The 72,089-nt window shown below is 33.0% G+C and overlaps 4 protein-coding genes and 3 pseudogenes across 4 annotated transcripts in view; 4 read left to right on the top strand and 3 right to left on the bottom strand.

The window, feature by feature from the left end:
* Positions 1-18,642: 18,642 nt before the first annotated feature.
* On the top strand, positions 18,643-22,762 carry LOC120249320. The gene is made up of 10 exons (XM_039257822.1): positions 18,643-18,702; positions 19,239-19,662; positions 20,178-20,254; positions 20,340-20,498; positions 20,625-20,976; positions 21,872-21,990; positions 22,077-22,149; positions 22,227-22,450; positions 22,528-22,584; positions 22,717-22,762. The coding sequence occupies exons 1-10, from the start codon at positions 18,674-18,676 to the stop codon at positions 22,760-22,762; spliced, it is 1,560 nt and encodes a 519-aa protein (XP_039113756.1). The 5' UTR covers positions 18,643-18,673.
* A 57-nt stretch (positions 22,763-22,819) lies between these two features.
* Positions 22,820-23,612, top strand: LOC120250469 (LETM1 domain-containing protein LETM2, mitochondrial-like). The gene is made up of 5 exons (XM_039259290.1): positions 22,820-22,835; positions 22,917-23,024; positions 23,096-23,266; positions 23,355-23,414; positions 23,481-23,612. The coding sequence occupies exons 2-5, from the start codon at positions 23,019-23,021 to the stop codon at positions 23,577-23,579; spliced, it is 336 nt and encodes a 111-aa protein (XP_039115224.1). The 5' UTR covers positions 22,820-22,835; positions 22,917-23,018; the 3' UTR covers positions 23,580-23,612.
* Positions 23,613-24,954: 1,342 nt separating this feature from the next.
* On the top strand, positions 24,955-28,889 carry LOC120249321 (protein NINJA homolog 1-like). Its single transcript, XM_039257823.1, has 3 exons — positions 24,955-25,074; positions 26,302-27,480; positions 28,369-28,889. Exons 2-3 carry the CDS (start codon positions 26,412-26,414, stop codon positions 28,887-28,889), a joined length of 1,590 nt encoding a protein of 529 aa, XP_039113757.1. The 5' UTR covers positions 24,955-25,074; positions 26,302-26,411.
* A 1,014-nt stretch (positions 28,890-29,903) lies between these two features.
* Positions 29,904-31,581, bottom strand: LOC120249774 (annotated as a pseudogene).
* An 11,823-nt stretch (positions 31,582-43,404) lies between these two features.
* Positions 43,405-45,797, bottom strand: LOC120249322 (annotated as a pseudogene).
* A 15,236-nt stretch (positions 45,798-61,033) lies between these two features.
* LOC120249323 lies at positions 61,034-62,630 on the bottom strand (annotated as a pseudogene).
* A 5,552-nt stretch (positions 62,631-68,182) lies between these two features.
* LOC120249324 (carotenoid 9,10(9',10')-cleavage dioxygenase 1-like) overlaps positions 68,183-72,089 on the top strand; it is a 7,154-nt gene continuing 3,247 nt past the window's right edge. Inside the window, exons 1-3 of the mRNA XM_039257825.1 lie at positions 68,183-68,201; positions 68,409-68,480; positions 68,590-68,665. Coding sequence (XP_039113759.1) covers positions 68,183-68,201; positions 68,409-68,480; positions 68,590-68,665 — 167 coding nt within the window. The remainder of the gene's footprint in view (positions 68,202-68,408; positions 68,481-68,589; positions 68,666-72,089) is intronic.

Genomic DNA, 72,089 nt, shown 5'->3' on the forward strand with positions numbered 1-72,089 from the left:
AACCTGTAGAACAAATGCTCCAAAAAAACACATTCACGACAAACAAATTAAAGATATATATATAGATGAAACTTTTTCTTTTTATCTTGAAGAAGAAGAAGAAATAGAAGAGAACATAAGAAGATCAAGAAGAAGAAGGAAGTGAAGAAGAAGGTGAAGACAAACCATGAGAGGAGAGGATAGAGAAGGAGAAAAAAAGAAGGGGGATGATGACACGGCCTGATGTGGAATAAGTGGGCTGATGTGGATTAAAAATGCCACGTCCCTCATCCATGTGAACAGTTGGCGTGCCAAAATCATTTTTTCAGCTACCACGTAAATAAGTTCTAACCGGAAATGCACGTGTACCCACTCGGTGAGCTGAAATTATATTGTGGTACTTAAAAAAAACAAATTGAAAAACGGTACTCATTTTGAAATGTGGGCATAGTTGGGCATCCTTTCAAGATTTTTACCCGTCATATTAGTATCTTTCACACTCCTTTTCATTATTTATAGCGTTGTCAAATATACAATTTATTATTTATTTATTTTGCAATCCATTGCAATTGTTGTACATATCTCATGTATAAGTGCTTGTCTTCACCCAATGTTTTTACATTTCTAAAGAATCAATTTGCCTTATTGATTTTTATGCTTTATTGTAAACCAAATACATGTAGAATAATTTCTTATTTCGTTATTAGAAATCAATATGAATAATTGTTCTATAACTATGATATATTTCCATTCAAACAGTACCAACATTATTTTAACAAAAGAATTGAGAGTTTTTTTTCTTTTACAAATAAGAGAAAATCATATATAGTCAAAGACGTAAATATGGGTCTGAAATTTAATCATCCATCTTATGCGTCTTTATCTGGTAACACAGGATTTGCATTGCAAATCTACATTTATAGTCAGAGATCGATATGCTATCAATATTACATACAGTATGACTTAAACTCGTGATTCTAAAATTTTTAGCATTTTTTTTTTACCGTGGAGTTAAATTTAGACTTTGATTACTTGCACTTGTTCATTTCTCATATAGGAGTGATTGCTTGATAAAACATGAGAATGTGAATTATATTTTTAAAAGTGATAAATAGGATAACAACTTTAATTAATCAACATTAGCAAATTATTGTTAATCATTATCTTTTGATAAAAATACAAAGGACACGCAACATGCTGGTCCAGAATTTAAGAAATCCTTTAAAAAATATGGACAAAGGTGACACAATTTTTTTTTATTAAAGAAATATGAATAAATCACATTAGAAATATATATATATATATATATGGAGTTACATCTCAACAAACAAGAACATGATTTCCCTATATAAAAAAAAATAATGCTAATGGATTAAAAGGTCATTACTTATATTATTTCAAAAATTATATTTAAATACTTACATATACAACACATATTTATATTTTATGAATAAACACAATATATTGTTATTTTTTTATTATTGGTTTTATTTAAATTTTGTAAAGCGTGCTCCTTTATCAGATTATAGATTTTCTTTAAATTTTTAATTTTATAATTTTTCCTACAAGTTATTAGAGCGAAACTTTCAAACCCCAGAAGTAGGCTGAAAACCAGAAACAAAAAAATAAAAGTAAAAATAAAAATATATTGGAGATAACAATTAAAAGACTTTCTTTTTTTTTCCAAACCCGAATAAATATTTTTTGTTTTTGTAACGCTAAAATTAACTAATTATTTATTTTCAATAAACGAACAGTTAACTATTATATATTCACAATTATTTATTTAGTAAAAAAATTACGCACAGTTTATATATTTTTTTATTTTGTTTTTAACTAATAGATGACAAGCGCTCTTTTTTAAAAGGATTGTCAAAGATATATATGAAGGTGCATTAATTACGGTATCTTATAAACCTTGTAGAGCCACACCCAAACCCAATAAATAGTATTGTAAATAGTATTGAATCCAAATGTACGGTGCATAAACAAGTCCGACTGTGCAGTGAATAAACTATATAAGAAACAATACTACTGAGAAAGAATTTATATTTTTGTCTTTCCCTTTATATTTTTATGTAATATCATTGGGTTATCTAATGACTGATATTTATATTTTTCAAAATACGAGTTTTAGGTTTTACTCATATATATATATATATATATATATATATATATATATATATATATATATATATGTCAAGATATTATTGAATACTTGAGATGTGAAACCATTATTTGTCAATGAATTGGTAAGCATCATCATTCATTTTCATTTGTCAAGTCTAGCTAGTTGAAAATTGTTTGAGTTGTGATCTCAGCTCAATCGTCAAAGGTCGCTTCAATCACAAGCAAGTTAGACAAATGATCTAAAAGGATTATTTTATTATGTATTTGTTTTGATAAATAAGTCACATATGCCCCTATGTTAGAGAAGTGAGGGATATAACATGTATACAGTTGAGAATATAACCATAAGTTCGATCAACAAATATTTATATCCTCATTTTGTATCAATTTAAGTTTCGATTTTTAGATTAAATAAATATTTCATGTAATAAAATAAATTCAACAACTATTATATTATGATTTAACGTCTGCCATCAAATATTTGTAGGTTTTAAAATATTAAAATCCTAGAGGAGGCCACTAATATTGACACCTTCGGTCATGCATATTTGCTTATTTGTTCAAAATAAAAATAATTGCAGATACAAGTGTATTTAATATCACGTCAAGTATTTTATATCAACTCCATAAATATGGGTGAAATACTGTTAATTATGCATTTATTTATTTTTTTACTTATTCAGAAAAAAAATACCCTGAAAAATAAAAAGAGATACATGCATGCCCCATCTCACACCTTAATTATCATCCACCAGCAAACTGAGCAATAATGAGTCGTGATCAATGTTATTCCACTATTCTCAAATACTAATGTTCATTAATTATATCTTTCAAGCAACTGTAACATATTAATCATTCACAGTACAACTTACAACACTTACTAAGATCATTCTCATTATATATTGTTTTTTCCATAAAAATGAAAACATGCGCATGAACTTAATTCGATAAGATGAATATTGATTAAAATCAATAAGATTTACAATTGTTTCTGTGGTGCATGTTTGAGGGAAGGGAGGATTAGTAAACTTACCTTGAACCAAACCAGTGGCAATGTGCATGTAACCAGCTTTAGTTAAATGTATTCCATCCCAAGTAACATGGTTTGATGGCTCGATGCACACTGTTGATCCCAACTCTACACAGTCACAAGAAAAGTTGTAGTTATACAAACCTCCACCTCCACAACAAGCTCTTAGAGGGAAACTTCCAAACCCTGGAAGTAGGCCGAAAAAACATTAAAAATATATTTGAGGTAAGTAGGTAACTAAGACTTTCTATTTTTTTTTTTTTCAAACCAGATAAATTTTTAACGCAAAATTAATTATTATTTATTCTCAATAAAGTCATGAAAAGTTAACTTTTATATAACAAGTAAACTATTATATAAGAAAACTGGGGGAATTAATAGCAGTTGAAATTAATAAGATACACAATTATTTATTAAGTAAAAAAACTAAACAAAGTTTATACATTTATTATTTTTTTGTGTTTTTGACTAGTAGGTGACAAGTATCCATTATTTAAAGGATATTGTTAAAGAGATATATAGGAATAAAATTACACTAATTACGGTGATTTATAAACTTTTTAGGCCAGCACTCAAACCCATTAAATAAGTATTGATAAAGTAATATTAGGTCCAGAATGTCGCATAGTAAATAGAGTGCGGTGTGTGTACGGTGCATAGAAACTATATGAGAAAGCAGATGTCATTGAGAAAGAATTTAAACACTTTTGCCTCCTCCTTTATATATATCGTATTATTAAATTGGTATCGAATGAGTGATATTTATAATCGTCAAAATATGAGTTTTAGGTTTTTCAACTTCTATTTATATATATATATATATATATATATATATATATATATGTCAAGATATTATTGAATACTTAAGATTTGAAACCATTGATTTGTCAATGAATTGGTAAGCATCATCATTCATTTTCATTTGTCAAGTCTAGCTAGTTGAAAAATTGTTTGAGTTGTGATCTCAGCTCAATCGTCAAAGGTCGCTTCAATCACAAGCAAGTTAGACAAATGATCTAAAAGGATTATTTTATTATGTATTTGTTTTGATAAATAAGTCACATATGCCCCTATGTTAGAGAAGTGAGGATATATCATGTATATTTGCCACTATGTCCGAGAGAATACAATCGTAAATTCATCAAACATCTATATTCTTATTTTGCATCTTTTTAATATTCGATCTCAAATTTTTTTGATATAAATATTTCACGCAATAAAAAACTGATGACAATGGGTCTAGCGATCATTGATAATATATATATATATATATATATATTTATAATTTGATGTTAAAAGACAAAAATGAATAATGATTCATACTTCAATATATTGAATTAATTATATGCTTGTGACGGTGGCATTACTGTGCTGTACATGTTCAATGTTTAGGTGGGGTAGAAGTAGATTAATGATTATTTATATGGACATAAATCTTTTTTCTAAGGGTGTATATATATGGCCTATTATTAGGCAGTCATCTTTCATCTCTAATGGATGCGGAATAGTAAAGTAGATAAATCGCGAATTTATTAAAAGATCGAAACAGTAAAAACAAACAACTAACGTAAACAACTAGACCGAACAAAAAGCTACAAAAGCAGAAGAGAAGAAAAAGGACTTGACAGTACCGAGGCCGGCTGATCCACGACGGATGAGAGCGGAGAAACAGAGAAAATGGCGATGACATCAAACAAAGGCAGATGGCCTCAGCAAGACGCAAGGATCTGGAACTCTTGTTTGTCATTTTTTTTTCTTTTCATTTATTTATTTATTTATTTAGTTATTGAGAAATATGGCCACGGAGAGAATTTAACCCGAGCTTAAAGTTTGGAGGAAAATGAAATACCACATACTTGTGGGCTCAACTTGAAAAATAACATATGCACATATAAATATATATAGGCAGAGCCGGGCCGAATTCCTTTGGGTCAGATTATGTTGGTCCAAGTACTGCTCATCGAAATTTTATTAGTCTTAAGTCCAATCTAACCAATCCAAAAATAAATTAAATTATAGGGTTGTAAATACGCTGAGTTAATTTGGCTTGCCACTATTTTTAATTGAGCCTTAGCTTACCTTAGCGCTAAGTCAAATTTAGCCTACTTGAGCTTCATGAAATTTTTAAGGCTCAAGATCGACTTGTTAACTTGATAAAAACATGGTCTCATAAATAATATGTTGTCGTTGTTATTATTAAATGTATTGTTTTAAAATAATATTAAACCTTATTATAACAAAAATTATAAATTAATCTTATCTTTTCCTTAAACTTATACTATAATGATGTGTAATATTTTTGTAACATGTATTATAAATGTTGATCCCATATAAACCCATATTAATATTAATACTATAAATAGTTCTTTAAATGCTTTTATATAAATACCTTTATCAATAATACTATATATGAGACAATTCTACTAATGATATTAATAATTTTTATAAATAAATTTATTTCATAACACTATAAATAAGCTTTAAGTTATTATAAACAAGCTTGTAGTGATTCTATAAATAAGTAGTTGTTCACAAGCCTTAGCTGAGCTAAAAGCTTTGAGCGGTGTTCAAAAGCTTCAGACTACTTGTCTTTATGACTTTAGAAATTGAGCTTGGGAATTACTGGTTTGCCTTAATGAACCGCGTTGAGTCAAAGCTCTCACTGAGCCAAGCCTCGAGCTTTTTAACAGATGATCACGATTCATTTAAAACGTTATTTTTCTACAAAATAGTACAGGTAATTAAATAAAACCAAATAAATAAACATAGCATATGTAACATAAATGAGTGCAAATTATACTACACAAAACAAGTATTTATTCTGAGGCCCGGTCCGAGATGGACCAAAATCTACATGACCTAAGCTATCTCGAAATTCAATTGGGCCTGCATATTTAAGCCCAACCTAGCCCTTTGGGCTGTCTTCTTAAGCCCATGTTTGGGTTGGCTAGGGCCTGTTTATATGCTCCTCAGTGGCTCCTATCTTTATAAGGTTGTAACTGTTTTTCCGTAATAAAATTGAAATTAATCCATTTTTGTGGATATTTATATATCTGTATGTGATTATCACCCTTCTTCATCTTCATAATCTAAAAAGTATATAAATGAGTCAGAGAAATCATTTATACTATACTATATATATATATGAAAGTGTTGTCTGTGGACGTTCACGAGATGTCGCAGCAGCGAAGCACAGTAGTATTAACTTGAGCTACTGGTGAGAACTAATTTTAGGGACGCTCACGACATCTGCTGCACAAACACAAAGAGCATTAACTTAGCTATATAGGAGAACTAATTTTGACTAATCTGTTGATTAATTTAGTTACTGTCACAAATCGCTCGGATCAAATTACTACGTATTCATTTCATCGCGATAAAGAAAATTATTTATTAAATAGTAACCTGCTGGATCGAAACCAACAACGGATAGTAATGTTTGTAGATTTCGATTCTACGAACGTACATATAGATGATCGAACATATATATATATATATATTATTTTTGTTTGGTTATAAACAAAATATGTGTAGAATGAGAATTTTTGTAATTAGAAATCAAGGAGAATATATACATGTCCCACCTCACATCTTGACATCCACCAACCAGCTGAGCATGACTGCTCATTTTTCCAACTTTTCAAGCAAATGTGACATATGAAACATTCATATATTTTAAGATTTTTAATATAAATATATATATATAAATGAATTCAAGAGAAATCACTTGTGGTCTTATATATATATATACAATTTTATTTTTGTTTGGGTATAAACCAAATACATGTAAAATAAGAATTTTTCTTTTTTTAATTAGAAGTCAAGGAGAATATATGTCCCATCTCACATCTTGTTATCCACCAACAAACTGAGCACGAGTCATGACCACTGTTATTTCAGTATTCTCAAATACTAATGTTTATTAACTATGTCTTTCAAGCAACTGTGACATATTAATCATTCACAGTACAACTTACAACACTTATTAAGATCATCCTCGCTACATCCATATGCAAAGCTTATGCACGATGAAACAATACTCTAAGATGAATATTGATTAAAAATCAGAGAAGCTTTACAATTGTTTCTCGGTGGAGCATGTCTGAGCGAAGGGAGGGATTAGTAAACTTACCTTGAACCGAGACCAGTGGCAATGTGCTTGTAACCAGCTTCAGTTAAATGTACTCCGGTCCGCAACATGGTTTGATGGCTCCATGCAATACTGTTGATCCCAACTCTCCACATTCACAAAGATGAGGTTGTAGCTATACTAAACCTTCACCTCCCACAACAAGCTCTTAGAGGGAAACTTCCAAACCCCGGAAGTAGGCCGAAAAGCCCACAGAAAGAGTATAATAATATATATTTCAGATAACTATTAAAAGAACTTTCTATTTTGTTTTTGTGTTTTCAAAACCAAGATAAATCTTTGTTTTGTGTAATGCAAAAATTAATTACAAAATTGTTGTTGTTGTTTTGATAAACTGAAGACGTTAGACAGCTTTTAGATAACCAAGTATTATCTATAACAGTTGGAAATTAATATGACACACAATTATTTATTAAGAAGTACCCCAAAGAAAGATTTATGAATTCTTCAAAGCATATTTATGTCAAGATATTATTAAATACTTCGAGGATGTAAAACCATTATTTGTCACTGAATTGATAAGCATATATATATATATATATATATATATATATATATATATATATATATATATATATATATATATATATATCATGTTCATTTTCATTTTGTGAAAGTCTAGTTTGAGCATTGTCGGTGTTGTGATCCTTAGCTCAGTCGTCAAAGATCACTCTCAATCACAAAGCATGTGAATGACAACGATCTAAAAACAAATGCTTATTACATATATTTATTTTGATAAATAAGTCACATGCACAGTCTATGAAGTTATAATATAACAGTAAAAGAATCATCAAATATCTATACACCCTCTCATCTTGAGTGGGTTTTCGCCATCTGATCTCAAGAATTTTTCTGAATAAATATCTTAAGCAAAAGAACAAATTAAATAGAGATAAACCGAAAAATCGGTGATTATATATATATATATATAATTAATTTGAAGTTAAGAAACAAAAATGAATAACGACTCATACTTCAAAAATAATAATAACCTTTAAACGAAAAACACTAATTAAAATCAATATGAACGTACCATGTTTTCAGGTGATCGGGAAAACTGAGGCATAAGGGCCTCAAAATAATCAGCTTAGATGATGGTGACATGAGATGCAGTTTCCTCAGAAGCTGTAGCTCATTGATGAGAAAACTGGTTGTGGTGATGAGGAGAACTCATTCAACCAATTGATGCAACCTGTTTGTTGATCATAGCTTTCATTATTAGAGACATGAAGAACAGTAAGGTAGGCTGAGCTACATCCAATTGGTAAGTTCCCAGGCACCAACAATGTTCTTGCTCCAAGCTCAATCACTTCAGTAACGCGCTCTGCTTATAGCATTGATCACTAAAGGTACAAATGTTACCACTTCTTCCAAGCTTCTTCCTTGAAAAATGGGTGGTTGTAGTCATTGCCTCCAATTCTCCCATTAAGAACAGTGCACTGCTTAACTTCCTCATCACATTCTGTGAAAAACATCAAAGCTTAAGATAAATTCATGTCGCTATAGGATTCATCATCATCTAAAATATATTAATTAAGCAGCATAAGAGACGTACCAACATAGATATAAAAGTAGTGATTAGACAAATATGACCGGCTCAACAAAAACATAATTAAATTAGAATGCAGCCCGGTCATAAGTAGTAATTAGATATCTTTGGCATCTCTCTCACAATGGGGACTACGTGAAAAAGATATATTAGCTGTGAGGCGACAATTAATAGTTTCAGTATGGGGTCATCTTTCCATAATTGTGTTTGGAGATGTGATCAGTGTCTTGAATTGTTTTTTTTTAAGGACGATAAATGCATATCTCTACGATGGGTAAGTGTGTGTTATGTGATATAAAAAATCTATTTTTAATACTGCTAATCACTTAAGTTGAATGACTTTAACAATATCTTAAATTTTAGATATTCATACATATATTTGATTTAAGTACACACAAATATTGTACCATATTGATGATTTATATATATAGTTTAAAAATATTAAATATAATCATGGTGTATAATGTAATTTACTTTTTTTCATTTTTGGCAGGGACATGATGTCTAAATTAAATGACATAATGGTTTAAAATATTATATATATGTATATATATATATATATTATGTGTGGCGTGAGGGATAGTAGATGTGAATATTATATATAAAATTGTATCAAATGTGGTTACATAATATTTTTAAAACATAAAACTAAAAATAGATAATATGAGATTGCATTTGGGAAAAAACTTTAATTTTAATTTCTCTCAGTGAAAATATTTGTGAATTAATCCAAGAGTTTTTCTTTTAATAAATATATATAAATCACATCTTTTAACCACTATTATAATGGGGATTTTGAATCCTCAATGATATTAGATGATAAATACTCCATTAGCTAAGAAATATGTACTAAATATATTTATGTATATATATACTACATATATAAACATATATATATATATACTCATATACTATATGTATATATCTACATAAGTCTGTGTATAAATATATATATAAATATACATCAGCAAAATATAAAATTTCATAATATAGTGTATTAAAATGTATGCAACTAAACACTAAATTTAAATATATTGTATTTTAAAAACTGATTATTTCGAGTTATATTATAACTGAAAATTCACTACCTTTAAATTTAAATTCAACCAAACCCCACTTAAAATGTCAATTCATTAATCTTATGCTTGGTTGAAAAAAAAGTTAGTGGCTATTAAACAATGGTTGTTGGTGAGTGGATAACATTTTTGAATTTTTTTTTTGAATAATAGACGATAAACGCCTTTTTTTATGAATATAACAATACTAAACAGTACTTGAATCCGGATGTACAGTATAAAAATAGTATAAAAATCCCGGGTGAACACTGTATGAACAGTACAGGGAACAGTACTGTTGGGGAGAGATTTGACTAAACTGAAGTAGTTTGAACAGTACAGAAAACAGTACAGGGAACACTGTATAAAATTTAAAAAGTTTAATGACTAAACTCATCGAGACGAGAAAGAGAGATAATATTATAGTGATTAATCAATCAACTTACAAAACCCTGAAGTAGTTGAGCAAATGGAAGGTAGTAGCTGTTTGAACAACTCAACTTGCACGTCCAAAGAGAATTTGTTCAAAATCTAAATATATTTTTATTCTTCTCAAAGAAGTCACTGTTCAATGCGGTTGCTCCAGCCACCGCAAAGTTGGCACCTTTTCTCAAAGTTCCGGCTATCGCCGCTGGCCAAGTACGGTGGCACTAATGGCAATCCAATCGCCTCCGCTGTTATTATTTTTTTCCATTTATTTATATTATTCATCATCATATTTTAAATCAAGAATAGAGAATATATATGAACTAAATTAATATAATTAATGTAAATATATGTGTAGTACTACTATATATACTTTACCTAGGAAGTCAATCAAACAAGACGGCCATCGGAGAATCTGCCGGTAGGGTGATGGAAGAAAGTTTGGCCGTAGGGAAGGTAATTGACACGGTGAGTGTTGTTGACGAGGAAGAGGAGGTTTCCGGTGTCGGCGAGAGAGTCGCCGAAGCTGAAAATGGAGGTGAAACATGCTTGTTTGTGACTTGGTAGGAGAAGAATGAAGGTGGAGAAAAGGAGGAGAAGATATGCAGAAGAGGAAGCCATTTGAGGAGAAATGATCATATGTGGTCGGTGGTCCTTATTATTTGAATGGTTTAATATTAATAGAGATTTCTTTTGGAGAAGGAATTTGATTGTTTTTATATTCAATTATGTATGTTTATTTATCAATTAATCAAGGCACGCTGGATAGAGTTTGGTTGGTGAATGGTGATCAGTCATGGTGGTTGGTCTAGTACAAACAGTGGGCTGGGGATTCTTTTGAAGTTTAAGGAAAAAGAAAAGGTAGACTAGGACATGGTATGTATGCATTTAAAATCATTGAACACTTGCATATTTAATGTGTATTAAATTGAGTTATGTTGACTATTAATAAAGAGAAATTCTTTTAGTATGGGTCCATCCGTGCTTGCCTTGAATACAAACCTATACGTTTCAAAGAAACATATTTTTATTGCTAAATAAATATTTTTTTGCAAAGAATCTGTGGATATATGACAGTGTGTTTGGGGAATGGACCAGATGGTGGAAGGTGCACAAATGGTCCCAAAAAGCGGACATGGTTACAAGTTGTTATTTTCATGACCCGTGACTTTCTTGAAAGTAAAAGTACACATGTTTTTGATGAGCATTGAACCTGTAACTGCGAGATAGGGCAAAAAAATCACATGTTCAATTATTGCCTTTTCCCATTCCTTTTGATTTTAATTAAAATTAATTATATATTTTTTAAGTTGTAGACCTACACCTACAATCAAGGATCTATCAATTACCATCATTGCATATAGTAGGACTTAAACTCAGGATTCTAAAAATTTTATGCCAATGTCTTTTGTAATGGGGTCAATTTAGAGATCTCAATGGGATGAAGATTCACAGGGGGAGGTATTCCCTAACCCGAACCCCGATTTTCCCAAACCCATTCCCAACCTCGAACCCAAGTACACAAAAAATATTTTAATATATATTTTCATTTAATATAAATATTTTTTTAACTTTATATATACATAATATTTAAATTATATATTCGAGAGCGGGGAGGGGTAAGGAAGAGATTCCTCTACCCCGTTTTCCGAATTTTAGCTTCAGGCCCTACTCTGCCCAAGTTGGAGTGAGGAATTAGGTTCTCAGTTGTGTCCGGGACAAATTGACAACGCTGGATCAATTTTGTCTAATTTTAGAATTTTAATTGCTTGCACCTGTTCATTTCTCATATAGGTGTGATAGGTTTATAAAACATGAGAATGTGAATTACATTTTTAAAAAAGATAAATAAAATAACAGCTTTAATTAATCAACATTACCAAATTATTACCTTTTGAGAAAAACACAAAGGACAAGTAACATGCTGGTCGAGAATTTATTTAAGAGATCCCTTTGTAAACTATTAGCAAGGGCCATCATAGGTTTTTTCTTTGAAGAAATGTAAATAAGCTACATCATAGAGATGCATATATGTGGATCCAGTTACTATATCAACAAATAAGGACATGAATACCTTCACATAGAAAATTTGATGCTAATAGGCCATTGGCCACATTATTTCAAAAACTTGTCTATTCTCTTCATAGTTGCTATATATGTTCGAAGGGATGTCAGGGTTGGAAACCAACTTCTCGAAAACTTGTCTATTCTCTTCTCGCGTTGACCAACTTCCGAGTCAAGCTGAGGCCCTGACCCTTAGTTGTGCGGTTGGCAGTCTCCGTGCTACATATCTTGGTATACCTATTTCCGGAAGAAGACCAAGGAAGAGGGACTGGAAATCCTCATTGCCAAGGTCCCGGGGAGGTTATCATCTTGAAAGCTCGCCACTCGCCTATCGGTGGTAGACTTACTTTGTTAAATTCCTGCTCTCTCCGCAATTCCAACGTACTCGGATGTCTATCTTTCGCTCCGAGCCGGGTGATCGTGGGAGGTGGGATGGACTTTAGAGGGACTTTTCGTGGTGGGGCACCGATCTAGATAAACCCTAAATGTCGTCTCGTCACCGGAAGAGTATTTCAGGCACCAAAGGAGTTAGGTGGGTGGGGCATTCTCGACTTGAAGGTTTTTCAACTCGCCCCTTCGCAAATGGTGGTGGAAATTGTACTCGGATGCGAGTTGGTTCGGGTGGCCAATTGTGCGATATAACTATGGAATTTCAGATCGAACCCTCGCGATATTCACCGTCACGGTAGGACCTCTTTTCTTTTGGAGCGGTCTTTTTCGATCGCTTCACGGCTCTAAGAGGTTGCACCGTGCAAATCGCTTCGGTGGTTCCCATGCGTTATTACGGGAAAGATAAATGGCTTAAACCCTGGCTGAGCGCCTATGAATATTTGGCCTCGATTTGTTTTTCCGAGTCGATGAAACCCCTACCAGCACCCAGTTAAGGATCTTTTTCACATTCTAGATATTGCACCTTTTTCGGAGGATGCCGAGGTGGTGAGTTTTCTGGAGACATTCACCCTCCGCGAGGATCAGTCTGAGGATGATCTAAAATGGTGGGCTCTAACTCCCGACCGCTTTCTGCTAAATCCTTCTACACCTTTCTGTTGATGGAGGGATTAAATGCCCAATGGCCAGGGTTGTCTGAATTCTCGTGTCCACAGAAGGTTAATATCTTCAATTGGCTTGCTTGGAAGAATAAAATCCTTACTTTGGAAAATTTAGCTCGTGCCGGCGCTGCAACAGACTTCCTACCACTACTTGTGTCTCGTGCCATGCGCATCGTGAATCGTGGACCATCTTTTCCGTAATTGTCGGGCTTGTTCAACCAATTTGGGGGTTTCTTCCTAAAACCTTTTTGGTTTTATGGCGCTTCCTCTTCCTAGATGAAGTGTGGGGATCTTGGTGGTTTAATCACGCCCTAATCTGCAACCCTTAGGCGGTGTCATTGTGAAAGCGATTATTTGGCATGTCCGGCTTGTTAGGAATGATCGCATTTTTTTAATGCAGTTGTTTGTCCCCTCTCACTGTGATTTCGAAGATTGTTCATGCTCGATTCTATGGTTTTCTGAGCCCCTCCTTCTCAAAGAAGCGAGCTTTGGTGAGCATGCTTTCTACCTTGCGTCGCATCCCGGTGTTCTCTCGCATCATGTTGACCCCACGGATGGAGTGTCTCCCTAGTGGCGTGGACCCTAGCTCGGGATCCGGGGCAGTGAGTTTATTTGTTGATCCTCGGTCACCGCTTTGGCCGTGGTGTGTCTGGCTATTTGTTTTTGGCTACCTTTTTGTTTCCACCTCTAGTGGATCTGCTCGCTTTTTGTGGTTTTAGTCGTACACTTGGGTCGCTTGGTGGTGTATCTGCTATCTTTTCCTTTCTAATGCATGCGGTTTATCCACCTTTTCAGTATAAAATTACATGATACTTATGTAAAACAAAATGAATATGACTCAACTGATAATTTTTTTTTAAAATGGATTAATCAAAACATTGGTAAAAATAAAAAATGTTATGAGAAATTAAGAAAAGATGTGACTTACGAATCAAATAAAAGAAAAGATCACAGAGTTCATTAGTCATTTGGCCAAACTTAAATTCTCAAAGTTTATTTCCAAAAATAAAAAGTTTGGTTTATCAATAATCCATTGCATCCATTGGCAATGATCCTATAATCAACTCCAGTAGAGCGCAATCCATCCTAAGAAACACATCTTGCTGGATCCGGGCACACCATTGAACCCAACTTTCCACACATAGTTTTTGAAGAAAAAGAGCTATTGAGAGCTATTTATTAAATAAAACAAATAAAAGAAACACAAATAAGGGCAAAAACCCAGTACATAAGAACTCACGAGCTAATAACAAAGTTAAACAGCTAAAACAAAACAAGCAAAGAGATATTAAAAATGGTAACCATAGCTTCTAATACATTTCATTAACCATCTTGGGAGATCCATGGCTTGGTTAAAAAGCAAAATATCATGGCATGATCTTCTAAGGTTGTGTACTTTTGAATCAATCTCTGACTGTCCGAAGTGAAGATTTGATTAAGAAATTGCTTAATCTTATAACAATCAGTAAAGAGGACAACAACTTTGATCTTCCTCTCATCAGCAATTCTGAGTCCAAGTTCGGCAGTAGTCAATTCAACATCCAATGCACTAGATTCTGTACTATTGGAACAACCTAAAAGCATCGGTTATAAAAGTCAATGATGTAAAATCCACAGCCTCCGGAAAAAGTATCTGGGAGCCAAGAAGCATCAGAAAAAATAAAATAGCTATATGGATAGTTCTTAAGGATGTTCATAAAGAAATACTCCCTTTGTTGATTTGCCCTCTTAGAAATATCCTGAACTTGATCAACCGAGGACCGGGTAATCCAATAAGGATCCAGTTGTTGACCTTTGAAAATAAGGCAACATCTTGCTCACCAGATGATCCACATAGTAGTAACAATGATGGAAGCAATGTATTTGGCCTTTGAGCTATTCACATTCTCAGGCCAGAACCCTTTCTGGACATTATTAAGCAAAATGGAACAAGAATGAGTAGAGATACAAGGCTTGATCCAAGCTAACCAAATAGAGGAAAAATTCATCTTGGCCAAAGTTGAAGGAATAACCTTCCAGCTTATAGTATCATATGCCTTAATTCTCTATGTCTATTTTGACAATCATCCAGTTGGGAAAGCTATGATCCTTATCCAAAGTGTGCACAATTTCGTGAAGGGTTACAATATTATCAGCTGAAGACTGGCCATGAACAAATCAAGATTAATTCTTCTATCCCAATAAGGTTGGGTAAGACAATCTTTAATCTGTTGGCCAAGATCTTAACGATAATCTTGTAACAATTATTACACAAGGTAATAAGATGAAAATTAGAAACATTTTGAGGATTATCCTTTTTAATTAGGGATAAGAGCAAAGTGAACCCCCAAGAATTAGGCATGCAAGCATTCTCAAAAAAATAATTAACAACATTAAAAAACTCACCATGAATATCAAGCCAAAATAAACTTATAGAATTCAACATTAAATCCTTCAGGCTAAGGAATTTAAAGTTTTGAAAATTTTATCTTTTAGAGACCTTTCTGATGAGTTGATCAGTATCTTGGGGAGATAAAGAAGGAAGGTCTAAAGGAAGGGCTCTCATAAGATCTGAAAAAGAAAAGCTAGAATTTTCAAACCAGAGATTACTAAAGTGATTTAGAGTGATTTGTTCAATCCCATCCTTACTAGTTTGAATATTTCCCTACTAATCAAGAATCTGAAAAATTGAGTTTTTGTGTTTATTCATCTTGCCACTAATATGAAAGAAGGATGTATTTAAATCCCCGTTAAGCATCCACATAAGTCTGGATCGTTGAGCCCATCTAAGGTTACTTTGTCTAAGAAAGGCACTATATTTATTGTGAAGGCTTCTATGGGTGATATAAACAGTAGAATCCTCAGAAATGACAGCAGCAATATCTAGAATTTGGGAATCAATGTCCATCTTCAATGAGGGCCTCTACAATTCTAATATCTTTGTCCAAAGAATTCAAGCCATTTATCCTCCAATCCAAAAGATTGCACTTAACTCTACAAAGGAGATGATTGAGAACATTCATAGGAGAAGAATGTGGCTTAAAATCCTAGGAAGATTTGACAATATAGTGACAACTGTGACATTGAGCATATTCAAGCCAATAATTTTCAAATCTAAAAATCCTAATCTTAGTAGGAGTCTAGGAAAGCACGAAAAAAAAGTAAAAGAAAATGGTCGGAATAAATTCTCGGCAAATGAGAAATAAAATAAGAACTAAAACAGTAAGACCAATTAAAATTCACAAGACACATGTCCAACCTAGCCCCAACTACAAGCAGAGCTAGGTCTCCCATTGTGCCAAGTAAATTTAGAACCATTAAAATTAACATCAAGAAGAAAATTTTTTGAGATAAAATCATTAAAACAATCAGACTTACTAGTATAATAATTAAAAAAGCAACTTTTGTGTTCAGTATGGGAGCTAATCACAGTAAAATCACCAGCAATGCACCATGAAAAATTTAAAACAAAAATATGGGATGATTCATTCCAGAGATTCATTCAAAAATATGGGATGTTCAGTACGGGAGCTAATCACTGTTTGCTAAACCCATCAATTCCGGTTCAACTCGGATTAAAAATTTAGAAAAGAGTATCCTACTTGAAAATAATAATAATAATAATAATAATAATAATAATAATAATAATAATAATATAATGCAAGTAAAAAAAATTTCTCAATAATTATGTTTAATTATTCATACATATAAAACATATATTTATATTTTTATGAATAAGCTAAATATACACAATTTTTCACTTTGTTTTGATTTATAAATAGAGTGTGAATACAAAACAAAGAAGTGGTGAGGGGCAACATAAGTTAATGGTTTTTTTTTAAAGCATCATAACAACTTAAAAAATTTAAGTGAGAAATAAGAAAAACTAAAAATATTATTATTATTAATTAAAAATTAAAAAAATTACACTAATGTCTTGACCACTATACATTTTTTTAACCACAATCCATGATTGTTAGAAGGTCACCAACCATCATCGATCACCCTATGATTGGTCATCAATGTCATTCAATTATTATCACTATCAAGTCACTTGCCATCGGTATTATTTAGTTACAACTATGAAGCAGTTGCATAAATAATATAAAAGATATCACAATAATTATATTATTTATCATCCAATCTTAACTCAATTAAAAGGAGATCAACACAAAATATTTTATATAGTATATAAAATAACATAAGCATTTGTTTTATATTTCACTTATTTATGAGGTTAATACTTTTTATACTGTACCCTCCTGAGGGAAAATGGACCCTGCAGATTCAAGACGAAGTTGGGTCCATGCCTATCCTTATCTTCGTTGGTTGATATATTAATATAATATAATTAATTGATTTGGTGTTATAAATAAATTTATGTATATATATATATATAAATAGATTGGCCACATCATCTTAAGATGTCCTTAAATTCAAATTTAAAGATGTCTCACACAATCTGTGTAATATCAAATAATACTTAACACTAACTAGTAGTGCCCAATCATAGTAAATAACAGTAACTTTATGTACCACCAATATAAAAAACAACTATTATATTATAATTTAATAACTGCAACATTGACACCTCACCAATGGCTATCTATAAATATCTATAGTATCCAATATCTATAAATTTTAAAATATTAAAAACCTCGTTAGAAAATGTATGCTGGTATATGTATATACATATATGTTTTAATATATATATATATATATATATAATTTGAGGATGCCACAGACATTGACACCTCACCCATGACTATTTGCTTGTTTGGACATAATAAAAATAATTACAAATACAAGTGTTTTTTATATCACATCAATTACTTTATATCAATTCTGTAAGTAATTAAATACGGGTGAAATTATGTTAATTATACATTTATTTATTAAAAAAAAATAGCCTGAAAAAACTCTACTTTAAATATAATAAAAACCATATTTTTTTTCAAGTAATATAAAGTTGAGCATTAATATTCAATCCTCAATAATAGCATGATAATAATAATAATATAATACCAAATTGATTTTCTTTTTTTTTTTTAAAAAAAATTTAATCATATTGCATTTGTTTATTAAGAAAAAAAAAATATTTATGATGGAAGCGAAAGGTGGCGGGAAGCCCGAAGTCTCAACAGCCTCCACCTGGTTTTTGGCTGCTTTGGCGTTTAGCACTTTGCATTGAAGAAACGCGCATACTTTTAGCATTGAAGAAAACGCTTGTTTCTCAGACCTTGCTGTGCTTGACGTGCCATGGCGACGGCGTCCATCTCTCCTTCCAGGTAACAATCTTTGCTCCACTTCTTCTCATTTCTTAAACAAATTGCATCTTTTTAACCAAAGATTTCACTAATGGGCTCTCTAGATATCTAATATGGCATAGTTGTTATGAAACCACTCACAGATCAAAAAGCCCTCTTTTTATGTTTGTTTGGTATTTCTTTTTCTTTATATTTGTGTTCATTTGAGTAATTGTTAGATTATTGTGGTATTGTTTGTTTGGATCAGTGCAAAATGAAGGAAATAGCAAAAAGTGGTGTTGTTTTGCTTGAGCTTAGTTGATTGGAATAAAAATGATGGAGATTTTTTTATTTTTTTATTTTTCCATTAATCATATCCCTTTTTTTGTATGCCTGAGTTATACACTGTTAGTAATAGCAAAATTAAGTGACAACTGGTATCGATACTCTACTGCAGTCCTTGGTGTTGTTGCTATATGTATTATGAATGTTATACAATCAGAGTTTCTAAATGATTATTTTGATTTTGCTTATTATGATGAGATGTTGGTGAAATTTTAGCTCATGTTGTGTTGCAGAAACTTTTTTTTAAGTTGGAAATCAGGGGATTTCAAGATCCATCCTGCATTTCTTTCATTAAAATCAGGATTCCAAAGTACTTGCAGAAATGGTTCTTCAAATAGAGTTCATGCATTGCCTTGGTTTTTTACCGATTTCACATCAATTCAGGGCACACATTTATCTAGACGATGTTCTGTTATTGTGTGTACTGGTTCTCAGAATTACGACTTCAATGAGAAGATGAAGCTGCCTTTAGATATTTATGATCATGATGGGAAGCTCATTTCCTATGTGGATTATTCTCTCAAGCTATTGCATGAATTGGCTGCAAATGTTTTTGCTGATTTTAAATCTCATGAATCCTCAAAAAACTTTCTGAAACTTGTCAAGGCATGGATAGGTGTGGATGTCGACTTACATCTCCGGCAAACTGCATATCTGGTATATAAGTAAATCAACACTATCATGGTCTAGATATCTTCCCTATGAACTGGTTGTTGAAGGAAATATGATCAAAGTCATAAATTTACTTGAATTTTTATGTTATTCTCATTTTTACTTTTTAAATTTGGTTTTTAAATAGACCTGTCTCTCTTTATTATCAAATGATATATACCATTACTTTGACTTGCGAAATAAGCCTGAATTCAAGAATGTTAATCTTCAGATTCTAAGTTAGAGTATTGTTGACTCTGTCTTTGTGATCATGAATTTGTTCTTGACTAGATAAGAGTGTTGGTTGCCAAATAGTTTAGACTTCTGAAATCCTTGTGGCTATGTCATGAGGCCCTTGTATTGATATTTTAATAGACATTCATGTTCTTTGAAGATCATATGTAGATATTTATTGCCATATTGTCTGGAGTTTGGCCTATCTTTTCATCTTGATCTTACTGCATCCCTTAAATCTCTGGAACAAATGGAAATTTTGAAAATTTGTTTTTCTGGATGTTTAGGCAGCAGTCTATGGTTTTCTTAAAGCTGTAATGGATATGGTTAGCATGTTTGATGATCAACATCTTTTATGCATCAGGTTAGTTTTGACTAACTTATTGAAAAATATTTTTTTCCGAGGCACAGTTCATAGGATTACTAATTTATCTTTTCTTTTGCTTCAGCCTTACATCAAATTTAAGCTTGATCATGGAATGCATCGAAGAGGTGTTGGAAAACAAGGACCTCGAACTAATGAAACGGTTTAGAATAGAACAAGTTCTTGTGTTGAATCGATACTTTGCTCCTTCATTGGAAAGATGGGCCTCAGAATATGCAAAATGGTCTATATTTTTCAATTTTTCTTACTAATTTTAACGTTTTTTCTCGTCATTGTAGTTTTTTTGCTTATGTTTATGAAATTTCCACTGATTATTGAAGTTATTGAGACTTCGTTGTCTCTTTGGTAGGAAGACATCCAATGAGCTTAAGATGATCTCTTTGACTATCAGCAGTTGTATTGCTGTTACAAAGTTGGGTGCCCAAAGAATTTCTTGCCCTGCATTTTACACGACTCTTGCTGAAACAATACAGGAACTTTTTGAATCAGCACGTGTTCTCGGATCATTAGGCATTTCATATCAGTTTGCAACCATGGCTGGTCATGAACATGAATTCTTGAACATTTTTGGTCCCAAGGTATTGCATCACAATACAGAAGATGAGATACTTTTTTGGATGACGTTGTTACAGAAAAAGCTTTTTGCTGCATTTGTTAAAGAGACTTTTCTTCACCATCTTGAAGGTTCCTTTGATAATCAGGTAAACTATTACAAGAAAACTTGCCTTGGGTCTCAATTTACTGAATATTTATGAAGGTATTACTAGATGCAAACCAAACATATCATTTGGACCCAATTGGAACAAAAAAAATAAAGCTAATAGGATAAGAGACCTAGGTTTATATATTCAAGTTCATATTTACCAAATCAACTGATTTTGAATTATTTGTTACTTTAATATAACCTCTTGATACATGCTAGTCTATTTTAATAACCATGGTGGTGCAAACAAACTGATTAACCTAGGTCTGATACCATGTTAAATGCAAATCATTTATATTTTTCTGGATCAATGCAACCTATAAACTTAAACTAATAGGTTGAGAGACTTAAGCTTAAGTATTTAGATGAATATTTGTCAAATTAACGGATACGCAACTGTTAATTACTTTAATATACCATCTTGATACATGTTAATATTTTACATCAGCTAATTAGATTAGTATAAATTTGAATATATAAGCTTAGATTTCTCATCTTAAGCTTTCTTGTTGAATTAGCCTAGATTATATATTTAGTTTGCAACTAATAAAGTATCGGAGCTTGGTTAATTGGTTTCTTTGTTTTATTAAGAGAGCGGTTAGCGTAACTAATAGTTCTACATTTGTTAATTTAGTAAATATAGGCATAGGTTTCTCATCCTTTTAGTTTTAGTATGAGTTTATCATACCAAGATAATTAGTTTGGTTTATATCTAATGGCAATGTTTTGGTAGCTCTTAGTTACAAACTACAATCAAACAACTTTTCCTTAAAAATTGCACAGAATTACACAGACCTTTAAGTAAGATGTTGATCACTTATTTATTTATGGCTGGGAATTATTTCATCCAAATGTTAATGATGCTACTAGTTTTCATTTAATAAGATCTACAGGTTTTGGCACGGGATTTGGCTATTCTAGGACTATTTGCGTTTCTGGGAAGGAAAACAAGACTGTTCTTATTGCATATGGGCATAAATGATATTGAAGAACCTTTGAAAAGCTTCATCTGGTAACCTTTCTTCACTCAATGAGTGTTTATCTGAAATCTTTGTATATCTACTCATCAAATATATTTTTGGAACATTGCTATTGTAGTTACTTGGAATGCGGCATCCTGTTTGTATATCCGAATCTGTCTTCCTTACTCATGTATCAACTATTCATGGAGGTATACTTTTTCATTTGTTGAACATATTAAGCACATTTTTGGGCTTAACTTGATTTATAATATCATTTTTGTGATAGGTTGTAACCGAGGAAATTAAGTGGCTCGATTTATATTCTGAAGTGTCGCGCACTAGGCAACAAGCTAGAAAGCGGTCGAAACAACATCCTACACAAGCTGAGAAAGAGATAATTCTATCTGCAGTTTTTGGTGTTTGCTCAGACATATTCTCAAACTTTGCTCTCTACTGTAAGAAGACTCAAAAAACTCCGAGTGTGAATGTTGTGATTTTTTTGAATGAAAGGTAACTAAACAAAAGTACGACAAGCAAGAGAAACTTTTAATTTTGTGCTAACTTGGATTAGCTCAAATGTTTTGTAGCAAAAACCTTCTAAGCCTTTGCCTTGAAGATTACTGGGCTGCTTATGATAAAATATGGTAAGTCAAATGAAGTGGTCGAAAATCTCTTCTTGTTCTCATTGTTCTTTTTGATGATTGTTTGTGTTAACTTTCCCATTTCAAACAACAGTTTGCACATCCCCATTTCTGAAATAGTGTCATTTTTATCAGTTCGTTGACAGAGAATGCAAATTTATCATGTAGAGATCCCCCATGAGAAGCTTGCAGATCTTACTGCTAATGAAATATTTGAACCACCAACAACTCCAAAGTTTACAGAAATAGACCAGGTAGTACATCATGCATTTTTCTTTTTTTCTTTCTTGCAAAATAATATATATAACATTGACTAACTGCTTCAAATTTAACAGCCTGTCTGCTCTGATAAGATCTTCGATGCATACCCTGAAGCTGTCAACATAGATCCTCCTCGGAGCATAATTGCAAAATATAGCCATTTTGTTTTATCTACTATGACAGTATGAATTTTCATTCTCTCTGGTATCATTGACAATTGCAAATTCGTCACTAACTTGAAATTATGATCTAGGATCTGTGCATGGGAATTCAATTGCTCTTCATAGACATATCGGTCACCATCTCCTTTCTTCGAAAACCACTCTATGGACGAAAGCTTACTACAACGGAAAGGAAGAAGATTTTTCAAACATTCATCGATGTCATTTGCGTCATTCCGTTGGTGGTACTAATGCTACTTCCTGTAAGTACATGCTGATAATGTTCCTCCTTAATCAAAAAATTTAATTCTTCAGAACTAATAAATCTTTAACTTTGGTTTGTTGGATTAGGTGACTGCCATTGGTTATGTCATTATCTTAGCAATAATCAAGAAACTCATGCCGAATTTGGTAAATTTAATTCGCCTCATCACTTTCAAATCAAATTTATGCTTAATATCTGAAATTTCTGAACAGGTCCCTTCTTCATTTTCAACAGAAAGATTGGATGTCATAAAGCAATTGACAAGAGCTAAGAAGATGAAAGGACACCCATCTTGTGGCCATGTTAGCTGAAATGTTGCAAATAGTTAAACATATTTCTCTTTGTTCTTTCATTGACATATATTATTTCAATTTAGATTGGTTGAGATATTTTTATATCAATTTGCTTCAATGAATTAATTAAAGTCATGAATGACAGCAACTTTGATGTTGGCTAAATTAATTATAAAAAAGAAAAAAGAAAAAGAAAGCAATGATGACTCATCTTGGTTATATTTATCTTCTATTCTTTAACTTAACTGTGTATTTAATAAAATTATTGTTTCATTGACTTGTGAAAGTTATCCAAGTCTTTGCAAAACTTTCACATGATATCTATGAATCTAAATTTATGAAAACTTTATCAACTAAAATTGTGTGTGTGTGTGTGTGTGTGTTTTTTCCAAATTAAAGGATTAAAATATAATAAAAAAAAAATGCAAGGCAAGTGGCCAAGCTGCACCTTCCTAGAAATTCCCCACCTTTGTTTTCCTGATAACTTATTTATCATATGCACCAATTGTTTTTATTCATGAATTGACTACCGCATTAATAATGTTTTGTAACAATTAAAAACAAGCGGACAAACAAATGAAACAACATTAGAATATATTATATTATAATATTTTTTTTTACTCATGTTTTAGTTAATATATTTGATTTTAAGTTTTAAAAAAATGTAAATTTATCAATGAGCTCTTGACTTAGCCGTATATGGTCTTTTGCAGTTATTTAAGGAGTTCATTTTTCAGGTATTTATTGAGCTTATTCTATTTTTATACATCATTGATTTTTTTAAATAAAAAAATATGTGGTTTATTTATAAAAAAAAATTTAGAATAAAAGCAGTTCAGAGATCTTTCTAAAAAATAGGTTTTTTTTCTAAAAAACTATAATATGATAAATAAATTTTCAAGATATATTTGAGTATAAAAATTAATCTGTAAAGAAATTTTTTTTTTTTTGAGAAATCTACTTTAGGTATTAAAATAAATTAGTTTAGACCATTTGACTCCTAAGAAACTAATTGTTTAAAAGCTTAAAAAATTAATATTTTTTAATATTTAAATTTGAAGTTTGATTAAGTATCTATAAATTAATATAAAAAATATTATTTTGAGTTAAACATGATTTTATACGGAGATATATATATATTTACAGGCTTTCCATAATTTTTTTTAATTATTGAATATTTAAATTGAAGTAGAAAAAAAAGTTTCTAATTTGAATTAACGTAATTAATTAAAAAAAATGAAAACTTGCAGGGTCGTCAATGGACGCCTAAATAACCAATCAAAGGACGCACGTGCTCAATTAAAAATTCTAAAAAAATAATAAATTATCATTTTTTTAAGATAAAAATTAAATAAAAAAACCAACAAAGAGGGCCTCTTTTCTGATTTTTTTCCTTCAGCTCGGGAGCTCTCGGATCTCTTCTTCGCACATCGAGTAAATTTCTTCGATTTCTCCTTCGGAGAGAGACTAATCGGAATCAGAGAGTGATCATTCTCGGATTTTTTTTTTTCAGGTTTGATTTGTTATTTCTCTTCAAAATTGGGGTTTTTTCGTGTAGTTTGCTTTGTTTTGCTGAACTTTTGAGGAGTTTCGTTTATAGAGCTCAGAGACAAATCAGTGGAACAGTTGATGGGTGATTTTCTTTTATTTTTTGTTGTTATTTTTTTTTATCAATAAAAGTTTGATTTTTGGAGTTAGTTGTGGATTTGGTGATTGAATTATTTAATGAGATGCATGAATCCTTGGGTTTTTGGGACTGTCTTTGTGATTTTTCTCCATTTTAGGTTAAAATCAAGTCTTTTTTTTTTTAAGGATTCTTCCTGCTTTCTTCTCCTTGAGACTGAATAATTTGCATATATATGGTTAAAAATTATTACATGCATGTTTCTTTTCCTCTGATCTTTGAATTTATGATTTCAAGCAAACCATGCTGTACACTCAATTATTTAGGGCAGGCGATCACACGCCTCCTAGGTTTTGCCTAAATGGTCCGTAAACTGGTATGATTTCTTCATTTTCACTGCACTTGAATAAAGTCTTTTTGATTTTTTTAATTTTTATTTTTTATATTTGCCTGCAGTTATATAGGTATTTGTTTATAAATGATTATAGGTTCTACTTATTGAAATGTGTATAATTTGTGGGGTATAAAGTGATGCATATACTTGTCTCATCCCTTGCATTCCATTTATTTGTTTGTTTACATACAGTTTGTAGTGCCCGCTAGAATGTAGTGTTTTTCGGAAATTGTTTTTTCTTTTTGGATGGAATTATTCTTCTGTGTTTTTTTCTTTTTAGAAATACTTGAGTTGAGTTTAGTTATTTTTGACTTTTTCCTAATTATAACTTTGAAACACTGCATGATTTGATCCTTAATGATACTTTTTGGCAGTCTACTCTGAATTGGATTTTAAACTGAACTTTTTCTATTTTGTGCTTTTTTGCTCAAGCTCATTGTCTTGGATGTTGTCTATTCTGGTAAGGTATGGTGGATAATTTGGAGTTCGATACATATATCGCTAATGATGTGCAATAAGTATGACCCCTTTTATGATGCATTTAGATATGATGCTTTCTATTTGAGATTGTAGATAAGTTTCCCTTTGATTTGTATCTCATACGTTGACAGCTATTCCTGTTTCCTGTTCTTGATTGATGTTTTTGCGATATTTCTTGGAAGTATTCTAGTAAAATATGATCTTTCCTTACAGCTCAGTAAATGTATTTTTGTCCTCTGCAGGAATTTATTGATCTTTACTGGTTATGGATTAGGAAGACTTTTCTTTGTCATCATCAAAGAAAGACAGAACTGACTTGTCTGTTAAGTATTCATTCGGTTCTACTGAACAAATGGAGGATGAAGGTGGGCTCGAGCTAAGATTGGGTCTTTCTTGTGGTGGATCATCGGGAAAATCTAAATGCAAAGACCGTCCATCTGATACTAAACCCGAGGAAGGAAGTAGTAGTAAAGGTGGGAACATGAATGCTTCCGATGGCTCATTTAAGAATTTCTTCCAGGCAGATGTTCAGAATAAAGATCAGGACAGGAAGCAAAAACAAGATAGTTTCTGGACCGACCTTGGAAAATGCCCTGCTCCTGCAACTGATAATGCTACCGGTGTGCATGGGAATTTATCTCAGTTTGAAGGCGCCAAGATTTATGGGCTTCAAATAGTAAGACAACTGATGACGATGAAGAGAAATCAGGGTCAAGCAAGCGTAAATCTCCATTTGAAGAGGGCAACCTTCAAAAGAAGCATGAAAGGGCCGTTGAATATGCTGACTCAGTTTCTAAAAAAGTCCAATTGGTGTTACCATGAAAAAAATTCTCGTGTTTCATTTACTACAGATGATGGTTCCACCGGTGAAAATGAGGATATTGCAGAGTCAGAAGCAGAAGGCTCAAACTCCTGGTCAGTTCCACCACATGATGATAGTGCCAAGTGCTCTGACATTCCAAAGTACACTGATAAGCATGCTTTAAAGGACCCTGCTTTGACTGGGTCCCAAATGCAGAAAGGATCCTGCACCTCAGGCACTGAATCCACCAGTGAACTCGGAAAGGGACCATATGGGATGCCAATGCAATTTCAACCTCTAAATGTCACGACAGTGCCTTATCCAGTACCAGTTAAGGTACCAGCTCCTGTTAATGCACCCAATACAACAGGATTCCCTTCACCTTGTGTCATGCAACTGATGCCCCTTGCAAATAATGAGCGCCCCATGGTCCAGGCAATGAGCGCTAGCAACCCCCCACAGCTTGCTTTTGGTTATTCACATGTACAACTTCCAACACTTGAAACCAATTCTTCCTGGGCATTTGGTTCTCAGCCTCAACTTGTGTCCTCTTTCCCTGGAAGGACTGATGGTGCGTCTAATTCTGTGCATGCTGAAGATGATATGAAGATATCTCATGGTAAATCTTCTCTTCTCTAAGTTCAATATCCCCATTGAACATTTACTTTGTTGTTAGCAAATAGATATGCGATTGTCCATCATCAAATCATGTTCATGTTCTTCTATTAGGAAATATATATGTTTTACTTACATGAAAGTGGAAGGATTTAAGAGTTCATTCATTCAGGAGAATGCTGCATTACATGCATGTTGAATCTTGCTTCTCACAAGTCAATTGTCATTTTTAGTCTTGGAAAGGGAAATATTCTGTCATAAAGAAATGCTTAGCCTGATGATTGGCTTGATCATGGAAAATTAATGAATTTTTGGTGTATACAGTAGATCGTGGATATGTCCTTGAGCTAGGTTTTTATTATTAAACCTCTAAAAGTGGCATAAAAGATTTGAAATGATAATAAAAAACAGCAATTTAGCCACATGACTCAACTTACCAAAACTTACGGGGATACCTGGTTCTCTGCCATATTAAGAATAATAAAAAAAAACACTGGCTTTGAAGGTATTTAAGAATAAAGAGTATGAATTAAGCTGACCCTACACAGGGCAAGGTCCTGGATTTATACAGGTTACAACAGAGGATACCTGGTTATGTTAAGATACAACTATATAAAGTAACTATCTAATCAGGAGGCTAGTCTGATATCATAATATCATATAGATACATATGTTAATATTGTAATATATCTAGCAATCATAATTGATTCATGGAGGATGGTCCTAGCGAAGGTCTTGTCAATACCTGTGATTCTATATGGCTTGAGTTATCATGAAGTTTCCAGATGTATGCATTACCACAGCTTCATTAAACAACATTAGGCATGATCATATAATTCCTTCAATTTATTTGAGTTTATGCTTTATATTTTCCTTTGGTTTTTTGTACTAGGTGCAACTTCATCTAGAGTGGCAAGCGGTTCAGCAGCAAATTTAACGTACAGCACATTGGATGCCATGAAAGGTAGTGGTGCAAAGCATGCTGGAGAGGCTTCCACATATCAAGCTGAATCTGAAGGGAAGGGAAACAGTATAATCTTTAAGCCTAAGGAGACAAACAGTCAACATGTTGGGGAAGGCTTTGCTCAGGAAGGTTCTGCTATAAGACCTGGTATCGCACCGAATGTGAAATTTGGAGGTTCTGGTTCTTATCCGGATCTTCCATGGGTCTCAACCACAGGATCAGGCCCGAATGGTAAAACTATTTCTGGCGTCACCTACAAATACAACAAAGATCAAATAAAGATTGTGTGTGCTTGCCATGGGACTCACATGACTCCCGAAGAGTTTGTTCAGCATGCCAATGCAGATGCCCCAGTTTTAGAAAATAACACTGGCTTAGGGAACAATTTCAAGCAGCAATCCAGCAGCCTCAGCTCACAGTTGATTTCAAAGAGACCCAAAAAAAGCTGAACCAGGTATTTCATGAAACATTGTTGTTCAGTAACTTGACAAAAGCAGTGCTGTGCTGTCGAAGGCATAAATCACCATGATAGTTTCTCAGATGTTTATTTCCTTAAATTGTCAGTTATTTTTCTCTTTGGCTTCAGTTTCTTCAAACACTGTGCCGATTTAGTTTTTATGTGGTATTTTTGACAGATGACTGTAAGCTGCTGAAGTCATTTTACTCCTTGTCAAATTTTTCAGTTTATGACTCTGTAAACCACATTACAATCTGAGTATCAACTAGCTAGGTTGCTTTTTAACAGTGTATGTTTTTACTCTTGGCCATAAAAATAGTAACTCATTGCTAGATGACAGTGAAAAGCATTATCAAGTAAATTTCATCCTTTTTTTGAAATGCAGATTGATTGATCAGCTAAGTTGAGGATTATAATTAAGGTAGGGGCCTGGTAGATATTGGAATTGCAGCTATATGGTCTCATCTATGGATCCTATCTCCTCTTATTGTGTTCTTGTGTAAAACATTTCTATGCATTCATTCTCCCTGTGGTTAGCTGATGTGAAGCTAGCTGATGCTTAATGTGAGTTTTGCAGCAATCTTGTACATTGTTTTTACTCAGTTAGCCTTTCATTATCATAAGAGATGACACATTATTTGATAAAGATATTGTGTCAAACTCAACAATATTTTTCCCAATTTCTTAATTGAAAGCCAGTGATTGAGTTTATTTGACTGAAAAGTTTAAGATAGGAGGATAGGATATTTGCTTCTTATTCGTGATAATACATATGTATTGGAATTGAAATGGATTGGTTGTTGTCACTGATTTTCAATTCTACATTTAAATAAACGCTAATTACTTGCATTGTCAGTAACCACATAATTATTATTAATATATCCAAGAGTCTCCGAATCACACACACTTGCACAAGATTACCAAGATATTCACTTTGACAGTCAACACAGTTACACTATGGAGACTGGAGTGCATTAAAAGACCGCATTAAATGACAAACCAATGAAACTAATTTAGCATTATTATTATTATTATTATTATTATTATTATTAATTTTAAAATGAAAATACGTTCATTTTAGCTGACGAAACATGTGCGTTTATTTTAACCAACATCATACAAACCCAAATCAAATGAAGATGCCCACATGCATCAATTGGGGAGCATGACTTCCTTAACTACCTTCTCCAAGTCAACCAAAGATTGGCCACCAATCTGACAAGCCTTTAATGCACACTCCTTCCACTCCATGGCCTTCTTCCTCATCTCACTCCCTTTCTCACCACCCATCATCTCCCTCACCACCTTCTCCACCTCTCCTCTCTCACACCACTCCCCTATCTCCATCCCCACTCCCCATTCCCTGCAAGCAAACCTGCAGTTCGTCGGCTGCTCCGCAAAAGAACGGCCACGAGATCATCGGCACACCGCCGGACAAACTTTCCAACGTGGAGTTCCAACCATTATGTGTCAAAAAGCCTCCAACCGCTGCATGCTCCAGAACCACCTCTTGAGGACACCAACTCACAATCAAACCTCTTTCTCTTGTCTCCTCCAAAAACTCTTCCATGTCATCACCTGAGTAATTCTTCTCCTTAACAAGATCAGACCTTAGCACCCACAAAAAATCACATTTGCTATTGGCAAGCCCCCATGCAAACTCCACCAACTGATCTTTGCTTAGCACTGTAATACTACCAAAGTTAACATACAACACTGAAGCTCTATCCTTTTTATCTAACCAGTCCAAGCAAGTAGTGTCTTCTTTCCATAGGTTTGAGCTGAGAGATGAAACAGGGCCACTGGGGACGTTGTGTTTGGAAAGGAGGAATAGAGGGCCAATGGTGTAGATTGGAATGGTTAACATGGAACGCAGGGAGTTCAGCACTGTTGGCTCTAGTTCTTCAATGGTGTTAATGATGATGGCAGAGCCTTGTGTGGCTCTTTGAGCTTCAGTACCTGTGAAGTTTAGCAGGATTTCATTAGGGTTGGTTGTGCGGATGAAGGTGGGAAAGTCTCTTAACCGCATGTCCTTCATCCCTGGCACAGACGGTACTGGAGTGTCTAGATATCCATCACTGAGTTTACCTTCATCTTCATTTTACAAAGTCAATATTGTTACCAAGTATAAAATAGATAAATTTATTCTAACTATCTATCTGAGAAGAGAAAATTAAGATACCTAGGAGAGGGATAAGGCCATCTTTGAAGAGCTGCTGGAAATGGAGGTAGCACATGAAGCCACAAGCACTAGTAGTCCAGAGTAACACAACAGGGATGCCAAGCTCTTTAGCAGCATCAACACTGAAAGTCATGAAACCACCGGAAACAATACAAGAAACAGTAGGTTTTTTCTGGTTAAGTTTGTGAATGAGATGAAGTAAAGGAGAGAGACAAGTGGTAGAAGTGGAAGCACAAAGAGATGGGATGTCTTGGGTGACGTTGAGCTCTCCAGAGGGAGGAAGGCCGTCGGGGATGGTGGTGAAGTTGAAGTCATCGGCGGCGAGGAGGGCGGCGGGGCCTTGGGAGGAGAGAAAACGGTTGTGGTTGTACTCGGTGTTGACGAAGGTGATGTGGAAGCCATGGGAGTGGATGAGCTTGGCAAGGTGGAGCATGGGGGCTATATGGCCTTGTGCTGGGAATGGGATGCATACTGCATGGGGTTTCTCTGCTTGTGCTTCCATCTTTGTGTTGGTTTGGTGATGGGGTATAGGATTCATATGGTGTTATTTATGAAGTTCTTGGGGAACCATTAGTTGAGCTTGACTCTTTTGTCTTCACCACAAACATGTTTTCCTTGCTTGTACGAATCAATAATATTATTGAAGGGCCCTTAAAGATCTGGCTGTAAATGATTGAAACTTTTTAGAGGTACTGTCATATTTAATTGTTAGACTATGATACCGTTGGATGATTATGTCATCTCATAGATCCATTTAACTTTTACTCATGAAACTATCTTCAATAATAGTTATTCTATAAAATGAAGCTCACAATCAACTTATTAAACTCTTATCTATTAAATTATTTTTTTTACTATAATTATTTAACAAAAATTTAAATATTATTAATAAAATAATTAAATAATATATTTTTAAAAATTATAATACAAAATAAATATTTAAAATAATTAAAAATATTAAAAAAAATATTAAATTACTATATTATTTTGAAATAATAATTTATTTGTGATGATAAAAATAAAAATTAAAAATGTGGTCCCATTACTTTTTAATTTTAAAAAAATATTAAAAAAATAATGGGGCCCACTCATTGAGCTTTTGGTGGCTACCAAACGTTCAATGGGCATTAAACCCTCTTTATGGAGGGTTTAATGTTTCATTGTTTATTGAACCCCATTAAACCCCTACTAAAGATGCTAAGAATCCATCAGAATTGAAAATAATGATTTGTTGGGAGTTGCACTTGCACATGACCATAAAAATAATACTTTGTGACTGACTAAGGTCCGTCAAATCTTTTGGAAAATCTAAGGTCAGCGGAATGGAAATATGAGGATGGGGATGGAAAAGGAGAAGTGGATAGGGATGGAGATGAGGATGGGGATTGGGATATAAATAAAAAAGGATGTGAACAAATTAAAGTAATGTCTCATTGGAAGGGATGGGGATAGGAATAAGAGAGGGTATAGAGAAAAATTTTAGTAAAATTATTTTTATACCCTCTAATTGTAAAAAAAATAATTATTAAATTACTCCAATTTTTATAAATTTTTTTTAAATAAGTTAATTATATTTAAGGATAACTAATTTTTTAATTTATAAAATAATTTAAAGAAAATTATTCATTTTAATTATTATAATTAAATATTTTAAATAAAAATCCACTTTAATTATTATACGTTTTTATTATAATAATTAAAATAATTAATTCATTTAAGAATTATTCAATTTAATATCTATAATTAAATATTAAATTAAATAATAAATTTTAACTACATTTTTACTACTTTTTTATGTAAGATAAAATAGACAAAATTTTTACTTTCCTAAAATAATTTCATGATAATATTTTTTTTATTTAATTATGATAATTAAATATTTTAATGGCATAAATTAATTTAATTAAAAGTGATTTAATTATAGGATGTATTTAATTTAATAGTGATTTAATTATAGGAAGTATTGGATGTATTATAAAAATATTTTTTTTATTTATTAAGGGTAAAATGGTAATTAAAAGGCAAGGAATACTCATGTCCCTCAAAATTAGGGGCATGAGCAATCCAGATTTTGAGAGGATGAAGTCCCCCTCAATCCCATCCCCTACCCCATTGGTGCATGCTCAAACATGGGCATGCACATGCCACAAGGATTGATTACCATTCCTTGGGATCAATCCTTGCATCCAAATAAGTGTATTTTTAGACCTTGATAATTTAATTTTTTAGTTAATTGATTAATTTTTATTAAATTACACAACCTCTTATCTCTCCCATGTCTTTCATTACTTCACTAATACTCTGGACTCGGTTAGCCATACGGAGCTCATTGAGGTTAGGAGAGTTTTTCCTAAGCCCAGTCTACCTCACGGCTGCTCATCGAGGTTGGGAGAGCCCATCCAACGCCCGATTTGCCTTACAACTACTCTATGATGCCATGCAAGCATAGGTGAGCTAGCTCGTCCTCTTGGAAAGCCACACACACCATGTTAGGAGGCTCGGCCAACTTACCCCAAACCCAAGGAGGCCCGAGAAAAAGGGTAAGGGGCTCATTCATGCCAATGAATTTGTTAAGGGCTACCTAAGCTCATAAGGGTGAGGTAAGCTTAAGGTTGAATAGGCCCTTGAGGTTAGAGTGAGCCTCATAGTCTTAGTGAGGACAAGCTTGGAGATGTTGGGTTTTGGACCATACATCATGTAGGGATCTAATGATATATGTGCACAAGTTGTGTAGAACTACACAAATAACATTTATAATTGTGCATATCTTATTATATTTAGTTTTGAATGGACCCAATTGAGATGATCTAAATTAAATTTTGGATAGGGTGCTATTTATCTAAACTAGATGTGTGGATTTAAATAATAATAATGTGATGTATAAAATTACTGGGGGCAAAATCTTCAAGTCTTTGATGTGTAGACTTATAATTAGTTCCATAAATATTTCTTATAAATATGGTGTGGTCTTTGACTGAGCAAGCAACGATCTGAAATTCAGAATTAGGTTTTTCTGAATTAAGGTTCTTATTTCCTCTCTGCGTGTGATCAGTTAGAAAAACCACAAGACCTAATCATTAGCATCAATGGATTCAAGTGTAAGTATGCTTCCGCTAAATTTATGTTGTTTCCAAATAATTTCCAATCAAGAAGATCCTGACTTTTCATAGGGATTATTCCCATTGTGAAATTCATCTAGTTCCATCAAGTGGTACTGGAGCGGTCTTGCTTTGAAATTATTTGAGAATAATTAGATTTTTTGAATTAAATCATAATATTTGAATTTATTAATTTATATATATAATTTGGTTTGCATGTTTGGGCAAGTTTGCATGCTAATATAAAATTAAATTGTATATACGGCGATCACAGTGTAGAAGTTAGTTGACTTCGTTAATATATATGTATGTGTGTAATTAGTGTGATAATTACATGTTAATTAGATATCCATATATACGTTAAATTTAATTTGGTTTTTAATCTCATGAGAATCCTTCGAAGATTTTGAAAATCACTAGTTAATTTATATAATCATATATATTAATATATAATATGATTTTCATGGATGTGGGCCCTCTAGTATTTGTGGGAGGCTAAGACATGCAAAGTTATTATTGATCACAAGAGTGTTTAGGGCCATTAAATTAAAGTTATCCGCTTCAATTTGAGTGTTTTTTTCACATATTGCAGGATAGCTTATTAATTTGTCTACAAGTTGATTATCTGCAGACTATATATATAATTTTGGTTTGATTTTATGTTTTTCCCACTAAAGGATTAATTTGCATAATTAAGGATTTATGTTATGCTAATTGTTTTTTTTATTTTAGAGATCACAAGGGTGTTATTATATGTTAATTTATATTTATTTTGATTAAATTAATTTTTTATGATTATCCCAATTAAAGTTCAGGAATATATTTAATATTTTATATCAATTTAAAATTCACTTTGATTTTAGTTAGGATAACATTTGAATTTTAACTTAATTATTGAGGATTCATTTGAGATTATCATGAATTTAATTTTTGTTCATGATTATAAAGTTATTTTAATAATCAGTATGAAGATAACAACTTAGAGTTGCTTTTATAAGCTTTTTTTGGGTATTTACTGCAATTGATAGAAACAACATCGTCACCAAAGTGACCTATGTTGTGAAAACTTTTTGTTTGAAAATAACCATAGTATTAGTGCATGCTTATTCTCATGCAGACAACACGTCAGCCCAAAGAAAGACTATTGTCTAGCAGAAATTTATTTGCATATGTGGTAATAAGTTTTTTATAGTTATAAAATGTATGTTGTGAGTATTTACTCACCCCAAAGGAAGGCTTTGAACTTGATTGGATCTTACTATAAAACTTGATTATTACAACAAGCTAATCACTAGTGAATTGAATCTCTATCCAAAGACTAAATTTGATATCACTCGATTAGCTTGAAGATGGGTTGTTGTTATTTATATATTATGATTATTAGACCTATGGTTAATTAATTATGAGCTAATAATTGGTTATTGCTCTCTGTACAATAGTCATCATGAGTGTTAATAAGTTGTTTGCTACACCAAATAGCATTCCCATGCTTAATGGCACAAATTTTAAGGTTTGGAAAGCTAAAGTTACACTCGTTTTGGGATGTATATATGGATATAGACTATGCGTTAAAGGAATCATGTCTTGCACATTTGATAGATCAAAGCTCCATTCATGATAAGAATCTTTGAGAGGTGGGAGCCGTCTAACCGTATCGGTCTAATGATCATGAAGAATACAATCCTGGAGGTTTTTTTTTCAGGACACTACGTTTGAGGAAAAAGATATTTTAGCAATTCTTCGACACCCTGGAATACTGCTTTGTAAGAAGTGATAAGGTGGAGACTAGTGCTACCTTTGAGGAAACTAGTCTCTATGAGATATAAGGGTGAGGAATATACAGGAGTAGTCCTCGATATGTGTCATCTAGCTAAGAAATTAAAGGGCTTGAAAATTGAGACGCTAAAGAAAAGAGAGTTTAGAGTGGTTCTGTGAATATTGAGCTTATAGGGATAAACTCCATTATTGTGGATCTACTTGCATGAGCGCCTATAGTTTTCAACAAGCATGTTGCTTATATGGTTGACATTAGTAAAGATGCTTTAATTAGTGGGAGTTTATATTTAGTTAGCTTAATATTTGTATTAATGTCATGCCATTTGTAATAGATTTTATGGAAAATTTTAGATTATTCATTGTTTTACTCTGAACTATGATCTCATGAAGTTTGTAAAGTTGGACCAATTGAAAATAGACAAGCGTAGATCACATTGGCTTGTAATTTCCATGCTACACATCCACACTTGATCTATATCATTAGTTAAGTCGGTATATGTGATCATTGTGGATTTAGTTGCATTATACTGGCGACGACTGACCCTTTGTTCCATGTATGGATGAGGCTGATGGACGAGATTGATTTAAGTAATTTTTCAGCTGTGATCACATTTTGGTTGTTAATGGTAATCTATACACAATTTTTGAATTCTCGAAGGTGCATGATTGTATGGTCCAAGTGGGAGATTGTTGGGTTTTGGACCACACATCATGTAGGGATCTAAGGATATATGTGCACAAGTTGTGTAGACATACACAAATAACATTTATAATTGTGTATATCTTATCATATTTAGTTTTGAATGGACCCAATTGAGGTGATCTAAATTAAAGTTTAGATATGATCCTAATTATCTAAACTAGATGTGTTTGTATTTATATAATTATAATGTGATGTGTAGAATTCCTGGGGGCAAAATCGTCAAGTCTATGATGGGCAGACTTGTAATTAGTTCCATAAAGATTTTTTATAAATAGGGTGTGGTCCCTGATTGAGCACGCAACGATATGAGATTCAGAATTAGGTTTTTCTGAATTAGGGTTCCCATTTTCTCTCTCTGCGTGTGATCAATTAGAAGAACCATAAGACCCAATCATCATCATGAATGGATTCAAGTGTAGGTACGCTTTTGCTAAATTTATGTTGTTTCCAAATAATTTCCAATCAAGAAGATTCTGGCTTTTCATAGGGATTATTTTCATTGTGAAATTCATCAAGTTCCATCAGGAGGGGCATGCGAGTGTTCCTACTGTTGGAGCAAGCGTGCTTGACCATGACAAGCTTATTAGGTGGAGCAAACTCATAGCTAAGAGCTCTTGGGGTTGAGACAAGCCTATCCTACTGGGTAAGCTCACCTTGACCTCAAACTCATCTTGACCTTAGGAGGCTGAGGGCTCCTAAGTAGACTCATCTAGCTAATGCGAGCGTTGATGAGCTCACCAAGTTAGAGTTTAGCCTGTCCTAGCTTAGTGAGACTGCGGGAGCTCATTAGAGAAGTGAGATTAGGATTGAGTAAGCCCTAGAGGTCAGGGCAAGTGAGCTAGCCGAATGAGCTCTATGGGACAAGACAAGGGTATAATATATATATATATATATATATATATATTTATTCATGGTAAATCATAAAATTTTAGAGAATTTCGATAAAGATTTATTAGATAAAAAAAACTTTGTAAGGATCTACAAAGGATATTTGAAACTTTGTAAGAATTATTATAATTATAAAGTAATTTTTAATTAGAGTTGTAAAAAGATTGCTAACATTAGATTAGAAGGTTCTATTTAAAGTTGATTTAATTAATATAAATTAAAATAAATGTTTACCAATTCAAACTGTTATATAATTAATTAATATGATATTAGTATTAATATTATATATTGAAAAAAAATCTCAATTATTTGTTATCTTCAAGTGTTTTTTTGGTAGGTCATTCTCTAAATAAATGATAGGAATCTCTATTCTCTACGAAAGTTAAAAATAAAATAATAAAATAATAATGATGATGATCCTATTCACATCAACAATTAAAAAAAAAAAAATTGATGTGATCCCCTTCACATCAATGATGAACTATCCGAATGAAATGTCCTTGCCACAATCATTCAAAGTAACGTACGTTTATGTTTTTGTACTCTTTTACGCTAATTAATATTTAGTATTTTATTGTTAATAAGAACAAATGACATTAAATAAGCGCATTCAATGGCTGTTGGAAAAAATGAAAATAATAATAATAATAATAATAATTCTTGGGTCCTGAATAATTACAATGAAAAAATGACCAACATGGGTTTCATCTCAGCTCTGCCTTCAACTCTGGCTCAAGCCATTTTAAATTAGTTCTTTTGCTAAATTATTTTAGAAGTGTCAATGTATCTTATTCTATGAAATAGATATTTTTGAGTCTGATAGCCTTTGTATCCTTACTTACCCTTTCTATGTAATCTTATTTTTTTTAATAAATTTATAATTAATCTATTTTAATAATAATAATAATAATAATAATAATAATAATGCATTATAAATCATTTGATATGTTGAGGAATATATCCCTAGTATCTTCCCATTGTATTCTTAAGCCTGAATTCAAACATTTATCCTTTACCTTTGTCCACAACCTTAAGTATAGGGATAAAATTTCCCCCTTTCTCATACCCAAGGGAATTATTAGGGTTAGTGGATTCCCATTTCCCCAATTTATTTTTTGTTATTTTGATAAAAATAAAAATCTATAGAATATTAGTTAAAAATCTATAAAAAATACAATTTCGAAACTAATTAAAGAATACCACACCACATTGCCGTTAAAGCTTCATGAATTTATTAATTTTTCTAGAAAAAACACAATAAAGCAATTAAAGTGATTTATATAAATAATTTTTTTATGCTTATCTAATCATCAATAATTTTACAATTAAATAAACCTATATCTTTTTTTAGATATTTATAATATATAAATATATAATTTAAATTATATGATTTTGGGATGAGATGTTAAGATATATAATGATGTTTATTTAGTTTGGTTAGTATATTTTTGATTTAAATATTTAAGTTAGTTGTGTGTTGATTAAAACTCAAATTAGTAGAGATTATCTTTTTAGAATTTTGCCTTTATAAAGGCTTCAATGATTATGAATAAAGTGTGCAGTTTTCTTCATCTCTTCTTTTAAGTTATCAGTGGTATCAAGAGTCAAGGTTTTCAACAAAAGGGAGAGTTTTTTTTGTAGACAAAAAATTCACAATGTCTGCAGATAACTTTGTGCAACCATCTATTCCACGTTTTGATGGTTATTACGATCATTGGAGCATGTTGATGGAAAATTTCTTAAAATCCAAAGAGTATTGGAATATTGTTGAATTCGGAGTGGCAAAACCGGATGATGGAGTAGTACCTACAGAAGCACAGCGGAAGGAACTTGAGGCATCAAAGTTGAAAGACTTGAAGGCGAAGAATTACTTATTTCAGGCCATTGATCGATCTATTTTGGAGACGATTCTTTGCAAAGAAACCTCCAAGGATATATGGGATTCGATGAAGAAAAAATATCAAGGCTCATCAAGGGTGAAGCGTGCACAACTTCAAGCCTTGAGAAGGGATTTTGAAAATCTACAGATGAATGATGGAGAATCTGTTAACAATTATTTTGCAAGAACCATGAGATTGGTCAATAATATGCGGTTTCATAGGGAAAAGATGGATGATGTCACTATTGTTAAAAAAAATATTGCGATCTTTGACAACAAAATTTGACTACATAGTTTGCTCAATTGAAGAATCAAAGGACATAGATGCACTCTCAATTGATGAACTTCAAAGCTCTTTATTAGTTCATGAACAGAAGATCAACCGTAATTTTATTGCTAAGGAGCAAGCTTTGAAAGCCTCTACAACCAACAACTTCTCAATATTACGAGGTAAAGGTCGAGGTGGAAGTAGAGGAAGAGGAAGAGCAGATAGAGGCTACAGAAGTGGCAACAGAAATACTGATGATGTTTATCTACAAAGTAAAGGAAGAGGACAAGGTCAACAATTTGATAAATCTAAAATTGAGTGTTTTAGATGTCATCGATTTGGTCATTACCATTCTGAATGTTATACCAAGCTACCTAATGACAAAGACAAAGGAGAAAAGTCAAATTTTGCAGAAAATAAAGAAACGGAGACTTTGCTAATGGCAATTCAAGATAGTCAGGAATCTCACAAGTCAGATATTTGGTTTGTGGACACTGGTTGTAGCAACCATATGTGTGAAAGTAAGTCTTTCTTTTCTTACTTAAATGAAGATTTTCACTCTACTGTTAGCTTTGTCGATTACTCTATGGTGAATGTGATGGGAAATGGTGATATTAATATAAAAAACCAAGAATGGTTTTGTAGAAAAAAATTTCTAATGTTTTTTATGTTCCTGACTTTAAAAGTAACTTACTAAGTGCTGGTCAGTTGCAAGAAAAGGGATATACAATTACTATTCAATAGGGTACTTGTGAAATATATGATCCTTGTAGAGGTGCAATTGCAACTGTGCCAATGAGTTCAAATAGGTTGTTTCCTATAAAGATTAAATGTGCTCAACCTTGTTTGATGGCTAAAACAAAAGACCCTTCATGGCTATGACATTATCGGTATGATCACTTGAGCTTTGGTGGATTGAAGACACTCCAAGAAAAGGATATGATGATAGGGCTTCCTAAAATCACTATTCCCTCCCAAGTTTGTGAAGAGTGTGTTGTTGGCAAACAACATCGTACTTCTTTCTCTCAAGGAAAGTCTTGGAGAGCAAAAGATGTTTTAGAACTTGTTCACTCTGATATTTATGGACCAATAAATCCTACTTCTAATGGAGGTAAAAGATATTTTATTACTTTCACTGATGATTATTCTCGGAAAACTTGGGTTTATTTTTTACAGGAGAAATCAGAAGCTTTTAGTGCATTTAAAAGCTTCAAGGTATATGTTCAAAGTGAAACCGAGAAGCCTATTAAAACAATTCGCACTGATCGTGGAGGAGAGTACTATTTGAAAGACTTTGAAAGTTTTTGTAATTATCATGGCATCCGAAGAGAGCTCACAGCTTTCTATTCCCCACAACAAAATGGTGTATCAGAAAGAAAAAATCGAACCATCCTCAATATGGTGCGAACCTTGTTAACAAAGGGCAGAATTCTGAAGAATTTTTGGCCAGAAGCAGTGAATTGGAGCATTCATATCTTGAATAGAAGTCCTACTTTTGCTGTTCAAAACAAAACACCAGAAGTAGCATGGAGTGGAAGAAGGCCAGCAGTAGATCACTTCAGAATTTTTGGTTGCATTGCATATGCACATATTCCAGATGAGAAAAGAAAAAAGCTTGATGATAAGGGCAAAAGTGTGTTTTTCTTGGGATTGGTGAAATATCCAAAGCTTTTAAATTGTATGATCCATTAACAAAAAAAATTGTGGTGAGTAGGGATGTTATTTTTGATGAGGAGAGCACTTGGAATTGGAGTGAGCAGCAGCCTACTTCAATTATAATTAGTGATGAAGCTGAAGAAGAAGGAGAGCAGGTCCAACATCAAGAAATTTCAACTAATGAAGCTTCAATTACTACCGAACTTTCACAAACAGCAGCAGAAACATCAACTAAATCCCCTATTACTCGTGTCCGAAAAAGGCCGGCTTGGATGGCAGATTATGAAGTAACAGATTTCAACCAATCTGAAGACCTTACTACTCACTTTGCTTTATCTTCAAATTGTGATCCTTTATCTTTTGAAGAAGCTATCCAACATTCAAGGTGGAAAAAAGCTATGGATAATGAAATTACATAAATGAAAAAAAATAAAACATGGGAATTGACTGAATTTCCCAAAGGGCAAAAAAACAATTGTTTTAAAGTGGGCATACAAAGCAAAATTAAACAAGAAAGGAGAAATGTCATATTTGATTAGATTTACATATACTAATTATATAGGAGATTTAGATGATCGGAAAAGCGCATCTGGTTATATATTTATGATGGGTTTTGGAGCTATCTCATGTTTATCAAAGAAGCAATATATTGGTATTCCTTCAACTATTGAGGTTGAATTTGTAACAGCAACAACATGTGCCTCTCAAGTAGGGTGGTTGAGAAATATTATTGAAGAACTTCAATTAAAAAATGAAAGCATTCATGCAAGGGAGATAACTTTAAACTTATGAGATAAACATAAGTTTAAGGGAGGGTGTTAAAATAATGATGTTTATTTTAGTAGAGATTATCTTTTTAAAATTTTGCCTTTATAAAGGCTTTAATGATTATGAATAAAGTGTACAGTTTTTCTTCATTTCTTCTTTTAAGTTATCAATTCAGTGGGTAACGCATTCTTTGTCTTCTCTCCATCTTTGATTGGAAAGAGAAATAATCACGATTTGATAGTAGTTACAACGGAACTAAGATATGACTCATCTTTTAATGTAATTACCAATCTATTCCTATATTATATAATAAATAAATAATAAAATTTATAAACTCATGGTTAAGAATAACCCATATTTTATTTCGGTGGTACTACTAAACCAAATCTATTGGATTATTTTTTTATAGCGAATGGTAACTTCACTCATTTATGTTCTCATTTTCCAAAATTTATTCTTCCACCAAGTTGTTCTAATGTGACATTAAATAAATAAATAATATTATAATTTTAATTTGAGATGTTTGTTGTTATCCACTTATCCTTAGCAGTTCACATTTAATTTATTTAGAACTTCCATTCAATGTTTATTATAAAAATAGATTTGATGCGATGTGGGACCTGTGGATTACACCATTAAAATGTTATTTATTGTATTGGATCTCATATTTTTTTAATAAATATAATTAAGTTACGGAATGAGCTAGAAAACAAATGAAATCATATGGTGACCGTTCAATGTCACATTGATAAAAACTTCAGACTAAATAAACCTAAATATTATTTAAAAGAAATCACACAATTAGATGAATGAATAAAAACTATATAAAAAAAATTAGACAAATTGCAAGTTAATGAATGGATGAGGACAATGAAAACACCAAGGCCTCTTTAATTATTCTGCACATTTATCGACCAATTAACTTAAAAAAAAACTTCAGCATTTAAATTAAATATACACTAAATCATGCATAATCCATGATGTAACATGGCATGTGATCTAGGCATCTAGCGCATGTAAAAGTCATTAAAGTTCGTTTTTAATGAGGTGATTAATTTGTGAAATTTAAATTTAGTCTGTCACATAATCACAACCACAGATATATCACGTATTGACAGTGATTTAGTTCACTGGATGAAAATGAAAATAATAAATTAAATTAATGAGCTAGATAAAATATAAGTGATAAAATTATTTTTATATCATTAATAAACATGATTCATACTTGTAAGTAAAATAGTAATTAATGTTTAATCAACATAATACAAATCCAAATCAAATCAAGATGCTCACTTATAGTGATTAGGAAGCATGACTTCCTTAACTACCTTCTCCAAGTCAACTAAAGATTGGCCACCAATCTGACAAGCCTTTAATGCACACTCCTTCCACTCCATGGCCTTCTTCCTCATCTCACTCCCTTTCTCACCACCCATCATCTCCCTCACCACCTTCTCCACCTCTCCTCTCTCCACACCACTCCCTATCTCCATACTCACTCCCCATTCCCTGCAAGCAAACCTGCAGTTCGTCGGCTGCTCAGCAAAGAATGGCCATGATATCATCGGCACACCGCCGGACAAACTCTCCAACGTGGAGTTCCAACCACACTGTGTCAAAAACCCTCCAACCGCTGCATGCCCCAGAACCACCTCTTGAAATGGAATTGATTGTTGTCACTGATTTTCAATTCTACATTTAAATAAACGCTAATTACTTGCATTGTCAGTAACCACATAATTATTATTAATATATCCAAGAGTCTCCGAATCACACACACTTGCACAAGATTACCAAGATATTCACTTTGACAGTCAACACAGTTACACTATGGAGACTGGAGTGCATTAAAAGACCGCATTAAATGACAAACCAATGAAACTAATTTAGCATTATTATTATTATTATTATTAATTTTAAAATGAAAATACGTTCATTTTAGCTGACGAAACATGTGCGTTTATTTTAACCAACATCATACAAACCCAAATCAAATGAAGATGCCCACATGCATCAATTGGGGAGCATGACTTCCTTAACTACCTTCTCCAAGTCAACCAAAGATTGGCCACCAATCTGACAAGCCTTTAATGCACACTCCTTCCACTCCATGGCCTTCTTCCTCATCTCACTCCCCTTTCTCACCACCCATCATCTCCCTCACCACCTTCTCCACCTCTCCTCTCTCACACCACTCCCTATCTCCATCCCCACTCCCCATTCCCTGCAAGCAAACCTGCAGTTCGTCGGCTGCTCCGCAAAAGAACGGCCACGAGATCATCGGCACACCGCCGGACAAACTTTCCAACGTGGAGTTCCAACCATTATGTGTCAAAAAGCCTCCAACCGCTGCATGCTCCAGAACCACCTCTTGAGGACACCAACTCACAATCAAACCTCTTTCTCTTGTCTCCTCAAAAAAACTCTTCCATGTCATCACCTGAGTAATTCTTCTCCCTAACAAGATCAGACCTTAGCACCCACAAAAAAATCACATTTTGCTATTGGCAAGCCCCCATGCAAACTCCACCAACTGATCTTTTGCTTAGCACTGTAATACTACCAAAGTTAACATACAACACTGAAGCTCTATCCTTTTTATCTAACCAGTCCAAGCAAGTAGTGTCTTCTTTCCAGAGGTTTAAACTGAGAGATGAAACAGGGGCGTCACTGGGGACGTTGTGTTTGGAGAGGAGGAATAGAGGACCGACGGTGTAGATTGGAATGGCTAACATGGAACGCAGGGCATTCAGCACCGGAGACTCTAGTTCTTCAAAGGTGTTAATGATGATGGCAGAGGCTTGTGTGGCTCTTTGAACTTCAGTTATTGTGAATTTAAGTAAGATGTCATCAGGGTTGGTTGTGCGGATGAAGGTGGGGAAGTCTCTTAAGCACACGTTCTTTATAGCTGGAACTGATGGTACTGGAGTGTCTAGATATCCATCAGTTAGATTACCTTCATCTTCATCAAATACAATATTAATGTTAGTTGTCTATATATATACGGAAGTAAATTTATTCTAAATATCTGAGAAAAGAAAGCATACGTACGTACCCTTGAGAGGGATAAGGCCATCCTGGAGGAGCTGCTGGAAATGGAGGTAGCACATGAGGCCACAAGCACTAGGAGTCCACAGAACCAAAACAGGGATGCCAAGCTCCTTAGCAGCATCAACACTGAAAGTCATGATACAACTGGAAACGATACAAGAAACAGTAGGTTTGTTCTGATTAAGTTTGTGAATGAGTTGAAGCAGAGGAGAGAGACAAGTGGTGGAAGTGGAAGCACAAAGAGATGAGATGTCTTGAGTGGCGTTGAGCTCGGCAGAGGGAGGGAGACCGTCGGGGATGGTGGTGAAATTGAAGTCATCGGCGGTGAGGGGATCAACGGGGCCTTGGGAGGAGAGGAGACGTTTGTGGCTGTACTCGGTGTTGACGAAGGTGATGTGGAAGCCACGGGAGTGGATGAGCTTGGCGAGGTGGAGCATGGGGGATATATGGCCTTGTGCTGGGAATGGGATGCATACTGCATGAGGTTTCTCTGCGTGTGCTTGGAACTTGGCATCCATGTTTGTGTTGCTAATTTGGTGGAGTATTATGGTGTTATTTATGCAGCTTTGGGGATCAATAATTAATTGAGGGTTTGTTTTCTTCACCACAAATATATTATCCTCGTTTGTATGAATTAATTATATTATTGAGGGCCGCCCTTCTATATCTGGTTGTGAATATAAGAAAATTATTAGGAGTAACTCAGTACCAGCCCATTGAAATTAAAAATAATGTTTTGTTGGAAATCTACTATATTAGTAGTAGTGTTAGTATTAATGTTAGTATGAGGTATATATGTACGTAGATGGATAGTTCACTCTTCTAATGTAGGGTTGGTTGAATAGATTACTTAAGTATTATCTATGAAAAGTGAAATTATATATATGGGGAAAAATTATTTATTAGTTCATGTTACTTTTCAAGCATACCTTTAATGTTTTTTTTGACAAAATTATATATCATTCAAACCCTCCTTTTTAAACTTCATCCTTTTAGGTCCTTTCCGGCGCCTCTCCTTTCTAAACTTCATTCTTTTAGGTCCTTGCCGTCACTTTGAGCCGTGATACTTTTAAAAATTGTCTCAATTGCCCTTGTGGTTTTTGGAGAAACATTGATGTAAGGACTTGTCAAGCATTAATTAGTTGTTTTTAAAGCTCGCTAAAGAAGCCATTTTTTTTTTATCTTTTACTTCCTCAACATAAAACTAAATAACTTTTCTGAAATAATAAAATATAATTAATAATGAAGATATAATGCAACAAATAAATGGATAAGCTAGAAACAAAGTAGATAGTCATGATATTAAAGAATTCATCTGGATAAGCTAGAAACAAAGTACATATTATAATAAATGACATCAAATTACATAAAAGAGAAACCACTCATATTAAATGAATCAATCTAAAATTAGGTAACACACTAATTACTTATTAATTTAAGAGTTAAGAAAGATAGACAAAAGTCATCTGTTATATCTTATCCAACTGTGCAAAACCTACAAGTTTCTTTTTTTAAGAGATAAAATTCAATAGTATTGGAGGTTGTTTGTGACACTTTGAACTATTTTTAGTGGTTCCTTTCTCCTTTTTAGGTTTTATTTTCATGAATCTTGATGGCTCTACAATAACTTATCATATATTCCTTAAATTGACTTGTGCTAAACTGATGAGATCAATCTCAAATTGTTTTGCTAGATTTAAATTAAAAAATTGGTGAAAAATAGCAAACATTAGCACTAAATGCATAATATGGAATATAAATATTTTTTTCCTTGCATTTAACAAATAAATGTGCCAGTAAATATGTCGTGTAAGAAAATAAACATGTATGTATAGTACAATAAAAAACAAGTTCTTTACAAATTAAATAGATAGAAGACAAAATAAACGTAACTAGATATAATAATTTGTTACATCAGATTTTGAACAGTATTGTACAATATCACATATTTATAGCAAAATGTGAATAATAAAACCTAATATTAAGGTAAAAAGTGATAAACTAAATATAAAAGGAAAAATATTGGCCACTAACAAAGTATTATTAATGACTTATGTGCTATAATAAAGAGATAACGATATTATATAATATCTCTATTTCGCAATAAATAATAACAATGCTTACTTCCTTCCCATCATATAACTCGATCAAGTGTCATCATCAGTTTGCTTTTTTAAGTTATTCTCACAATAACGCAATGTGATTTGTGCATAATTGATCTTGCAAATTTTGGTCACTTAAATAATGATCTCAAAATGTGTCAAACAATCACGTTATCTTTACATATTGGCAAAATTCCCAACATTGCTTAATTTTTTAGCAAAAAAGTATGCTGGCCTTGGATGTCACCGAACCTTCATACTTTTCAAGCTTGGGGTCATGATAGTAATGTTTCACAACTATTATTGCATCTACTTTCCTTTTCTTTGATTAGGCATTTCTCTTTTTACTTTCGACCTCTGGCTTCATACTTTTCTCTAAAAGATGGGTTCTCTTAGATTCGACAAAATCGAAGTGGAAACAACAGTGACAGAATACATAAGCACGGTTATCTCTCCAAAGTTCTCTTCAATTTGGGCAAAAACTCCAATAAAATTGTTTTTCTCGAAAGACATCTATGGAAAACTAAAAAGGAAGAAGGAGCTCTTTTCAAAGATTTTTATCTTGGAAAACAAAATAATTTAATGGTTTGCCAGTTATGGGCTTTGGAAAACTAAAAATTTTAGGGGAAATTATTTATTAATCCCTGTCACTTTTCAAATATATCTTTAAGTCCTTCTAATAAAACTAAAAATTATTTAATTGTTATAGGCTTTGGAAAACTAAAAATTTTATTATACAAAGAAAGGGCATAATGGTAAATTCATTAAAACTTCACACTACCACCCATCAGTTGGATTTAAAAGTTACTTATTAAAAAAGAAGGGATGTTTTAGATATGTCAAAACGTCAAGGGGTGTTGATTATACTCTCTAAAATTGAATTGGAAAAAAACATCAACAATGACGGATCCAAAGGGGGGTCAGTCCCTTCGCCTTTGTTAACTTCAGAGACTTCACTAGAGTTTGCTTGAAAGGGAACCGGAGAACAGCCAGCCCTCGAGAAATTTTGGGTATCTATGAGTGATGCTAGTATCAAGAATTACAAATTTTAAATTGGACTTGTGAATTCATATTGTTCTCATTTATATTTTAATAATTTGTAGTTTTTTAGCTGGCTTTTCCGGTTATAAATAATTGGGTGTGAATAAACAAATGCTAATACAATAATACATAACATAAGAACCATCCCAAAATAAATAAATAAATAAATAAATAAAGAAGAAAAGAAAAGAAAAGAAACTAACCGAATTCGAAAGGTAAAAAAAAATTACACAATAATAGAAATCACAATTTTTTTATAAATTATTAAAAAAAAAACAAAATCAAAATGAATGATGCTAGGATTGTAATCACATTTTTTAAAAATACATTCAGTTTATAGAATTTTACTATGTCTGGTTCATTTTCATTTTTTACATTTTTAATGCTTAAATAAACTAAAGCAAATAACTCATAATAATGTAAACTAAAGCAAATGCTTCTTTTCAATTATTACTTGCATATTGACCTAAAAAAATCATGCTTAAATAACTCATAATAATGTAAACCGTTAGCATACATATTTCTACAACACAATTTTTTTCAATCATTATAATTGGTTTTGAAAGGTTTAATGAAATATTAATACAAAATTAATGAGTGCAAATTAAACCTTTCTATTAGTAATGCCATAATTAATGCAAACAAATATTTAAGTGCAATAATATTTTAAAAAAATTATAATTATTTCTTGAAATGATCTCAGGTATATACTTCTAATTTGCTTACATATAAACTCAAAACAAATGTTTTTTTTCAATTATTACTTGCAAATTGGCCTAAAAAATCATGCTTAAATAACTCATAATAATGTAAACCGTTGGCATACATATTTTTACAAAACAAATATTTTTCAATTATTATAATTGGCTTTGAAAGGTTTAATGAAATATTAATACAAAATTAATGATTGTAATTAAACCTTTCTATTCGTAATGTCATAATTAAGGCAAACAAATATTTAAGTGCAATAATATTTTTTAAAAAAATTATAATTGTTTCTTGAAATGCTCCCAGGGCATCTACTTTAAATATATGTACTTCTACTTTGCTTACATATAAACTAAAGCAAATGCTTCTTTTCAATTATTACTTGCATATTGACCTAAAAAAATCATGCTTAAATAACTCATAATAATGTAAACCGTTAGCATACATATTTCTACAACACAATTTTTTTCAATCATTATAATTGGTTTTGAAAGGTTTAATGAAATATTAATACAAAATTAATGAGTGCAAATTAAACCTTTCTATTAGTAATGCCATAATTAATGCAAACAAATATTTAAGTGCAATAATATTTTAAAAAAATTATAATTATTTCTTGAAATGATCTCAGGTATATACTTCTAATTTGCTTATATATAAACTCAAAACAAATGTTTCTTTTCAATTATTACTTGCAAATTGGCCTAAAAAATCATGCTTAAATAACTCATAATAATGTAAACCGTTGGCATACATATTTTTACAAAACAAATATTTTTCAATTATTATAATTGGCTTTGAAAGGTTTAATGAAATATTAATACAAAATTAATGATTGTAATTAAACCTTTCTATTCGTAATGTCATAATTAAGGCAAACAAATATTTAAGTGCAATAATATTTTTAAAAAAAATTATAATTGTTTCTTGAAATGCTCCCAGAGCATCTACTTTAAATATATGTACTTCTACTTTGCTTACATATAAATCTAAAATAAATGATTCTTTTCAATTATTACTTGCATATTGACCTAAAAAAATCATGCTTAAATAACTCATAATAATGTAAACCGTTAGCATACATATTTCTACAACACAATTTTTTTCAATCATTATAATTGGTTTTGAAAGGTTTAATGAAATATTAATACAAAATTAATGAGTGCAAATTAAACCTTTCTATTAGTAATGCCATAATTAATGCAAACAAATATTTAAGTGCAATAATATTTTAAAAAAATTATAATTATTTCTTGAAATGATCTCAGGTATATACTTCTAATTTGCTTATATATAAACTCAAAACAAATGTTTCTTTTCAATTATTACTTGCAAATTGGCCTAAAAAATCATGCTTAAATAACTCATAATAATGTAAAACCGTTAGCATACATATTTTTTTACAAAACAAATATTTTTCAATTATTATAATTGGCTTTTGAAAAGGTTTAATGAAATATTAATACAAAAATTAATGATTGTAATTAAACCTTTCTATTCGTAATGTCATAATTAAGGCAAACAAATATTTAAGTGCAATAATATTTTTAAAAAAAATTATAATTGTTTCTTGAAATGCTCCCAGAGCATCTACTTTAAATATATGTACTTCTACTTTGCTTACATATAAATCTAAAATAAATGATTCTTTTCAATTATTACTTGCAATGGCCTAAAAAAATCATGCTTAAATAACTCGTAATAATGTAAACTTTTGGCATACATATTTCTACAAAACAAATATTTTTCAATCATATAATTGGCTTTGAAAGGTTTAATGAAATATTAATACAAAATTAATGAATGCAATAAAACTTTTATATTAATAATGCCATAATTAATGCAACAAATATTTAAATGCAATAATATTTTTTAAAAAAATTATAATTATTTTCTAAAAATGCTCTCAGGGCAGATTATACATCTACTTTTAATATATGTATAGATATATTTGATGTGATGTGCTTTTCTCCATCAAAATGTTATTTATTTGATCTCATATTTTTTAAAATAAATATAAATTAACAAGTTACATAATCCTTAACCCCTTAGGTTTAGTTATAATTATGTACTTTCTGCCTTTTAGATACAATTAAGTCCTCATATTTGATCGAGTTGGGTTGTTCTAGTCCACGACAATATTTTAAGGTACAATTAAGTCCTTACAATTTACACTTGTCCATCTACACCGTGGATTCAAATGATCCAATTTACACTTGTCCATCTACACCGTGGATTCAAATGATCCAACTCGATTAAATATGAGAACTTAGTTGTACTTAAAAATATTGCAAAGACTAAAAGGGCAAAAAATACATAATACATAGACCTGTATAGTAATTAAACCAACTCCTTATAGCTAGAAGGAAAGTGAAATACCTAATATGTGGTGTTTATTCCATGTCACATTGATAACAACTTGAGACTAAAAAATAGGCGTTTGCGGATGAGGGAAAGAAGTTTGAAATTGAGGATGGTGTTGCTTTATTAAATAGGAACAATTTGATGTTTATTTTTATTTTTAGTGTTTGTTTGCATGAGTCATGATTAAATCAGAAAATCAAGCGCTCACTCAACTTCTATAGCGCTAGAACCTCTAATCCTACTAGCGGCTCCGACCACAATGCAGCCCAGGAGTAGTTCTCCTTCTACATTTCTAGACAGGCCTAAGATGCCAGACTATATCTTCCGCTTGCTTAGACTCTTATTTACTTTATGCTTCCCTGTTTTTTAGCTGTACTCTGGTCCTCACTTCTGGTGAGAGGACTTAACTATTTGTACTTTTATCTTTTCCTTCAATAAATCAGTGGTTTATCCACTCTTTTTTCAAAAAAAAAAAAATTAAATCAGAATTATAGCCCATTATAGTTTATTTTATTTAAAATTATTTTTAATATGCTACATTCTTTGATCAAAACCTACACAAAATAAAGGGAAAATTACTGTTCACCCCTCGTAATTTTCAAAACTTCCCAAAAACCCCTCCATCTTTTGCACACTCCCGGACAGACCCTCCGTTATATTTTTACATTCCTTTTAACCCCAGCCGTAAGTTGAAGTGGGTCCACGATATGAAATTCCTTTTTGCCCTTGCAAAAGGTGGAAAAATGGCCCTAATCATAACTTTCTTTTACGATAGTTTTTCAATGCCTCGCTGCTTTTTTCTCAAACAAAGTTTAGAAGACTCATATCTTGTTCTTCTTGTTCTTGTTCTTGTTCTTCTTGTTCTTCTTCTTCTTCTTCTTCTTTTTCTTCTTCTCATTTGGTGTATTCAATTTTAGCTCTTCCGATTAAATTATGGAGACTTTTTGTGCTATCACTAGATACAACGGGGAGGGACGAGTGCTAATGTTCACTGCTACCGACTTCTTGGGAATCAAAGTAGTTATTTGAAATATGTGAGCGATGGGGTCTCGATATTTCCCGTGTCGAGGTGAAGTTTATCACAACTCGATGGACATAAAACCAGTATGTCTCATATAAAACGAGGTTGACTTCCAGACAGCACGTGTCACGTGCAGACTCCATCTTCAAATGTTCTCGTTGTTGATCTTGTTGTTGAGACGGATGACGCTGGCATCGTATCCTCACCGAAAACGAGTTCTTCTCGTCTGTAAGTTTCTTCTCGCTTATGTTTATATAGTTGTAGAAGTTAATTATTGTTTATTATCCCCTGCCAATCTGTTTACATTTATCAAGTTTCCATTAACTTATTAACTTATTATTTAACTTTTTTTGTTTTAACGCTTTAAGATTTATGTTTATCGCTTTAAATATTTTGTGTCTCCGCTTTAAATATTGATCGTGTTTGTTTAAACTAAAGTGTTGGCTGGAATTCGTAATCTGGGCAACGCTCTGTTCCACATCATGGCGAGCCCGAGGGTGTGGCACGCCTTCCTTCCTCATCCGATCAAGTCGAAGTGTTGTCGCTGGATATCGACAATGTTTTGAAGGCGCTGAACATTTCGGAGACGCACTTAGGAATTTTTGCAATCAAAAGGAATTTTGACTTCAAATCATCGAAGAACGAGAAACACCGGGTGATCGTGGAAGGAAGCTTCGACTTCAAAAATGGCGTATAAGGAAGCTATATTCTCATACTGACAAACGACAGTCGATGGATGAAAAATCGCGAATCGCGCTTTGCGATCACCGCGACGAGAAGGCAACCTCGGTGTCCCTAGACGAAAGAGGATCGAGTCGAAGCGTCCCCGAGGTCCGCAAGTTGCGCTGTAGCCATCGCCACGCTTTCAGTCACAATCGCAGATCGTGGAATGAATCATGTCCTGACTCAGGCATCTGGTATATACTTTTATTATTGTTTAAATATTGAACTTTATATTTAAATATATCTCTTACGCTTTTAAATAGTTTATTCTCCGCTTTAATCGTTATTTTTTTATCGCTTAAAAATAAATTTGTATCCGCTTAAAATGTACAACGGGATGGTGCTAGCGGTTCCCTGCTGCACTAATACACGCCCGGTTCCCCCAAGCGCTTTCCACTCCCGTCGCACATAAAAAAATCGTAACATTACATTACACTCTATAAGAGATTATTAAGTAATAAGGATATTAGCCGATAATGAAAATGAAAATGAAACAGAACCCTACCCGATAATGTACCTCGCGGACTACAATATCATCCAACAAGAATGTAACCTCAAAACGAAACAGTAATGAATTTAATTGAATTTAGATACATGTACATTTACATCGACAAAAATTTGTCATGTTTTTCCGAAAAAAATGAATCAATTTAAACCGGTTTACATTTGAAACTATTACACCTATACAACGACTATGACCCCCGCTCATGACACTCCTCCTCGGGTTCGCTTTTTACACAAGAAACGGAGTTTAAACAATTACATTGATATTTACACAATGAACTATATACTTAAACACCGAAAGTGTATGTTAAACAAATCGAATCTGGATTATTAAAGAAAGAATCGTGTATACAAATATAGAAAGAATGACTAAGAACCCGCTTGCGAAGACTCCCCTCCGGGCCGTGATGCTGCTGCCCTCCCCTCCCTAAGTATGCTGGAAACATACCTTAATCGCAGATAAAGGGACGCCGACCCTGCGGTATCCCGTAGCTTCTCACCGTGAGTAATCGCTCGATAAACCGCATGACATAGACGCTGCGATCGACACTTCCTTTTTCTCGTCAGGGGGCTTCGTTGCCGTGAACAAGCGGGTACTTTTGCGGTCGCCGACTCGCCCTAACTCCATGTCGATACAGATGTCGAATAGGTTCCACTGCTCGAGATATACAAGTTCATATTAGAATGCCGATTATTTACCGAACACTATTACACAAACACAAATTATTAAAGCACTTACCATTTCTAGCTGCGTTTTATCGTGATTCTTCGCTTTGGCATGAAGAATAATGCCCCAGTATTCTTGTTTTTTTCATTGTCGAGGACGACGACATGGAAGTGGCCACTCATAATTATCGGGAGGATGACGATGTCCACTTCACTGCAAGTTCTGCGCGGCATCTCCAATCATAGCTATCGTGGATTCATGTGCGTCCGCCGCTCGCTGACACTGAACAAGGCCGAGTGGCCGTGTGATGGAGGTGCGCCTCTTATAACGATATGGCACTACGCCATCGCCTTTTGCAAGATACATACTGACGCGTCCCATCACATCGCCCTCGTGACCATCTCCTTCCCCTCGAGCGGTGTCGAATAGATTGGCCCGTGTGGTGCCGACAGAGTCATTCTTCCACACGCATGCTCTGTGGTTGAACGGAACAAAGACATGTAAACAATGTTGTAAGTATAAAATTAAACGTTAAAGTATAAACTTTAAATTCTATATTGAATGGTTAACGGTAACGGTAATATTTAAAGGGTATCACTTATAAGTTAAATGTTATCTGTAAATTTTAAACGTTAACGCTCCCTACTTAAATGGTAACTAAAAAGCAGTTTAAACAATATCATAAAAACTTCAAACTTACTTGTCCATAGGGCGCTGAGGAAGATCCTTATCAACTCCCGCCTCATACTTATCTGAGGCGGGATTAGCAACGATTTTTTTCTTCGGAACGAAGACTCTTCCCAAGTTCTTCTACTTTTTATCGCTTCCTTTAATGGGGCACGACTGCAGAAAGATCAACGGGAGACACTTCTTTACATGCTTCTTGTTCTTGTGGGATTGTGTCTGCCTTCGATGCGCAGCACGGTCACCGCTGGTTCCACCGTGAATTCCCACTTCGCTGAGGATAGACTCAACGACCTTCTCAACCGTGAGTTCCACTGCAGCAGAGATCAATGGGAGACACAACGTTGTCCCGGTTGTTCTTCTTCATGGATTGTGTCCATCTTTGATGCCGCGATCTGTCACGCCACGGCTCCACCAGTATGCATGATGTCGCCAACAACGAGTCGACGATCTTTTTCCACGCAGCAAACCTCGGGCACCATCTTCAATCTCCTCCACCGTGATGGGCATGTCATCAACGCTAACAACTATCGACCACGATGGTGCTGCTGCCGATGGTGCTCGCTATTATTTCATCGTCACCGGCACGCAGCGGAGACGGAGGCATTATTGTTTTTCCTCTTTTTGCAAGCTTCTTCGAATGAGGCCGTCTTTCGAAGGGCCACCCCGATGATGTCCTCGCTCGTCGAACTCCGACTGGGCGTATCCGTCCCCGGGTGCTTCATTTGTTTGAAGGGAAGGCGCAGTCGATCGTGATCGCGACCGGCCTTCCAACGCCTCACTCGAGCGACAAGTCGAGGGAACCTCGGTCATCAAAAATCGGCAAGCCCGCATGAGAGTTGCAGCTGACATCCCTCGCCCTAGTGCCGGCAGGGAGCCGCCACGCTCGGGGAGCCGACACTGGTCGGGGGAAGCCACGGCCCAGGGGGTGGGAGGGCTTCTCCGCCTCGACGAATGCGCTTTTGACCGAAGGTGGAGAACGGCGTCCAGTCAGCAAGGAAGAGGGTCGCCCTCTCATCTCGCCTTTTGAGCAAGCGGTTCCCGGAGCAATAGCATCCGACCGACTGCTGGCTCGAACAAATACTTCTTCATCAAGATTCACGGAACCACATTTCAGAAACTAGCATGTGTAAAGCAAACAATCTTAGCGAAATTATTTAGTTTAAACAATTAAAACTATATTTACATATGTAACTCGTGATATTTAAACGTTATAACCTATTGTGTTAAACATAGAACAAACAAATTAAACATTAAACTAAAAGTTTAAACGGTAGTTGAACAAAAGTTAAACGGTAAGTTATAATTTTTAAACGATAGATGAATAAAGTTAAACGGTAAATGATATGGTTAAACGTTAACGCTCTACGCTAAACAAAAATATTTTTTTGAATTATTACCTCTTTTCCTTCGAGAGATGACAAACTCGTCTCTATCGTCGCTCGCTTCCGTAAGTATTTTCACCGTAGCACAAAGATCCTTGGGATCTTGCAAAAACGGACTTTCTTTCCGGCTCCGGTCACTCAGAAAACCGGATGTTAAGCGCCACTGCGAACCCCTTAACATACCCGGTGTTGGTCTTCTTCCCCGGCGATCTAGATCGGACTCGGGTAGCGGCTTGTGGTATGTCCTCCATAAGCCACTCATGCGCCGCTTGCACCCATGCGTAGCGCCCCCATTCCGTGTAGATCATCGACATAATCAACGATCCAGTTAGGAACCGAAAGCAGAGGTATTTGGGAAGAGGATTGTACCCTGGAGAGTACACCATCGTGAGTTTGGCAAAATTCTCCTCTTCTCCCTCTCGTCCAACGAGTTCTGTGAAGAGTGCTCCCGATGGAGTCTCCGTGTCTCTCGTGACGTCTTCGATAAATACCTCTCTCGAAAGTCGACCGTGTTTTCTTCTTCGAAACACGATCGCCTCCCCATCGCAACGCGAGCCAAGAACGATTGCTACATCTTCGAGTCCGAAAGTCGCGCATGCTTTCCCGATCCCGAATTTATTGAGTGCGGTTATCGTATCTCCGCAACGGAGAGTCAAGAAGGGCCCGCTCTTGGTATACTGACTTCCAACTCGAGAATGTCGTGGAACGGTGTCCTTCGGATGATCTCCCAGTGTCGAGGGATCATGTGAACTTTCAATTCGACCCACGGTCTCCACTCGCGGTGTCAAGTAGCATCGCCCATTAACTAGATCGACCGCCATAATCACAAGCCTCGCGACAATAATAGCACATTGTTAAGCTGAAATGTAATTTGTTAAACGAGTAAACACTCGCTCTTAAACACTCGATATCATTTTTTTAAGCAGATGACGTATACTATTAAACAGAGATACAAATAATTAAACGGAGACGTAACTAACTTAAACGGTAGAAAGCTCATTGTTTAAACGGAGACCCTCATTTTTACAATCGCAACCATATCAACTCGAACGGTAAACGTAGATTATAAACATTACACAAAGCACAACAATCGGAAAACCATTTCGATCGTATACACAGACGAAAATGTAAAACAAAACAAAAACCCTAGCCGAGACATCTCCCTGCAGACTAACAAAACCCCGACCGATTAATCCCCTCGAAAGCTTCAATGTCTTCCAACAAAAAAACAAAATCACAAACCAAAAACCGAAAAAAATGTCTCTTCAGTAATGTAATAGTTAACAAAAACCATAATGAATACCTTAGACCGCAGTGACTGAAATGCTGAATACTTGCACGGGACTTCTTCTTCGAGACGCCGGTGGAAAGGGAAGAGTGCCGTGGGAAGAGAAGAGCTGGAGACGCGAGTTGAGTCGGGAGTCGCGAGTTGAGAGAAGACAAGCAGCTGTAATGCCTAAGAAAAACCCACCCACTTCCTCTCACACCGCCGAAATGGGTGCAGCCACGACTTCCCGTACAAGGGCATTTTCGTCCATAAAATTTTAAATACACTCCGCTTTAATGCCGTATCGTACTTTTGGGGGTTTCAAAATCATGGAGTTGAAAAAGGAAGGGGTTTTTGGGTATTCAAAACTATGGGGGTTTGTTTGGCAATTTGGCAAAGTTGTAGGGTTTTTTTGGCAATTTCCACTAAACGTAAATATAATTTTAAAAAAATAAATCACACAATTAGGTTAGTAAATAAAAAATGTATTCAAAATATTAAACAATTTCTTAGGCTCCCGTGATGCAACCTCTGAGAAGAGTCCTACGCCAAAGGAGATTCATGATCCGAGTGCAAGGTAGTGCGTTTTTGTGGGGAGTTGTGAAGGACATCTGTATCCTTGTGGGGGTGTGTTTTGTTTTGTTTTGTTTTTTTTTTCATGTTGTTGTATCACATTTAGTGGTTAGCTGTTTTGTATATTTCTGTATTGGTTTTTGTTTTAATGAATGTCGTAGCAATGAATGGATGACAACAATGAAAACACTAAGGCCTCTTAAATTATTCTGCAAATGAGCATCTAAAGAATTAATGTATAAGGCAACAAAATGGTTTGCAACCTAATAAAAAAACATTAATCAATTCATATTGATTGAATATTACTAAGTTATTCATGAAATGAATAAATTTGTTACACGTCTTATCAACCAATTAACCTATAAAAAAATGTTTTTATACTATAACAACAACATCCACCAAGAAATGAATCCTTCTTCTGGACTGGGATTAGCACCGTTCTTACTCCTTTCAGAACATGCATAAATTACCAAGAGGACTTTTATTCCTAGCCACTCGAAAAAAATGGCATTTTCTCTGTCAAATCATTCTACAATTTCTTAATTGACAGAGGGCTTCGAAGTCAACTTTATTCTCATTTCTGGAAATCCAAATCCCCAAGCAAAATCACTTTATTTTGCTGGTTGGTCAGAGAAAACAAAATTCTTACTCTTGACAATCTATTCAAAAAAGGTTGTAATCCTAATGCCACTGAAACATGCATTCTTTGTCATAATAACTCGGAAACAGTGGAACATCTTTTTCTTGATTGCAAATATGCGGAACGTATTTGGTCCTTCTTCAAACAAAACCTTGATATTGAGTCTTCCCCACCCTCAGTATCTAATATTTAGACCATTTGGATTCCCTCATTAATTTCCTCTCGTCGGAACCTGGGGGACCTCTGTTCTAGAGCCATAATCTGGAATATTTGGTTTGAACAAAACAATCGCATTTTTAACCTTACTTGCCTACCTATTATTTCAATTTTATACAAGTCTGCTAATATGCTGCTTTCTTGGCTTTCAATGATTTAGAGAACCTTCATTAGGATACCACGGAGGCCACCTCGGAGGATCAAGCGCTCCTCAACTTCCCAGGGCACTAGACCCACTGATTTCATCGGCGATTCAGTGCACACTGCTGATCAGGAGTAGTCATCCTATCCTTATTGCTGGCCAGGCCTGTGTCTCCAGACGGTTGACTTTCACCGTCCCAAACTTGTCTCATTTTTATCTTTCTTCATGTCTTGATTTTTGCTTTCATCTGCTTTTCCTCATCCATGGTGAGGATTTCAGTTTGTTATTTTATTTTAGACTTTTCTCGTTCACGACCTTTTCTATCATACTCTTTGTTTCCTTCTTTTTAATAAATTAGTGGTTTATCCACTTTATTCCAAAAACTATAACAACAACACATCAGCATTCAAATAAATATTGAATCATGGATCATTCATGAGGTAACAATGAATATAAAGTTTGCATGCCATGTGATATAGCGCAAGTAGAAGTCCTTAAAGTTCGTCTCCAATAAGGTGATTTGTGAACTTAATTTGAATTTAGTCCGTCACATAATTTTTTTATTTTTAATAAAGTCCGTCACATAATCACAAGCACAGGCACCTCATATATTAACAGTTATTTAGTTTGCTCACCGAATGAAAATGAGAACACGAATAGAACTGAAAAAAATAAAACAAAAATGAGAATGAAAAAAAGTAGGTTTCGAAATGAAAACACTCGTGAGTTAATTTGTTTAACAAAATTCGACCTGATCACCACTCAACACTAAGCACGCTACGAGAGTAAATTAGGTGGTTTAAATAAAATAATGTATATTTATAAATGAATTGTAAAACAATATTATTATAGTATTTTATAGCATTTATATAGCATCATTGCAAAAGGATAACTTAATTACCATTAGATCATTTACGGGTGATCTTTATTATCATTATCATTATTATTATTTTAAATAAAAATACTTTCATAATTCATGAATGAAACATGTATGTTAGCTTTTAGGGGTTATTTGATTGTTTGTAAGTGAATATTAATTTGATATAAGTTCAAAAATATAATTACCATCCATGTAAGTGTGACGATGAGATTACCCCATTATTTATTATTAATATAAATGATTATTTAATATTTTTTATAAAAATTAATTTAAATAAAAATAATTAAATAAATTAATAAATTATTTATTAAATTTAAAAAATATTTAATAGTTTTTAAAATTTTATTACTTGAAAAAATTTATAATTAAAATTTAAAAACACTCCATCTTTCAATTATTTTTTTAATATTTTCAATTATAGACATATGTTTATCATACAAATATTTAATTATACAAATTTTCAATATTTAATTAATTTTATTACTTAAAAATATTTTATAATTACTTTTTAAAAACAATATAATATTTTCAATTAAAACAAATGTCTTAAAATATTTAATCATATAAATATTAAATTATAAAAATATTTCATATTTTTTTATTTTCTTACTTAAAAAATATTTTTATAACTAAATTCAAACACAATTTTGTTTATTAAATTTTTCTATAATTAAATATTAGATAAAGTGAATACCAATTAATTTACTGTATTTCAACCTACAACAAATCAATATATAAATACAGTTACATATAAATAAAAATTTACATCAACCCAAACATTCATTTACATATAAAATCACTTATATCACATAAATCACCTCATCAAACAAAACACAAATTACAAATTCAAATCAAGATCTCACACTCGATTATTGGGAGCAAATCAAACAAAACACAAAAACAATAATCAATTCAAATCAAGATGCCGCACTCAATTATTGGGAAGCAAATCAAACTAAACACAAGTCCAATTCGAATGAAGATGTTGCACTTAATTATGGGGGAGCATGACTTCCTTAACAACCCTCTCCGAGTTAACCAAAGATTGGCCACCAATCTGACAAGCATTTAATTCACACTCCTTCCACTCCAAGGCCTTCTTCCTCATCTCCCTCCCTTTCTCGCCACCCATCATCTCCCTCACCACCTTCTCCACCTCTCCTCTCTCCACACCACTCCCTATCTCCATCCCCACTCCCCATTCCCTGCAAGCGAACCTGCAATTCGTCGGCTGCTCGGCAAAGAACGGCCAGTCGGCCACGATATCATCTCGGCACACCGCCGGACAAACTCTCCAACGTGGAGTTCCAACCACGCTGTGTCAAAAACCCTCCAACCGCTGCATGCCCCAGAACCACCTCTTGAGGACACCAACTCACAACCAAACCTCTTTCTCTTGTCTCCTCCAAAAACTCTTCCATGTCATCACCTGAGTACTTCTTTTCCTTGACAAGATCAGACCTTAGCACCCACAGAAAATCACATTTGCTATTGGCAAGCCCCCATGCAAACTCTACCAACTGATCTTTGCTCAGCACTGCAATACTACCGAAGTTAACATACAACACTGAAGCTTTATCTTTTTTATCTAACCAATCTAAGCAAGTAGTGTCTTCTTTCCAGAGGTTTAAACTGAGAGATGAAACAGGGGCGTCACTGGGGACGTTGTGTTTGGAGAGGAGGAATAGAGGACCGACGGTGTAGATTGCAATGGTTAACATGGAACGCAGGGCGTTCAGCACCGGAGACTCTAGTTCTTCAAAGGTGTTAATGATGATGGCAGAGGCTTGTGTGGCTCTTTGAACTTCAGTTATTGTGAATTTAAGTAAGATGTCATCAGGGTTGGTTGTGCGGATGAAGGTGGGGAAGTCTCTTAAGCACACGTCCTTTATAGCTGGAACAGATGGTACTGGAGTGTCTAGATATCCATCACTCAGGTTACCTTCATCTTCATTTTACAAAGACAACATTAATGTCAGTAGTATATATATGGAAGTCAATTTATTCTAAATATCTGAGAATAGAAGGCATTCCTTGGAGAGGGATATGGCCATCCTGGAGGAGCTGCTGGAAATGGAGGTAGCACATGAGGCCACAAGCACTAGGAGTCCACAGAACCAAAACAGGGATGCCGAGCTCCTTAGCAGCATCAAGACTGAAAGTCATGATACAACTGGAAACGATGCAAGAAACAGTAGGTTTGTTCTGATTAAGTTTGTGAACGAGTTGAAGCAGAGGAGAGAGACAAGTGGTGGAAGTGGAAGCACAAAGAGATGAGATGTCTTGAGTGGCGTTGAGCTCGGCAGAGGGAGGGAGGCCGTCGGGGATGGTGGCGAAGTTGAAATCGTCGGCTGCGAGGAGGTCAGCGGGGCCTTGGGAGGAGAGGAGACGGTTGTGGTTGTACTCTGTGTTTACGAAAGTGATGTGGAAGCCATGGGAGTGGATGAGCTTGGCGAGGTGGAACATGGGGGATATATGGCCTTGTGCTGGGAATGGGATGCATACTGCATGGGGTTTCTCTGCTTGTGATTGGAACTTGGTATCCATTTTTGTGTTGCTAACTTGATGGAGTATAGAAATCATTATGGTGTTATTTATTGAGCTTTTGGGATCATTAATTAATTGAGGCTTTGTCTTCACCCCAAATATATATTATCCTTGTTTAGGCTTTTTTATTTTATTAAAAATAATTTTTTTTAAAATTATTACGCATACGGAAATGTGCATTTTCTATTATTTTTTTTTAATAATTTTGTTTAAAGACAAAGCCCACTAGTTTTTTAATATTTAATTTTTTTTTTAAACCCAAGAGCTCATTAGTTTTTAATGTTATATTTTTATTTTTTAAAAAATCACGGGTCGGGTAGTTTTTAAATTAAAAAGAATTTTACATTCGAGGCTTATAATTTTCATTAATTATTTTATAATTTATTTTTTTTCCACTTCTACTATGTTATTTCTACTTTCACTAATTGGAACTTGCCGTTAATAATTTAAATAAATAATTTCAATATTTTTTTATAATAACAAAATATTAAATATTTAAAAATTTTAACATGTAAAAATTACTCCCACAACTAAACCAAACTCACTTAATATTTTGAATGAACTAAAACAATTACATATATTATAAAATAATTCAACTAGTACAATATTTAGGTCATATTATTGCATATGACTTAGACCAACGGCATTCGCACAATTTCGACTATTGTAACTTTCATTGCAATATAAACCACAATGTTTTGGCTAACTTCTTTCTCTTATGCCTATCTCATTATGAATTTTGGTGGATTTTGGGCGCCCTGAAGGTGGTGTTCTTATTGTAAGATCAAGACATATATAGACGTGGATCATTATAGGGGTTCCAGTGTCTCATTTGAAATTGCCTAAAACTTTTTATGGTATACATTAAAAATTGTTTCATGCTTATAAACATTATCTACATATGTCTGTCAATGTAGATGAATATATACACACGCTGCAAGAACATGGCGATAAGAAAAACGAAGCTTTTGAAACTCACTGCAATCACACCATCGTCTTCTCAAATTAATGCGATAACTGCAAGCTATACCACCGCATTGAGGTAGTGCTATTTCATCTACCATAAAAGAAGCAGTGAAATTGAAATTGTGTTGTAGATTATCCCATGCTCTCCATTCCGTTGAAAGCTTTTTTGGTGGAATGTTGTCATCTTTATTAATTTAGTGTTGAGATAAACCACACGTGGAAGTCACAACACCAAGCTTCACATGCAATTCTATAACTTGAACATCATGAAATGCTAGGTGGCAACTGAACATCATCTAAACATCTCGGTAGTTATATAATTTGAAAGACCGATAGTGGATCTTACTTTGACTTGAGGAAAGACCTATAAGAAAAATTAATAGAAATTATAAGAATTTGAATGTAAAATTTTTTTTAAATTTAAAAAACTACCGGACCTGCATTTTTTAAAAAATTAAAAGTTTAATATCAAAAAACTAATGGGCCCTTGGTTTTTTAAAAATAAAATATAAATATTAAAAAATTAGTGGGATTTTTAACTTTAAAAAATATGTATTTCCGTAAATAATTATAGAAATACATATTTCGGTAAATAATTTAAAAAACATTATTTTAATAAAAAAAAAATGCCCTTGTTTATACTACCTAATTATTACATTAATTATTGAAGGCCCCTTCTAGATGTGATGGTGAATAAAAGAAAATTGTAAGGAGAATATGGACGGTAAACAAATAGAAGACAAAGTCATACTCCCAACACTTTTGTTTATTTAGAGTATGATTTTATGTGAAGGATGAATTAAATAGTCTTGTTGAAAAAAAAAAATCATGTGTTTATATGCATTATTTAACCTCAGGGAAAAAAATTGTCCTATGTATGGTTTGAAATATCCTTTATAATGTTAAACTAATTAATTAATTTGTCACGTGCATCAAGTCAGTCAAAGGAGCTAGGAGAGGATCTATCATACTGTCTTAACGTTGCCACTGAAAAGTCGAACACATCCATGCATGCAAATACAAACTCAAAAGCATATGGGTAGACACCCAAATAGAGAACCCCATAACTTTACTAAATGGTGAATGAAAAAAAAACTAATACAACTTCAAACTACATTACCAGACTTTTAAAGACTGCTAAAAGACAAGGTTGCTGCACTAGCACACAAACAATGCAGATAAAAAGTAAGTTAATAAAGTAAAATGGTTGGATTTGCACAAAGTCAACTGTTTGCAAAACAAACTTCTGAGTAATATCCAATAGCACATGATATGCAATAAATTTTGTTTCTATTTTTTTTTACAAGGGTATTTGGAAATATAAATTTAGATTGCAAGCTCGCAAAATTAATTTCTAAAAGTTGTTTTGTAAAATTCAAAATGTTTATCTACTATATTATGTAAAAAAAAAAAATGAATTGAATTCAAAGATAGCTAGAACAGAGTCATATGAAAAGAAAAACGAAAGACGAAAGGCCGGCGAGTGAGACATAATTCGCTCATTCGTCCACGTCGCAGAGTCAAACTCCTTCCCTCATAGACCACCTTCTTAATTAACAACACATATAATCACAATTACTTAACCAACAAAACTTAAAGATCCAAATTAATGAAAGATCACATACAAATATATATAAGAGTCCTTTAAGTTGCAAGGCTCTTGATTCCACCTCTTAGTCCTATGTCTCGTAGGTAGACCTGTTTATGGGCTGGGCCGGGCCGGGTTCAGGCTATGCATTATCCATAATTACTAATATTTAAACTTATCCAAACCCGGCCTGGCCCAAAAATCGAGGTCTTAACCCTTGCAAAAATCCTTCCAAATTTAATGACCTCTACCCAAGGCCCACACAGGCCTGCCCAAATAGGTTTTTCATCAAATACTATATAAGTTATAAAAAAAAAAAACTTAACAATAATATTAATATTTGAATATGACTAACTATTATTCTACAAAATATTTAAAAATTAAAATACCAAATGCAAATATTTGTACAATTACAAGAACTAAAATTCAAACCATTATAATCAATGACAATCAACAATAAATATATTATATATATATATATACAAAACTAATTAATAAATGATCAGTGGAAATTCAAACTATTATATATATAAGTATATATAAAACTAATTAATAAATATATTTTATAATTCAGGCCGGACCAGGCGGGCTCTGGCTTTTAACAATGAAAACCAAACTCGGCCTATTTTTAAAATGGGTTTTTTTTGTCCAAGGCCCGGACATGGGGGTTTATATATTTGTCCAAACCCTTCTAATTTTTTAGCGGGCCATCACCCTTGGGCGGGTAGCTGGCCATTGGACAGATCTACTCGTTATATTATTTTACTATTTTATTTTGAATTTGCATAAATAATCATTTTATTATTTTTTTCATATATATGTATTTAAATTATGGTTATTTTAATCATAAGTTATATTATTTTACTATTTTATTTTGAAGACGATTGATTTGTTAAATGAATTATTCTCCTTACGTATCACGGAGTTGTGATTCTGCAATTGACAATCAGATCTTCTTTGAAAAAACTCAATTATCGTTTCAGACCCTAATAATTTGATTTTTTTAATAAAAAAATAATTTTTTTATGAAATTGCAAGCCAATTGCCCAACTTTGACAAGCTTGCTAGGGGAGCAAACTTGTAGCCAAGCACGCTGTTGGGAATCTTGGGATAGAGGCATAGGGTCAAACGACTCAAACCTACATGGGATAAAGTGGGGTCCACTTTTAGCACATTTAAAAGTTCAAACTTCAAACCAAAAATCCCAACATGGAAATAAAATTTTTTGGACGGTTTTATAAAAAATTATTACAAAAATAAAAAAGCTCCTTTCGGTTATAGTTTCTTGTAAATTGTAATAGTTTACATTTTTTTTAAGTAGTGTTTGTTTGGACAGTTTTGGAGTTACATATAACTTGAGTTACTGAATTTTTAAAAATCCAGTGTATAATTCACAAGATTCTAAAACCCCATACAACCAAAATCACATTTAATGAGAGATTTGGTTTTACGGAAAAATTAACAGTAAAACTAAAACCCTAGTTTTACAGTTTTTCTGATACATAATTTATGACCTGAATTTGACCAATTATAAAAAAATAAATATTATCAAATATTCATTGATATCTTTGTAGAGTGAAAAATTATAAATATAATAATAAATATATTTTAAAATTTAATTTTAAAACTAATTTAATAATAAAATTAAGAGTTAAATAATAAATATAATAATTTAAATCATTAAATAACATGCTAGAAATATAATACTATTTTTGTTAGATTAATAATAAAAGTCAAAAATTGTAAAATATAATAAAATTTAATAAATATACAAATAAATTTAATAACTAATTTAATAATACAATTAATAGTTAAATTAATTAATAATGAAAGTAAGATATTTGAAATATAAAAAGTTTTTAATTCAAAATTTACAAATTTCTCTTACTAAATACAGAAGTTTATAATACAATATTTTTTTTGTTACATCTAATCAAACACCAGATTTGACTGCATTGTATTTTAAAATCTATATATATTTTCAATTATATTATAATTAAAAATTTACTGTATTTATAATTATATTGAACCAAATACCACCCCAATAGAAAAACTCAAACTCACCCATCTTCTCTCTTCATTTTGTGATCAATTTGGTGGGGACGGGGAAATCCAATCACTCTCCTACTAATCCCAAAAAGTTGTAAGCTTCTTGGTTCTTCTCGATCTCTTGATTTGTACTAAATGATTGAAATTTGATGGATTTAGAAGAAGAGTAATGCTATATAGAGCGAAGCAGTCATACGAACCAGCCACACGGCTGATGTAGCTAGTTACATGGCTGCTTCTCTTTATTTTTTTATAAAATTAAAAAGAATAAAAATAAAAACACAAAAAGAGGACTCTGCCTCTTTCTCTCTCTCTCTATCACTCTCTCTTTCTCTCTCTCGTCTTCCTTCTTTCTTGTACCACCGCTCTTGGCGCCGCTTCCCTCTCTCCTGCACCCCGTTCCCAGTCACTGCTTTCCTCTCTCTTGCGGCATGAGTCCTCGGTAGCCGCACCCCTCTATCTAGCACCCTTGCTCCCGCCTGCCGTTTCCTTCTCTCCTGCACCCTCGGTCTCGGCGTCGCTTCCTTCTCTCTTGTATCCCGCTCCTGGCTGCCACTTCCCTTTCTCTTGCAGCACGAGTCCCCGACAACCTCACCTCTCTGTCCAGAATCTGTAATTTTTTAGTTTTAGATAAGATTCAATCATATTTCTAAGGAGAAATGATTTATTTTATTCAGTTAAAATTTGATCTAAATGATGATTTTTTTAGTCATAATTTCACAATAATTTTTATTTTATTTATTTAGTTTTAAATTGAAAGCTAAATTTATCACTATAGGAGAATGGATTTATTTTATCCGGTTAAAATTTTCTTAAACTCAATTTATTATTCGTAGTCTATACAATTTTTTTTTAAAATAATATTTAAGTTGACTCACAACACCTTGAGTAATTACTTCAACTATTCAAAATTATTGATAGTTAATTGTTTTTATTAATTTTACTTGAGATGGATATTAGTCCGATCAGTGAGGATTGGACATTTTTGTTGTAATAAATTGGAGGAGAGGTTCTTGATCTAAGAATCATTATATTTGTTTGGATTTAACATTGATCGTTCTTGAATTTGTTTATGATTTAAATTAAAAAAAAAAGTTGTTTATGATAAAGTCTGTGTCCCAGAAATGTTTGATTATTTGTCTGTGCTATGCTACTAAATTTCTTCTTGTTTGCAGATTTTGTATCATCAGTTGTTGCAGATTTTGTATCATCAGTTTTTGCAGATTTTGTTATCTTTGCTGCTCAAAGTTTGTGTATTTTTATTTGCTAATAATCAGTGATGTATGTGTATTTTAGTTTGCAGTTTTTTATCATCAATTGCTCAGATTCTTAAACATTCACTTATTTAGTTTGCAGATTTTTTATCATCAGTGATGTCTGTGTATGTTAAAAAAAATTCCAGCATTCCAGGTCCTTGTTCTGAAGATGGAAAGTAATTCATCATATACAATATGAGAAAGTGATGTCTTAAAAACATGAAGATGGAAAGTAATTCATCAAACACTCATAAGTCGGAGTTTGGCCAGCAGAGAGCATCAACGACAAGCTTAGAGCCTCGGAGATATCAACACTATCTATATACAATACAATGCATACCCTTCTTCAGGAAGGCAAGCATAGCTCAGTACAAGCCCAATACATTCTGGCTTACAACAAATAGATATCCCACTAGAATACAACATAGCTCGGCACGACCAGATCATACCAGGACATCATTCTATATAATTTGCTGAGATGTACAGGCTAGCACTTTTAATTTGCTCCAATAATAGATTGGTAAGCCAGAATGTATTTGCTGCATTTTAATAGATCAAACATTTATTTAGATATATTTGTAATTTAAACTTATACAATATGTATATATATATGGTAAATTGAAAATTTTTCCATTAGGATTTATTAAGTATGAAAAACTTTGCCGGAAACTAACGGGATGTTTAGGAATTTATAAGAACTTTTAAATATTTTACCTCATTGTAATTATAAAGTAATGTTTAATTAGAGTTGTAAAATGATTGATCAAATTTGATTAAAAAATTTTAATTTAAAGTTGATTTAATTTGAATTTAATCAATATTAACTAAAATAAATATTTTAAAATTTAATTATTATTTAAATTAATTAATATGTTACTAGTATTAACATCATATATATGTATATATATATATATATATAGAACTAAGCTTTGGAAAAAGACTTATAGATGGAGGAACGCGTAATGCCTTATATTCTTCTTTCTTCTGGAAATTGAGTTGTCCAAGCAAAATCACTCTTCTTTGTTGGCTAGCTTGTGAGAACCGAATTCTAACCCAAGATAACTTAGTCAAAAAAGATTGTAGCACGCAAATTGCGACCGATACTTGTGTTTTACGTCACAGATCTTCAGAATCTACAAAGCATCTCCTAATTCACTGTGACTTTGCCGATAGGATTTGGGCCTTTTTTAAACAAACCTTAAACTTACCTTCTCATTCTAAGGTTATCTCAGAGGTCTAGTTTTCCTAGATTTCTTCCATAGAGGTTCGACAAAGAACCAAGTGGGACTTTTTTGCCCGGGCAATTTTTTGGAACATTTGGCTTGAAAAAAACAAACGAATCTTTATTTTTCATGCTATGAATTCAAGTACAATAATCATTAAAATCGTTCACATGTTACTGGATTGGATTTCCGCAGCTAGAGACCAGCTCCAAGTTCCGGCGGGATTAACTCAAAAGTTGAAGCGCTCACTCGTCTTCCTGAATGCGAGGCCAAAGGGAAATTCCACCGACATGGAGTAGTCTTCGCCTGATCTAGCTGATGTTTTTGGCAATCTGAGTAGACTTTTGTCACCTCCTGGTGGACTCTTTCATCTCAGCTGTGTTTGCCTCTTTTTTTTGTATTTTTGTATTTTTGTTTTTCCGTTTCCTGTTAGGAGTTTATCACCGCGGGTGAACAATTCTCCTATTTGGTTTTCTGGTCTGTTGTTGCAAGTTTCTTTTATGTTGCTATTGTTGTACATGTAGTTCTTTTTTTCAATAAATTTGTAGTTTATTTATTTTTAATAAAAATAAAGCCTGGATTTTTTTGTTGACAGTGGGTTAAAGATGGTAGATGATTCTCCAAATCAATGATGGGAATCTCACCAAGGAAAGTGAAACAAAAAAGCCAAGCAATGATGATCCCATTCAGATCAATTACACACTATCCCAATGAAATATCCTTGTTTGTGTTATTGTGGGAAGTATGAACAAATCACATGCAGCGTTCAAACCTCACTCTATTTTTATTTTTATTTATTTTTTAATAAAAATATGTAAATCATAATTTTATTAAAAGAAAAAAAATTCAATAGTTTTATTGAATAAAAATAGATAAACCATAACTTTATTGAATAAAAGTGGATAAATTATAACTTTATAGAAAGAAAAGAGTTCAAACCCCGTTTTATGAATTGGATGGGAATAAAATAATCAATTATTCAATTAAGGGTTGTGATATTGAAATTTCATTTATACTATTATTTATCGTATATTTATATTTTTTTAAAAAAATATATTTATATAATTTTTCCCCTTGCCTTGCTCTAAATAATATGTGGTACTTTTTCCTATATGAAATAATAAATGGTATTTTAAATAAAAATTGGAGCATCGTAAATCATTTTTGAATTTTGAGGATGAATTTGGATTACATTACTTGTGCTATGTTTGTTGTCATGTTATTATTTTTAATTCCAAATGAAGGAGTGCAATCATCAAATGCTTCGGATATAAAACGGATATAAAATGATTAAAATTGCATGTGTTCAACAGTACCATTAAGAGAAACTTGCAGTTTTTTTAGTTCCACATTGGCACTATTGATGCGAGTGACCCGAAAGAAACGACTGACTTTGGGCTAGCACAAAGGGCATATATATATATATATATATTTACAGAAGGTACGAGCATTATTTATATTAAAGGAGTGCATACGAACTGAAAATTAATCATCTAACCCGCACACTTTTAATCAGATCAAGGAGATTAATTGACTGCAAGCCAGCGCCCATAACCTTTACTATTATTGCTTCCAATGAGTTTTCAACTCGAGATCTTTTAATTGTCTCGCCCTCATTTTTCACAATAAAACTAAGTACCGCTAAGTTATGAACATTTTAGTAGGGGCCTGCTTTTCGTCTATTCTATGTTCGCTTCTCATTTAAGTTTTTTCAAATATATATTAGTCACTATTTATATATTATGTCTCCTGTTTTCAGTGAACCATACTCTTGTATTTTGTATTGTGTTTACCCATCTCTATTACCTTTTTTTTGTTTATCCACCTTATAAATAAATGAATGAATGAATGCATGGTTCAGCTGCAACTGTTTCTACCACATTGATAAGAACCGAGTATGGTGTTACTCTGTTTGAATAGGATGATATTTATTTGTATTTTTAATGTTTGTTTATGTGTCAAATAGAATCAGAATTGCAACAAATTATCCTTTATTGTATTTTATATCGCTCTAATATAGAACAAGGACATTAAAAACACGAAGGTGTTTTATTTTTTATTTTAAATAAATATAGACAAGGCACATCATCAAGCTTGAACCCTTTTAATATATAAGCCAAGGAAAAGGTTTAAATTTTATTAAAAAAATTAATCAATTGATTTTGATTGAGTATCACTAACTTATTCATGAGAAATGAACAATGTTTTTATAATAAGCATATATACCAACACTTCAGCATTTAAATTAAATAAATATTGAAACATGCATCATCCATCATGTAACAACGAATATTTATATAGATATATAAATATCTCGCCTGCCTTGTGAATCATCTAGCGCATTCTTTGTCTACAAACAATGATTTACCCTTCAAAA

This window comes from Dioscorea cayenensis, chromosome 19 (assembly GCF_009730915.1).
Source record: "Dioscorea cayenensis subsp. rotundata cultivar TDr96_F1 chromosome 19, TDr96_F1_v2_PseudoChromosome.rev07_lg8_w22 25.fasta, whole genome shotgun sequence".
Classification (NCBI taxonomy): Eukaryota; Viridiplantae; Streptophyta; class Magnoliopsida; order Dioscoreales; family Dioscoreaceae; genus Dioscorea; species Dioscorea cayenensis.

What these genes read in the sequence shown, in the direction of transcription:
- LOC120250469 (XM_039259290.1), top strand. An exon ending in TGGTACTAATGCTACTTCCT is followed by an intron (nt 23,267 to 23,354) that starts GTAAGTACATGC and finishes TTGTTGGATTAG; the next exon opens with GTGACTGCCATTGGTTATGT. An exon ending in AGAAACTCATGCCGAATTTG is followed by an intron (nt 23,415 to 23,480) that starts GTAAATTTAATT and finishes ATTTCTGAACAG; the next exon opens with GTCCCTTCTTCATTTTCAAC.
- LOC120249321 (XM_039257823.1), top strand. Translation starts at nt 26,412, where the DNA reads ATGGAGGATGAAGGTGGGCTCGAGCTAAGATTGGGTCTTTCTTGTGGT. An exon ending in TGATATGAAGATATCTCATG is followed by an intron (nt 27,481 to 28,368) that starts GTAAATCTTCTC and finishes TTTTTGTACTAG; the next exon opens with GTGCAACTTCATCTAGAGTG.
- LOC120249320 (XM_039257822.1), top strand. Translation starts at nt 18,674, where the DNA reads ATGGCGACGGCGTCCATCTCTCCTTCCAG. An exon ending in GCGTCCATCTCTCCTTCCAG is followed by an intron (nt 18,703 to 19,238) that starts GTAACAATCTTT and finishes GTTGTGTTGCAG; the next exon opens with AAACTTTTTTTTAAGTTGGA. An exon ending in TCCGGCAAACTGCATATCTG is followed by an intron (nt 19,663 to 20,177) that starts GTATATAAGTAA and finishes CTGGATGTTTAG; the next exon opens with GCAGCAGTCTATGGTTTTCT.